Below are 53,576 nucleotides of genomic sequence, written 5' to 3'. Positions count from 1 at the left end.
CCAGGGATTTTGCTCAACACTAACCCCGCCTCGTGCTTCCGAAATAACGACACGGAGTGGATCGCATTGCTGATTCTGGGTACCGGATACGTGCGCCGGGCCTGGAATTAAACCGATGCTATCCGCCGTGTAACACAAACGTTACCTTATCTTAGCGTCATACATCAGGCACAACGTTACAGATTTGATGGTTTTTGGGATCACGTGTGCAAATTCGTCACGCCATGCTTTTTTAAATACAATAAAGTGCATTGATTTGATTTCATGTGTCTGAAATATAAAAAAAATTGACGAGATACGAACGCTAAAACAAACTTCCAGATTTTGATACAAACCGCAATTGCAGTTAAGACAACGCATGTGGTTTGTGCTACTGATTACGTTTCATTATTATTTCCTTAAATTCAATGGACAAGATAATGTTAATGGTTTCAAACAGCATTATTCAAATAAAAAGAAAAGATATCAAAAGATTTATTTCTGAATGATGGAACCTATAAAAATAATCCATGAACGAGCTTTTGCATGATAACGAAATGTAATTCAAACGAATAAAATTAAATCACTAAACTATTTAGAATGCATTTTTCTCAAGTATCTACTGCACCTCATCTTTCAGTCTCACTTCCTCCAAATCAGGGCAGAACAGGCAAAGGCAGTGACGAAGACAATGAGAATAATGACGTCAAATTAGAAATATGACGTCATAATCGATAGATTTTTTTTTTATCATGACGTTATTCCACAACGTGACATCAGTAATGAACGGTCGACTGATGTTGCTTCGTACAACTTTTCTAAAATCAAAAGGTTAATGCTGGTTCCTATCCAGTGTTTCTTTTCGATAATTCATGAAAATATAACTGGGTTCATTAATGACCTGTATGTGCTTTGCCAAGCTATAAAGTATACATATTTACCAGAAACATGACACTTTCCACAGTTAGTATTTGTTTGTCAATATGTATTGACGTTGTTTTATGTTTTGTCGTTGTATGTTAACGCTATGGCATAATTGGTCTTTGTGTGATGACGCTGTGGTATATTTCCTTAGCATGTTGTTGCTGTGGTATATTTGTCTATGTGTGATGACGCAGTGGTATATTTCCTTAGCATGCTGTTGCTATGGTATATTTGTCTCTGTGTGATGACGCTGTGGTATATTTCCTTAGCAAAGCTGTTGCTATGGTATATTTGTCTATGTGTGATGACGCTGTGGTATATTTCCTTAGCATGATGTTGCTGTGGTATATTTGTCTATGTGTGATGACGCTGTGATATATTTTGTCCTAGCATATTCACGTTGTAATATATTTTATACCTGCATATTGAGGCTGTGGTTATATTTTGTCCTCGCGTGTTGACACGGTAGTATATCAGATCCTCCCGGTTTGTTGTCGCTGTGACCTATTTTTCCTTATATGTTGATTCTGTGGTATATTTGATTCTGGTGTATTGAAATGACATATATTTTGCCCTTGTGTGTTCACACTGTAGCAAGTATTGTCCTCGTGCCTGTGACATTTTGGTATATCTCTTATATTTAACTTTGAACACAGTGTACACTGTATCACGGACAAAAGAGACTTTGGTGAATTTGGTAAAAGAGCATGTGTGATAGAGAAGAGAGATCATTGTTCTGGCAAATATATATTACTAACGTGACAAGCAGCATGGACATTAAGCTATGTGAGAGTTGTTAATAAAAGCGTTTTGCTATTTATACTATTTATAACTAAAAACAATATATCCGACCACGAAAGAACCTAAATTAATTTTCGAATTTTCAACCGGATAGGTTCTAAAACTAATTCAATGCTAAACCAATAGATTTAATGTATTGATTGGTGAATATCAAACATTCAGTCTTTGTAAAAAAGAAAGAAATAACCAATTATTTCTAAGGTCACAAAAAAAGAGAAAAGAGGGCAGTGCAGAAAACAAAGTAGGTTGCCAGGCGATGTCTTATGGACAAAAGGTCTAGACAAATAATTTCATGTAACAAGGCAGTGTCTTACAGGAAAACGATTGCAAACGTAAATGTAGGTAACCAGGCGATGTCTTAATAACAAAGCATCTAAAACGTCATATCAGGCAACCAGGCGATGCCTTAATAACAAAGCATCTAAATCGTCAAAGTAGGTTATCAGGCGGTTTTATAGATAAGTGTCGTTGTTCTTTGTTAGAAAAATATCCATAATAATGGATCCGTCGCCACGAAAACCAGAAAAAACATATACGATAAAAAGCAACCATACCTGATACCAAGTGATTCCCATATCTCATACAGACGGCGTTTTTCATATATCTATCACATATATAGTACCATGCGTTTAAATATGGCTTCCTGTGAATTAAAGAAAATATAGGTAAAAACAATAAAAGCAAAAACGTTTTGAATGTAATACTGTCATAATATTTCGAATCTTTGAAAAATAATTTCTCTCAATTTGCATAATTCTTTCCAAATTAAGCTATCACATCAATAGTTTTATATTGATACAAATTATACACGTCTCTTTGTTTGGTTACAATCGTACTTTTCACGTCAGTTATTATCATTTATAAACACAATAAAAATAAAAATAAAACAATTTATATATAATCCACTGCGAAGGATAAGCACACATGATTGCTGATAATTCCAGAGAACATACACAAACAAAATAATTCCAAAAGTGTATAGAAATCCTTCTGAATGATGGAACAGCCGTTGTATCACAAACTACCACATTCCAGTGAATTCACTCTACGAGGCTTGCTGTAGTTTTCCCCTCTAGGTTTGTTGCTCAGTGAACCTTTCCTCCAGCAGATTAGACCCATTTATACAATAGGATTACAGGCTAAAGGTTCCCTATCAAAGCTCTCGGGACAACCATTTCCATGGTAACGAGTTTCAGCCAATGGCTGTTCTTTTCCCTTCCCATAAACCGTTATGCCAAATCGTCTAATCCTCGATGTTATAGGCTTATGGGGATAATTCAATAAGCTGATATATGATCCCTGCCACTCGGAGCAGTACACGTTCTATTCCGACTACACTAGGGTTGATAACGTGTATCAGAGCTAGCCAGATGAAAAATGATGGACGTTAATATTATACGAATTAAAACAGCATTATATCTGCTTGCAGGTGTAAATTACAAACATAACGTAAAAGGTAACACTTACACATCATGATATTTATAAAATGTCATGCTTATCTGTAAATGTGCCCTTGTAAAAATGTTTGAAATAAAGAATATGTATTAAAGAAAACCACCAATATTTTGTTAAATATGGACCAAAAGACATGAATACGAAAATCGAGAACAGTATTGCGTATGACAATGATGATTCACTTTATCTGACATTTGATGGATATTTTCTTGTGTCATGGTTCTGTACGACACATCAGTATTGCAGACATTTGGTTGCATAGTTAATGGTCGCTACTTGTCATTTTTCGTTAGAAATATAGTACATTCAATTGCAATCAATATTTAAAAAAAAAAAAAAAAATTACAAGGAAAAATTCTTGACCCCATTTTTTTTCTTTTTAGAATACAAATACGAAAAATTTGGAGAACGATGATGTTGTAAACAAGAAATACTTAAGAATATATCAACACTTGTTTTTTACGAGGTGTCGTAAGAAAGTCATTAAGTGTATATGCTTCCTTACTTAATAATACTTATATTACAACTGTAAACCCGTACAATGTGAAAATGCCTTGATAAATAGTTCATGATATGGGTCCAGGGTTCGAACCCCGGTTTGACATTTCTGAAATTTTACACTCAGAACACTGATGTTGATTATATTTTCTTCATATTATCTTCTTTATTGTTTTTCATAAAAATTCCGACAAGGTATATTTTTCAGATATCATTTATCATAGATATAATTTTGCCGGGGAAACAGTTTCAAATGCATAGTTACAGTTTTTGGCAATGGTACTGGGGGCCTTATTGTCCTTATAAAGCAGGTAAACAGTAAACAAATGTATTTTCTTTAATCAGTCAATACAACGTCACAAACAAACGTTACAACAGGAACAGATGAGACATCAAAGTAGTATTTTATATAATAATTACATTTAAATATCGATATCAAGCAGAAACATGACAGCCTCTTATTATTTGTAAGTAGGGCTATATATCAGATCCGGTCTGGTGATGTATTTTCAGAGTAATATTATTTACAATATTCAAAGGTACATTCATTCAGCACCAATGTTTATCGTAATCCTTACTTTAAGTGTCTATGTCTGTGCAGTGAGAACAGTATGATCTTACTCCTACTGATGGATTTTTAGTCCCCGAGGTTTGCCATATATTTGATGGCAAATCAAAGTCTGTGTGTCTGTCTCTCTATCTCTCTGCCTGTCTATGTCTGTGTAGATTTTGTGTATGCCAGTATCTGTTATTTTCTTTAATAGCAATAAAGGAATGTAAAAAATTGATGATGATGATGATGATGATGATGATGATGATGGCTTAGAATAAAACAATGTGTTTTTTGTTTGTTTTGTATGTGTTAGAATATGCCATATTTATGTAAAATCTTTGAAAAATAAACAATTATAAAAAAATAAAAAATGATGGCCACAGTGATCTCGTTTGAGTAATGACATTGTTGATAAAATACAATCCTCGACATCCAGGGGTTACGCTCACCTTCGCTCTCTACACACTTGGACTATGTCATGTCAAAAGGCTCGGTGTGCTCCACATTGTTGATGAGACAAGAAGACTAGTTCTATACATCAAAAGAATTTTGCTGTCACGTAACGCTAAAAGTTGACAGGCTTTGAAGTCGTCGGGCAACTCTCCTTTGTAATCTTCAAAGGACAGGTATCAGACTAACGATTGGTCACTCAGGTGTTTTTCTTTTACCTGAAACCAATCAAACAGCTATTTTCGTGCCTTCAATTTTGCTATGACATATTCCAGGGGTGCAGAGAGCGAAAGTGAGCGTAACCCCTGGATATCGAGGATGATAATATACATACTTTACTAATTGATTTAAAATAAACTAATACTCCAAAATTTTGTAATTCATTAATTAGAGGTTCCCCTTCTGTTAGGTTAGACCTATTTACATTTCCTACATTTTGTCGCCTATCATCACCGTTGAGTCCCAGAAGGACTAAACAGCAGTATGATGCAGTGTAATGAGTATCGATTTCTAAATTTTAAAGCTTCAATGACCTGTGTTTGTGTTACGTCCATCTAACAAATATGTGTCAATCAATATATAAGCATGCAAGAGATACTTTATAAAAAACGTATATAAATGTACCTTACAAGATAAATATCGTGGATGACCAGGATGGATAACTCTTAACCATGTCTTTATTCCTTGTTGATAAGGTGCCATTGAGAGTCATATGAATAAAATCAATATAAATAATATCGAATAAGCAATTACGAGTTTCTTGATTTTGTATTCGTCACATATACATATGTACATAATGGAAATCTTCTTATATGTATATATATAAATATATATACTATAAGAATCCGCCTGAAGAAGCCCTAGACTTTTTAATTGTCCTGCCATTTGGCGGAGTTTCTTACTTGGACAACAGATTGCTTACCCTTCTTAATCTAATGACAATTTATTCAGTTTTAATTTCAGTATTTACAGCTATTGTTTGGGGGAATATTCTGTTCCCAGTTTCCTCCTCAATCTTCAGCTGTAATTTGGTTGAAGTCATTGACCATCATACGCCATACATAACAAAATATCATCGTTATAGGCAGAGAATAAAGCCAAATATTGAAGTTTGTCCTTTATTTGATAATTAAAAATATTTCTTATAATAATTTAAGATATATATATATACTGTATATATATATATATATCACCTCAGTCACTTATGAGTTGGGAGAATCTGCGAATATGGTTATTTAGAAAAATCATAATATAAATATGCTATTTAACAGAACAGTATCTTTTGCTTGTTAATAAACATAATTATAATATACAACATTTATATAGCGCCATAGAAATTTACTCTTAGGCACTTTGCAACACATGCATTATATTATTCCTACAGTGACAGTTATTAGAATAGTAGATAGTCATACAAATCAGTATTATACATTAGGTAACAAGACATTTATTTCAAAATACACACATATATATAAAGGGTGGTGTTGGTGTGTACATGACATCTGCGCAGAAAGAATCTTAAATGCAAACGTAAAAGGAGTCTATATCCTTCTTAAATTTAACCAGAGGTTTTGCATTCCTTGTACCAGATGTTAAGATATTCCACAACGTGACTGGCACCCTTCCAAAGCACCAGTCTCACTGTAAGAGATTTTGGGACACACAACAATGATTCTGTCTACGACCGCAGTGATCGTGACAGCTGATACAGGGTGACGAGCTCCTGAAAATACTGAGGTGATTTTCAATTTAGCACATCAAAACGTTGTACTGCGTCCTGTATCGTGCATGTAACCAGTGCAACGAATAGCACTGGTGTGTTCATTGCGCTGATGTGTTTTACTCCCTCCTCCTTACGCAGTGTTTAAATAAGGAAACTGACATCTTGGTTACGATTTTCTGCTTTTTAGTTCGTTACGCTAGATGTATAATGAATCAATTACATATCATTATGCTTATCCTGAGTTAGTTATGTAGATTAGCATTAGTTATAAAAACACCGTGTCCCCTATTAATTAAGTAGAAGGCGAAATTGAATTAAAGCTGTTTTATGCCATTGAGTGTATTAGGATATTGATTACAAGTGAATTAGTGGCACACCTATGCTTTGTCATAACTACATAGACAGTTGATGAATAGTTAAATTAGAAAAAAACAAAACGATGTGTCATGTTTCACTTCATGAAGGTGTGATGCTATATCGTAAAATAGGAAAAGCTTTGTGTCATTTTCTTTTATAAATGTGTGATGCTAATTAAGAGTTAATTGACAAGTTTAAAAAAAGCTAATCTGGTATATCCATACCCCAGGTTTAAGAACCATTGTCATCGTTGGCATCGTTTGTGATAGCAAAATCATCAGGTACTAAGCAATAATGTATCTGTTATACATAGAGGTCAGGTGTCCTACTAGACAATGGTAAACAAAGAACACCCATATTACATTTATATATAATATATATTTTACGGATTGTTCAAGATAACAACGCAAGCCAATAAAAACAAGATGACTGATAGAAACAACTTTGAAATTAACAGATTGTATGTGAATTATCTGTAATGAACTTTTTTCGTATCTTTTTATTGTTACTCTAATGGAAATTCATACGTGCTAATTCCGTTTTATTTATTCCATCTTTTGATAACGGAATATTTTATGTGCTTAGCTGGATTAGTAAATACCAGTCTTGCCTAGCTTGTCTACGCCCATGATGTGTCAATTAGAGATTAGTCGTTTTTACTGATCTATTAGTCCCCTGATCATCACGTGCGCACGAGCATTAATTATCCCACTATCTAACGGCGCATTATTAGTTTTATGCAGAAACAATGGAAACAAGACTATTCAAATAATACTTTGAAGACTATTTTTATTACATTACGTTATCTCCGAAACGGTTTTCGTACATCAAGTGAGCTTTGATCAGCTCCAGGCTCAGCTTGGAGTCGTTTTAGTCCGATTAAAGGATTATTTCTAATCACCCCATCCACATACGCAATGATAGTAAAAAAGCCATTAAGTGAAATTGGAAAGGTCCAATCGGCAATATAAACAACTGGTAATATCTGGCTTCCGTGTTGGTGCGTTGCGGACGCTGAGGATGTTGATGATACTGCAGGTAGATACTATCTACACCTTCCAGCAGGTACATTAATCCGCGCCATTAGTCGGTGTGGGTCTTGCTATCGTGGCGGCTTACAACAGATTATCACATTATACTAAATTAATGCGCCTACCCTATGCGGAAAGCATAACCAATTCAATTTGTATAATGACAGCCCCGAGTCTTTGAAGTCTTAATTAAAGATTTCTTAATCGCTTTAATCTCGCGCTGACGTTTACATAATCAGGGACGGCGGTGATTTAACCGGGTACCAACACTTCCGCCGGGAATAAAATGCCCCCCGATGACTTCCGGTGTTCTGTTTGTTTCCTGCTAGATTCTGCATTATCTTTTAATTGTTTTTGATAAATAATTAAACAATGGAAAGGATTTGGGAATTGTTTCATCGTTACTGTTTAAGCAGTATACTATATCGATTGATTAAAAATATCACTAATCGTGATTACGCATGCGTGTTAGAGAAAAACAGCCGGCGGTCAGTTCGAACAATTATAGACGCCTATCGCTAAGTCGATTCAGCGTTAATAATTAATATAGTCTGGTTCATGTCTTGTATTCACAACGTAAAGTCAATGAATCGCTATACACCTAAAGTCGTGAAGGTCTTCCCGGAGATAAAGACTAACGGGCCCAGGTCTATTTAATAGTGAATGGTTTTCATGTTAGATAAAATACATCACTATCTCAAACGGATGATTGTCTCTTTTTTTTTAGTTCGATAGATAAGACAAGGGTACTATACAGGGTCGGTTGCACTTATAATCACGGATATTTTACTGTCGGCATGATATGGATGAATTTGGTACTAATATTTCGAATGATCAGAATTAAGTTTTCAAAGCATCAACTTATCCGTACGACCATAGCAACATACGCATGATATTTTCGTTTTGATATAATCAATTTCATTTCTAACTTCTATTATTCAGAACACAAATATTCAGAGTTGATTTCTCATGTTATGTTTTAAATTATCAGTGAACATTAAATTTATTACATAACATTTGATTATCAATTTTGAAAACGGAAAAGATTATTTGCGATCAAGGACCTCATTTTGTATCAAATTCTACTTTACAACAAAGATAACAGTCTTTTATTTAAAATCGATGTTAAGTGATGAATAATTAACTGTTCTATTATAAAGTTATATAAAGGAACGCTAGGTTGCCAAAAAAACGTATGTAATTTTATGAAATAAATTTGTCATACATTAGCATTGTAAGAATACGAAGATATGGCGGGTATGCATCACTTTTCATAATTTGTCTTTAAGCTTTCGTCCGGTCATACACTTGGTACTTAAACTTAGAATTTACCGTCATTTTTAAATGGATAACGCCATCGAACTCTACATAACGTCCTTTATCACACATCTCTACCGACGTCATCCAGCTAAATTCTGACCCGGTGGTCTACAATAAATGTCTGAATCTGATCGTCATAGTATTTTACCAGTTGACCAGAAATGTTATCGATTTTTTTTATTAAAAAGATGGAGGATTTGGTTAATGTTTTTTGATAACCCTATGTACTATAACATATTGTGTATATTTAATTATGAAGTTCCTTTCAATAATCGTTTTTCATCGGGATAAGCTGTTTAATTAACTACCAGACAAGTGTCTTCAAATTCACTCCCGCAGAGTTTATTACTAATAGACACTCTACCTGATGCACACCTGGTCTTCTCTTCTTTTCGTCCTTTCAATTTCCACTTGTGGGTTTTTTCTGTTGTTCATATTCTGCCCAAATTTCATCGATTGAGTTCGAATCAATTTTGTTGTTACTACTTTGGTATTCTCTATGTTTTCATTGTGATATATTTTATTCAACAAAAGACAATCATTTTCAATTAACTCGGAAAAAAATAGACATTCACTTTCCCATGAGACAACAACGGCCTATATTTAAGGTAAGGATGTGATGATATTGATGGACTCCTAACATTGTCTCATGAGTCAAATCCGCCTGGATATCTAATTATAATTTTTCATTGCAAGCAAAAGTTAGATATTGTATTGTAATGTTTTTGTATAAATTATGTACATGATATGTGACACTCAAATAAACAATGGATTGATAAATGACCCGGTTCTCACTTGCCACACCGTGTTTTGATGACGCAGATTCAGGTATGTCTATACCAATAGTATTGTGGAAATTGCACCCGAAATGATATTAAGTCTTCACTGGATAGACCTGTCCATATTCTCCTCAAAAATCAAGCACAATAAAAACCATAGTAAGATATAACTTCATTACATTATACATACAGTGTGTCATTTAATGTGTCTAATAATTACAAAAAGAACGTAAAAAAGGTGTAAATTTAATATGGCTATATACCCATAGCATATCCTTAAACGGATTTTATTTTCACGATGTCTTTGATAATGCCAATGAACATAAATATTTTGACAAAACATAAAAATAAACATCCCGTATTTAATTATCTTTGTTTCTACAATACATAGATAAAACAAACAGTTTCCGAACAACGTTCTCTCCATTAGACTATTAGTCACATTCTCTGACATGGTACACAATATTACATTCTAAAAAAGGGATTTTTACTTGACTTAAACATACTTTATTGCCAAAAATACAGCAAATGGATTGGACACATAGTATTTCGTCATTATTAACTGCCTCTCACCAAATTTTGATAAACAATTATAATGACAAATACATAAAAAGAGACACAAACACATATTCAGGTTTTTGTTTTAAGGTTGTTCTTCTAGTTCGTAAAGGTAAAAGCATATCACTTTTATTAATGTCTATTTTTTTGAAAGCACAGACACAGCTCTTTGTATTGATATTGGGTTTATTCATTTAATTAAACAACTGTTGACTCATCATAGAGGAAGTTCCTATATTAGCATTTCACCAAAACTATTTAACAATTGAATGCACTTCTTGACATTCAGCATTGATAATGATGTGATTAACTTTACAACTTTATCATTATCATATCCAGTACTTCTCCGAATTTCAAAATTCATAATCATCGGGGTTTAACGTACTTGCCCTTCTATTTCTACAGACATTTTAATTGTTTAACCCCTATTTTCAACGATAAGTCGTAGAAGGACGAAACAGCTGTATGATGCTGTGTGATTCAATTTTTACTTAATGTATCTGTTATCATATTTTAAAGGTGTAATTATCTGTGTTTGTGTTACGTTCTTCTTACAAGACTGATGTCAAGTTTATGTCTACTAATGAGAGGGAGATATATATATATATATATATATATATATATATATATATATATATAAAAAGGGTTACCTTTCCATGACATATATATCATTAATAACATATAAAATTCACTGCATCATACAGCTGCTTTGGTAAGATAGTGACAAATTTAGATAGGCTTTGAAAGGAGAAAATAAGTACACTTTCCCTAATGTAATCTAGATACATTAGTACTGATGTAGGAAGCTTGATAGTTAGCCATGGACCCCATTGAAAGTGTTGTTTTTTTTTTTTTTTATTTCGAGAAGTTGATAATTGATCACCGCTGATTATTTCAGACCAGAGGTGGTCTACACTATTGCGTTGTTTTATACCCTCTCTGGTTTTTTTATTTACAAGTAATCACATCGGTTCCATCCAAATAGTAAAGTATGATCAAAATGCTCATCTTCTTATTCGATGTCGCGCTCTTCCGACTTTTACACAGACGAGAAGTGAAGCAGAGAAGGTTTGCAGACGACAATTGAAGCACGTGAGCACAGCAGACGATAATTTGACTCTCGGCCGTCAGCTAGCGGGGTGATCATGATGTGGAAGATAGCCACAGATGACGTTCCATAGCTGATAATCACGCGGAATCACCAATATCTTTACAATACCCGCGAATTCGAGTTGTTTTTGACGATAAACTGACCGCTCCATCATGCATACCACTATCTAAATATTTACACTGAGATCAATAGTGGTATCTATCGAATTAATCGGTATAGAGAACTAAATACAAAACCTTTGTCTACATGCTTCTCCTCGTTAAACTCCGTAACCTCCAAACTCACATTATAGCATACAGAAGTCGCAAACTTTACCATGGTTATGTGAATGCTGGTCACAGGAGTGTGAATACGATTCCCAAAAATGCTATTTGAGATCTCACCACAGGAATATATAGCTGTTTGTCGCTTTCACGTTTCCCCCCTAGTTTCAAATTGCATTGAATTCGTCATGATTCAATCTTTCAGACTTTCCCAACAAAATACAAAATTTTCTAAATATAACGTAATCTCGTTAAATACAATGCTATCTGTAAAATCGATTTCAGTTTTCATAAATTGGTATTATAAATGACACGCAAGAGCATGATGACACAGCCGCGAGTGTCCCATAGAATATAAAGCTTTACCATGGTATAGTAATAACTGTTATTATATGAGACGAACACATATATCATTCACGGTACATTAGTAGGTCGGAGTCTCCATCGTTTGTAATCACAAAAAGATGTACAATATGTAAATATCAATGTTTCGAGTATATGATGATTATTTTTGTCCGATGCAGCCTAAAAATGACGGGTGACTAGATTTGACATAGAATCACATTTCATAGTTACCACCACTATTATTGTTTACTATTAAAGTACATATTCGGTGATAAACGGTATTTTTTCTGAAATGACAAAAGCAGGTAAAGTCTTAGTGTGGAAATTAATGATGTATATATACTGATGGAACAGTAACACTGTATATTGATATACTCGATATAATTTATATTTTTATATATATACTCATAATGTAAGATAGGTATTATATAGTCTCAAAACATATATACTTTTAAGGGAGATCGTGGATTGGAATCATTTCATACAACAAGTTTTCTTCCTTACTTTGTTCAAAATTTCTGAGAGGCATACAATTGGAACACAAACACACATAACAATTATTAATTAAAACAGGAAATTGAAATAGAAATATTTTTTCTGAAACTTGCGTAAATCAGTTTTTTTATCATGTTCTAACGAATTAGTTAGCTGTACAACTCAGTCTTGAAAGAGCACACTTTGGGTTTGATTCCAGGCACTGACATCTATACTTGATTTATGATATTTTAACAGAGTCCTTGTTGTTGATAGTTAAAATGGAAGCAAATACTATGTTTATCAAGTTATCGCATACAATTAACGAAAGCAATAAACAGTAATATATAATAAATGATTTGCATTTTGGGTCTATTCTTATTCCGAATTCAAATAATTAAAAATTCTCTTTATTTCCCTTTTAACTCTATGAAGCACGGTAAGGTTATTGAAATGTTCGGTGTTACAATATAGCATTACGTTTCAATTAAAGAATATAAAAAATGTTTTTACGGAAATGAGTAAAACCGTTTCTGTGAAACAATATTGAATCTGTTGCAATTGAAAATATTGTAACTGTTTCAGTTAATCAACGGTGCAACTATTTTTTAATAAACAACGTTGAAACTGGTTCAATTTAACAATACTAATTTGTTTTAATTAAACAATTTGAAAACTGTTTCAATGGGTCAAAATTAAAACTGTTTCTTTTAAACAAGATTTGTTTTTATACAATGTTGAAACAGTTTTAATTAAACAATTCTGAAACTGTTTCAATTTTTGAAGAGGCAAAATTGGAACTGTTTCTATTCAATGATATTTTTTATTTTTTTTACAATACAACTTTGGAGCTGTTTCATTTTAATAATATTGATTTTGTTTTCGATTGAAAAATATTGAAACTGATTCAAATAATCAATTTTGTAACTGTTTTATTTAAGTAATATTAAACTATTTCAATTTAGAAATATTGAAACTATTTCAATCAAGTAATAATGAAAATATTTGAATTATTAAATATTGAAGCAATTAAGCATTATTTAAGCAAACTGTTTTAATTAAAAAATGATTAAACCCTTTTTATTTAAACAATACTGAATCTTTTTCATTTAAACAATATTTCAACAGGTTAAATTAAACAATACTGAAATTATCTATATAAGGCATTGCTAAAACTGATGACATAGTAATTAAATAGTTTCAAATGATCAATTTTGAAGCTGTTTCAATATATCCATTTTGAAACAGTCTCAAATAAACAGTATTGAAGCTGTTCCAATTACAATACACTGCCTTGTATTTTATTTTATTGACACTTGATAATGTTTAAGGGAGGAAAAGTTAAACGATTTTTATTAGAAGATTTTATTTCACATTATTATAATCGCAAGGAACGTCAACATGGGAACCACCGATGATGCATCATTTATTGTGTCACCTTCCTTAAACGCTAAGTGTACCCTCTCGTCCTTTACGAGAACTCATCTTTATATCTCTCCTTTAGATGTTGACAATTTTCCGATTCTCTAATTGGATTGGAATCATTTCGCGTAACTTCGAGTTTTGAATTTGACTTTGAGTGTTGCTGTATATTCTATTTCTTTTTGTTTTGCACGATCATCGTAGCCTGAAAACACAAACATTTTTATTTATTTTTGTAATTCCGAGGACTAATGTACTCCACAATAACGCAATGTTGTATACATAATTGAAAGCATATGCATTCCATATACGGATAGCCTCATACATTGTGTATGTATTAGTGATTCGAAAAAAATAGCATTGTGATCCGATAAAAATAACGTTGTGCTTCGATGAATAATATATTACATTAATTTTGAAATAAATTTAATATTTATGCTGACGTGAAACAAAAAGTTAATTGATCAGTTTGGTACGAAAAGGTTTTGTTTTAATTCAATCTATCAAAAAATAAAAATAAATCTGTTTTGACATGCTTAACATTATGATGAAATAAAATGATTTCAGCCATACTTTATATGTAAATGTACCTTAAAAATGCATGATAGAATATGAAATTGTATACATAATTTGCATGTAAACATTGTTAATGTTATAACAATAAGATATTTGTTTGAGTAATAAAAAGATCTTAAACATTAGTATAGTAAACAATTAGATTCATATAAGTTATCAAAAGGATATTATAAGTAAGCCAGATATAAATAACTCTTTCAAAACTTGTTCTTCAAATCTGTACAATATTTGTTTGTAATGTGTGTGATAAGTGAAGAATACTCACAATATCTCTAATCATCCTTTTTTTTTTTTTTTACATTTTTAGCTTTAATTCATACTTTGACTTTGATCATTCGAAGATGTGAAAACGCTACTAATTTTTTTTTAACATTTTATAAATATGAAAACAATTTTCAACGATTAATGCATTTCTGTTAAAGTTTCTCCGATGTAACATTCAAGCATTTGATTGACATGTTATAGTTAGGAAACTTTTAATAAAAAGGTCGATCTATCAGTAAAATTGGAGTAAACACGCTACCATTAAATCCTTGAGAAAAAAAACATTCCTCATATGACTAGCGGTGTATTTTGATATATCTACATGTGTAAAAATACGAATAGGGTAATGTGTACAAAAATTTGATGGAAAAAAACCATATTAAGCATATTGTTTACATGTGGTTTAAACTAGGATAGTCCAAGGTAAGGTTTCAAATAAAAATCCTTTTGAGAAATAGGTTTGAATATGAATACAAAAAAGCGGAAAGTCAATTATTCGGTCTGGGTCAAATATTACTATTATAAAATAGCTAGACATAAATCAGCAATGACTAGTCATATTTCCACATAAATGCCAACATTTTGATATTAACAAAGATACGGTTTATGATTAACCAAATATCCACGAAATATTAAATTTATCGTTCATAATTGTGAAAGATTTCCCGTCCTAGCTCTTAATGCAACGTTTTTTTGTTTGGTATAGGTATATCATGTGGAAGTTGTAGATATATGCCAGATAATTATATATGTTTTACTGCTTTTAGTCCTTTAAGTCCATTTAAAATGAAACAAGACACCCAAATGTATTTTACACGAGTTTGTGGTTGATGAAAACTACCTGTGTGTGCTGTTCGAGTTGTCCTCTCCCAATATCTTAGCGCTTGGGTGTGCTGTATCTTCCTATGTCTCGTGTCATTACTTTTCAATTCAAATGAATATAATAAATTTTTAAATAACATAGTCGTAGATATTATTTTTATAAATGACTTTTTCATCTAAATTTTTAATACCATAATTTGCTTAAGTGACTGCTTTATGCATGTTAATAGGTTATTTTAGAACATCAAAGACAAACGTATCCCCACTTATCAGATTCTCCAGATTAGATACTCCGTGTTTACACTGATTTTCTTTATTAGATAGCAAGATTTGCTTTTTGGGAAGAAAGAAAATTGGATGTATTTTCATCAATTTTTCGTGATGAACAAAGCCTTATGACAGTTTTACGATTTGTGAAAACAATTCTATAATATTCGTTTGAGATTAAATCAAGAATAATTTACATACATACAAAGTACTACAAGAATGTGATAATGATATCATTAATAAAGAAAAAATGATAGTTTTGAAGTGAAGAATTCGTTGCAACCAAATGCATGTATTTTATATCTCTAAACGATCAAATCCGAAAAGTGGAGTTCTAACGAGTTTATAGGTTTGATAAACAATAGGAAATTAAATTTATTCTGCTTCAAAAGAAGGCAATAGCACGTATGATATCGTATTTGATAAACATTTATGAATTGATGTCTCTGGATACAAATTCAATTTTCTCTTTTTTGAAAAAAAAATCACACCTTAAGCGATAGTATAGAAAAATACCAACATTTCATTTTCATTGCTCTTTAAAATCGTTTTATTAGCAATACAATGTTTCCTTAATTGAAATAAATTTGTTGATATGTTTCATAAAAAGTTATGTTATCGTGATGATCACAAACTTTTCAGGATTTCTAATTGAAATCAAAAGAGTTCTCAAATATTTGGACGTGGAAGACTCCGCTGTATGAATGACATCCACAGTTTTGTACTTTGCGGTTACCAGCAATAAAGTTTGTTTGAATTATGTCCAATACAAAATTTCTTTTAATTGATTTCATATTTTTCTGAATATCGATAACACGAAGATGTCTTTTTGTGCACAATTTGAATTAGTTTGATATCAATCAATTTTCAGCGGAATTACAAATATTCAATTAAGACGCATCTTGAAGATCACTTGATTATTTACATAACAAACATCCGCTATTGTAGCACTAACAAATGATGTGAATCTAACACACACGTGTCTATACCAAATATGAAATAAAAGAACAAGCATGCTAAACCTCCCGATTTCCTATCTTTATTTAACAGGAAGTTGCTTGCCCACACAACTAACAACGCTATCATTACTCTTCCAGTGTGGCCTTCTCTATCCCAACCTGTTTCTGTGCTTCTTTGTGACCTGCCTACCAAAACACTTTTCTATTTTTCCTTTCCATTTTTGTTTTGTCCCAACTCATTCGTACTGTTCTCTCTCATACCCCTTCCCAGCTCTTTTTTGTTTCTACCTTTCCTCATTCCTATGTTTCTTTTCCTCTTTTGACTCTTCTCTGTCCCTAATCACTCCGAGTCTTTTCTATTTCTTCTATTTCGGGCACCTCTATGTTTTATTCCATTCTGAATTTTTCTTTTTCATTTCCGATCCAACGTGTTGTCTAGCTTCTACTCATCCCGATTCTTCTCTGTTCTCACTCACTTCAGACACCTCTCTGTTGCTACCCATCTCTATTCTTCTCTATCTCGACACTCTTCTATGTCGATATACATATATCCAATCTTCCCAGTTCCTGCGTATCTAAATGATTTTCCAACGCTACCAATCGCAACTCTTTTTCCCCCCTCATCACTTTAAATCTTCTCTGACCCTACCCATCCCAAATCTTCTCTGACCCTACCCATCCCAAATATTCTCTATCCCTACCCATCCTAAATCTTCTCTATCCCTACCAATCCCAAATATACTCTGACCCTACCCATCCCAAATATTATGTGACCCTACCCATCCCAAATATTATCTGACCCTACCCATCCCAAATCTTCTCTATCCCTACCCATCCCAAATCTTCTCTATCCCTACCGATCCCAAATATACTGTGACCCTACCCATCCCAAATCTTCTCTATCCCTACACATCCCAAATCTTCTCTGACCCTACCCATCCCAAATTCTCTCTATCCCTTCCCATCCCAAATCTTCTCTGACCCTACTCATCCCAAATCTTATCTATCCCTATCAATCCCAAATATACTCTGACCCTACCCATCCCAAATACTCTTTATCCCTACCCATCTCTAATCTTCTCTGACCCTACCAATCCCAAATATACTCTGCCCTACCCATCCCAAATATTATGTGACCCTACCCATTCCAAATATTATCTGACCCTACCCATCCCAAATCTTCTCTATCCCTACCCATCCCAAATCTTCTCTGACCCTACCCATCCCAAATACTCTCTATCCCTACCCATACCAAATCTTCTCTGACCCTACTCATCCCAAATCTTCTCTATCCCTACCGATCCCAAATATACTCTGACCCTACCCATCCCAAATCTTCTCTATCCCTACCCATCCCAAATCTTCTCTATATTACCAATCCCAAATATACTCTGACCCTATTCATCCCAAATCTTCTCTATCCCTACCCATCCCAAATATTATCTGACCCTACCCATCCCAAATCTTCTCTATCCCTACCCATCCCAAATCTTCTCCATCTCTACCCGTCCAAAATCCTCTCTATTTCTGCCAATCCCAAATCTTCTCTATCCCTACCCATCCAAAACCTTCTTTGACCCTACCCATCCCGAATCTTCTCTGACCTTACCCATCCCGAAACATCTCTATCCCTACCCATTCCAAATATTATCTGACCCTACCCTTCCCAAATCTTCTCTATCCCTACCAATTCCAAATATACTCCGACCTTATCCATCCAAAATCTTCTCTATCCCTACCCATCCCAAATATTATCTGACCCTACCCATCCCAAATCTTCTCTATCCCTACCCATCCCAAATCTTCTCTGACCCTACCCATCCCAAATCTTCTCTTTCCCTATCCATCCCGCATCTTCTCTGACCCTACCCATCCCGAATCTTCTCTGACCCTACCCATCCCGAATCATCACTATCCCTACCAATCCCGAATCTTTTCTATCCCTACTAAAATGATTATTTCGCGGTTTCTATCTATCCCAACGCTTCTCTTTTACTACAGATCCCAATCTTCTCTATTTCTACCGATCTCAACCCTTCACTATTTCTACCGATCCTAATTCTTCTCTATTTCTACCGATCCCAACTCTTCTCTATATCTACCGATCTCGATTCGGCTCTATTCTTACCTATTCCAACTCATTTTTGTCTCTTCCTATCTCGACACTCTATCCTTCTTATCCATTTTCTTTCTCTATCCATCCCGACACTTCTCTGTCTCTAACCATCTAATCTCTTCTCTGTCCCGACACTTCCCATCACTTCTCCTTATCTACAAATTCCTGCGCTTCTCTGTTCCTTTTCATCCTGATTCTTCTCCCTTTCCTCACCAACCTTGGGACGATGGATTGGGAAGTTTTCAGAATACCACTCTGGAATCTGCATAAAGTGTTAAAAAGGGGCAAGATTTAATGTGACAATTTCTATTCAGTGTAAAATGTGAAGATAATCACACAAAAACTCAAATAACGATAACTTTATGACAATATTATAATTTATTAAAACGAAATCGTTCATCGTAACAAGCAACAAAGTAAATTTGTCTTACGAAACCTTTTGAATCCATCTAACAAGGTAGGAGGTTTCCAGTCGTCAACGCAATCATTTATTTAGACCATATGAAGATGTTTCAGATCGCTGATTTTATTTCATAAAAAAATAAAATTCACTCATTCCAACTTAAGTTATTTATTTTTATTATTATTGAAATTGGTCATGGAAGTTTGTGTTTGTTTCATAATGAATGAAACCGTCTCGTATTGAATGAAATATCTGAACATGTGATCTAGGATACAAATAAAGGATCGTTTGATCATTCACATGAACACAGGGACATTTATGAATGCATTTAGCGTGTTGATGTCTTTTAATCATGTTGCTCCTCTATATTTATATCATGTATAATAAATAAAATGAGGAAATAAATCGCAAGTAAAAGGCTTCATTTCTGTATCATTAAGGATTCTTGTACAATTGCAAGTAAAATACTAGAACATTTCATTGTAATTGTTCCTATACACAGTAACCTCCCCTTTATAACTAAAGCGTGACCGGATCACGATATCTTCGTTGACTACATTTGTAGGTTGCTCATATGGTTACAGCGAGAGCATAATGACCACATGGTTGTGTTTCTGATCTTGTGTTCTGTTATTATTGTTGGTTTCTTGTTTCTGAACTTATAGCGAAGTATTACATATTGAATGATGGACACGCATAGAATATGACAACAAGCTTAAGTATGTGATAAGTATATAAATCATATGTAAAAACACGGGCTTCATTTAAATGTATTATTTGTATCAAAATATAAATCTAAAAACTGTACACAAATACCATTTAAATCGAATTACCTCTTACGAAAAATCACATTTGAAATTTAATAAATAAATTTCACGTCGTAAATAATCAATGATAACATTTAAATGAATACAGCGTTGTCTATTAATCAATACTTGAACGAATAAAACAGAATCGTTGGGTCATTGACATTTTATAAATGAATGAGCTTCGAGACATGTGTACTTCATATGCAAGTGGAAATATTTGTTTTTAGAAAAGTTTGTACAAGCTTAATGTCTATGACGTAATAACGTACAGATGATACCGAGGTATCTAATGGTTGATTGAGTTTAAATATCGATACTTAAATTTAAAAATCAGTTATAATCCCCATTGAAAACGGTATCTTTAACGGACAATAAATTTCCTAATGGACACAAATATCTTTTTCTCTGAATGAAACACAGTCGAATTAGGGTTCTTTACTTTGAAGATTATTCCTTTTGTCTCATATGGTTACATTTTTAATCTCCGGATGTCGTTAAAAATAGTAAGGCTTGGATGGGAAGGGAAGTTTTTTTGATAACCATTGGAGTATGAAAAAACCCCAGGAAATATCCTAAAAGTACATTTCAATTTTACAAACGGTTGCTGTATAATGCTTTTATGAAGATCACAATGACAAACTATGCGATTTTTCATAGTGGAATGATGAGATATAGCTAGTCAGCAAAATACCTTTCATCATACTGTAAAGTGAGATAGCTTCACTTGGAACAGTACAATCATGCACGCACTTGTGTAAAGCTAGATATAGAATCAAGCACTTGTGTAAAATCAGCAATCGATCATACACATGTATAAAACCAGCAGTGAAATCATGCACACGTGTATAACCAGCAGTAGAGTCACACACACGTGTAAAACCAGCAGTAGAGTCATACACACGTGTAAAACCAGCAGTAGAGTCATACACACGTGTAAAACCAGCAGTAGAGTCATACACACGTGTAAAACCAGCAGTAGAGTCATACACACGTGTAAAACCAGCAGTAGAGTCATACACACGTGTAAAACCAGCAGTAGAGTCATACACACGTGTAAAACCAGCAGTAGAGTCATACACACGTGTAAAACCAGCAGTAGAGTCATACACACGTGTAAAACCAGCAGTAGAGTCATACACATGTGTAAAACCAGCAGTAAATCAATACACACATGTAAAACCAGCAGTAAATCAATACCCTCATTTTCAATCAGCAACAGAGTAATCCTCAGGTGTAGAACCAGCAAAAGAATGATGTATGTAAATTATGTAAAATCTGCAGTGTATTCGTGTACATGTGTGAAACAATCAACAGATTCAGTCACATGTGTCAAACAAGCAACAGATTCAGTCACATGTGTAAAACCAGCAACAGATTCAGTCACGTGTATAAAACCAGCAACAGATTCAGTTACATGTGTAAAACAAGCAACAGATTCAGTTACATGTGTAAAACAAGCAACAGATTCAGTTACATGTGTAAAACAAACAACAGATTCAGTTACATGTGTAAAACAAGTAACAGATTCAGTTATGTGTGCAAAACCAGCAACAGATTCAGTTACATGTGTAAAACAAGCAACAGATTCAGTCACGTGTGTAAAACCAGCATCAGATTCAGTCACATGTGTAAAACCAGCAACAGATTCAGTCACATGTGTAAAACCAGCAACAGATTCAGTTACATGTGTAAAACAAGCAACAGATTCAGTCACGTGTGTAAAACCAGCAACAGATTCAGTTACATGTATAAAACTAGAAACAGATTCAGTCACATGAGTAAAACAAGCAACATATTCAGTCACATGAGTAAAACCAGCAACAGATTCAGTTACATGTGTAAAACAAGTAACAGATTCAGTCACGGGTGTAAAGCAAGAAACAGATTCAGTCACATGTGTAAAACCAGCAACAGATTCAGTTACATGTGTAAAACAAGAAACAGTTTTAGTCACATGTGTAAAACAAGCAGTAGAACCATACAGACACAACTTTGTGTAAATGTTGCAAAAAACAAACTAATTATACACATTCCTTCGATCCTGAATAGTATTAAATTGCCTATAGTAATTCAACAGGTGCTTTAGGAATATATATGTCAAAACCACCATGTTATCAATTGCTATAAAAGGATATAACAAGGGAACTGCGAACCTGTATACATCGCATTAGATGTACTGGTGACATAGCAATGGACAGTCAAACTATACCACAGATTGTTTAGACTGGCCAATGATATCATTTATATATTTTGTTAACATTTTAACAGCAAGGGGAACCGAAAAGACACGATGACAAAAACATGATAATAGTACTAAAACAATTGTCGAAAACATGTTATTTGGATGGCTTAAAAGTTCCCAAGTTACACAACTGATTTCTACTATATTTTCTGTCAAATCAATGGTGTTTGGCGCAGTGAATATGTCTTTGATCACAGCAAAGACTGAACTTGTAGATATGCATTGAAGATTAGAAAAAGTATTTATAGGATACGAAAGATAAAATCTGTTTACACTTTTTTACCATTTGTAACGGCTCAATACAAAACACAAAATAACACCGAGATAAAGAGGATGTATTTCTTAAAACATTTTGATAATCATTCGAAATAGATAGAAGCTAGCACACAATGTTCTCGTTAAACAGAATTATTCGTAATATTATTCCATAACCTTTATACCTCTTAAACAAAGACCTTGTTTGTAACGATATTAACAGAGAAAGCCCATGGCAAATAGAAACATGTTTAATTTGACTGCAAAGCCTATCTTTAGATAACATCTGGAGCGACACAAGATCCCTATCACTGATATTAACACTAATGTAATTAGCTATTCATGGACACCACTGAACTTTATAGAATACACATTTTATTAATGTCATTATCAATAGTTCCTCGGGAAATTAGTCTCGGGATGATAACGGAGAATACAGAACATTAGAAACACGATGGGTGTGCTAGGTGGCATATCAAAATAGTTTTACTTTGTTGTTATATAGAAATTGGATATATATTTTGCTGGTGGTATTCTAAAGCTTAAACACGTCTCACTACACGATATAAATATAATGGTGTTAAAAATGAAATAGAAAAAATATATTTCACAGCGTCAAGACACAAGAAAGATTGAATTTGAAAATCGATACGAAAACACAACAAAATGATACTGATGAGAAAGCATCTACCCCCCCCCCCCCCCCCCCCACCCACAACCCGCAACAACAACAAAAAGAGAGAGAGAAGAGAAAAGAACACTGAGGAGAAATGTGAATCTGTCTTGACGGATAACTATTTCCAACAGCACAAGTGACACCCGTCAACATTCCCCCCATGAAATCGAGAAAAGGTTGTGGGTTACCAGAATTGGTAAAACAGGCATTAATAAGGTGTTCTTCTTAAGTGTTTTAGCATCTCGTTAATTTATGTTATATTTGTTTTCACGATTGTAAGAAATTACTTCAATGGGTATCAAATGCAACAATCCATGTACAATGATGCTGACAGTGAATTAAACAATGGTTTCAGAGTGACCTTTTCAATTTCCATGGGTTGTTTTATGGTTTTGCATTGTCATTTACTGTAAATGTGGTACTCCTCGCATATTGTTGATTTAAGCATTATTTTGTTCAATTTATCATTGAAACTGCATTTAAATTGATTTTTTTTTTTCTGTAGTGTATTTTGATATTTGTAATTAATATATTTAAATATGTTAAATACAACGTTATTGTCTGTTCGTCAGACATGTGTAATGATCTTCCTAAATCTATATCAGGCGTCATGACCTTTGTACTATACAATAGGTATAGTTACACTATACCTTGCATCTTGACCATTTATATAGTATTTGTGTCCGTTTGGCGTCCTGACGTTTCCTCGTGATTACAGGAGATTTGATCTTTAGACACTAGGACAGGCGTCTTGGCATTTTAGAAAGTTAAAAAACAACATGTTTTATATTCAAAAATAAAGTAAGCAGCAATGCAGGTACGTTATGATTTTTCAGAATATGGGTTGTACCGTAATATTAATCTACTGAGTTTTGATATTTTGACACCAGTAGACATTTTATCAGTGTATTGAATTATTTACCATTTGGACAGACGCGTTGCCATGTGTTAATCATATTTATCATTATCATATTTCATGATTGTTAGGCATCTTGGACTTTGGATACTATAGTTGGCTTCCTGAAACTTCAAATACCTGTTTTGGCATGTTGACCTGTTAATGTTGTGGTAGATGCCCTATCATTTAAACATCTTGATCGGCATTTCTTTGGTTTAGACAATCTGGTCAGCGACTTGAATTAAGATTGGTGGTAGATGTCTTATCCTTTAGACACCATGGTAGACATTTTTGGGTTTAGACAATTTGGTTGGCGAATTGAATTTATATATTGTAAATGTCTTTATTGAACCAAACAGACTATATACATTCTAGACAAAAAAAGTAACTATGGTTGATGTCTGCTCATTAGATACCATGGAGGTGGGTGGATATTAAGACAGTGCGGTTGACGACAGGGTGTTGCCATGATAGAATGCATGACCTTGCTATATTGGGGATTTTCACCTTTGAATACAAGTAAAGGCGCTGTGTTTATCACTCTTTTAGATAACAGGAATACCGACAGAATTCGTGTCTATTTCCTAGAATTTCGATAGTTTGCAATCTAGAGTAATCATGTTTAGATATTTACTAAATGAAATATATTTTTTAATATAAAAAGACAAATGAATTTTTAATGACCGCTATTCGCCTATTCTCATAAATAATTGATTCTAGATAAAATTAGAAAAATAATCATGATATCACAGTAAATTGCACAATGATAAAATCAGAACGCGACTTACAAAAGGCATGGAAAATATAAAGACAAGAAAAAAAAGGAACTTACTTATGATACCAAACATCTGAGGCAAACTCAGGTATACCGGAAGGGTAAGCGTTTCATCCAGTCTCTTCAAGTCCTTGTTCTACTTATCTCAGGTCAAACTCACACAAGTCACGTAACAGTCAGTGTCAGTTAAATAATTGTTCGTTTAATGAGAAAGTTGAGTTTCTGTTCAACACAATTATATTTGCAAATATTATATAAATTTTTAGCTCTGGATATTTTTAGAGTTCCGAAAACTATAAAAATGAAATACATAATAATATGATATCCACAAGTTTTCTTGAAACCCAAATGCACAAAAGAATGAAAATATTTTTTGATAAAGATAAACGAAATAGGCTAGAAATGTTACTGCTTCCGATTAACAGTAAGTCACGTTCGATTACGAAAATAGAGAAAAATCATATTTTCATCTGTTTATGTGTTTAAAAAAAAAACGTATTTCCAGTCGAATTTTTCTTTGGATAAATATTAAATAATTTACAAAATTTTGCAAAACTATTCATGTTGAAACTGTAAGCATTTTTCTTAGATCTTCAGCTAACTTAATAATCCATCGGCAATAAAAAACGACAAAATGTGCTATTTTTGATTTTAATTTTTTATTAGACCACTTTATTGTTATTTTTTTCTGACATACAGAAAGTATATAAATACCATTATGTACACACGCAATATACAACATTTAGACATGCACTAGTTCACAGGTTTCATTCTTGTGTAAACCATTTAACCAACAGCGTCTCACCGAACGCCACATATATTACAGTTCTCAAGTATTTAAATAAAATTTCATAAAGTAATAAGTGTATTATAAGAAAGGGAAAAGGACCAACAGGCTTTTCATACTTAACATAATAAAGTCTTGTGACGATTAAAAAATTCATTGAATACAAAACCCTAGGACTCATTTACAGAAGTTTTATGCCATAATTCAATTCTTTAACACACACTCTCTCTCTATCATATCAAACCACATTTGAGTATTACATAAGTCATGTGATGACTTTGAGATTCATTGCCGACAACTGACCAATCAAATTTGTCTTAATTGACAAACACAGATAAGGTTTTACCACAAATATTATGAACACACACAAAACACAGCATACACACTTTCATAAATTGCACAGCCTCACTGGAATTCACCAATAAAAAAAGAATATGATTAATGTTTAATGCTCAAAATTGACAAAAGACAAAACTCAGTGTTTATGTTGTCATCTTTGTCCTCGTAATGCTTGAATTAGGGCCACTGACCAGATAACACGTCTTGGATAGATGAATGTTTGTATCACAGATAAACTCTTGCACCATCAGGATTCAGAGCCAAACATCAAAGCTCAAGTGTTTGTGCCCAATGAGGCGCATGTATATCCTTGGTTACCAATTTTGTGACGCAGTACACATAAAGCACTACGATGTTTTGAACATTTAAAGTCAAATGCAAGTCTGGTATTTAAGTGAACGTGAAGACTTCATGACGTCGATGAATGACTAGAACAAGGTGCTGGACTTGAGGAAAGACGGTGTTCGGATGTGTTGTTTGTTTCTTCGTCTTCAGAATCGACTACTTCGTTTTCAATGTCTATTTTTGGTGAGTCTGTACTTCGGTGAGAGAAACAGTCACTGTCGGAGTCAGCACTCTTGTTGATTTCTCTATCACAAGTAGATTCAGTCTCGTTTTCACTTTTGTCTGATTTAGGATCCAGATCACCTTTTTGCGCAGCCTCGGAGAGTCTTCTGGCCGCTTCTTCCTCCCGTTTGACCTTCCTCCATTTTGCACGTCTGTTCTTGAACCAAACCTATAAAATACGAAAGTATAATATTTTGAATACTTGAGCTTACCTTATCATGTGTCTATGAATACTATTTCATACCAAATTCAATCAGTTGTTTTTATCTTTACACGAATGATGCATAAGTCGTTTCTACTAAATGTCAATTTGAGTTCTAGTGGACAGAGAAAGATATGCATGATTCGGATATGATAATACATGTATGTTGTTGTTATTTAACGGATAAGTGGTGTCATCTGATAGCGAACCCGTCTTAAATCAGTTAAATACAGGACCTTATATGATATTGCAGCTCTTTGCGATAGGCTATCTTGTAATCACCGAGTTTTATGACTCCATCATTACACACCGTCTGGGCAGAAAACAGATTATTTTCGGGCTGGCGTGCACGCCTCTATGCCCTGAAGGATAAACCGCCATTTTGTTATAATAACGCCGTTGTTAGCGTGCCTGGTCTCAATTAATTCCAAACATTTTATAGATATTTGTGGCTTGTTTGGATTCGTTAATCTAAATCTACTATATTATGCAGATTTTTCATGTAGCTCCACTATCCCAAATCATCTTTAAGTTGTGTCAATGCGCCAGCGACCATCAACAGTAGCACGCGACTTGCGCGAGCGTTTGTATACGTGCTTCTCCTGATTTGTATCTTGCCGCTTATTGACGAAATTGAAGCTAACACTCCGTCCGGATGGTTTTCATATCACTTGTTTGACAAAGAGATGCTTAATCATTTCTAAATGATTCCAACTAAGACTAAATGATAAATGTTCATGTTAAATGTTTCGTGTATATGTCCGTGTAAAAATTGTCCATTTAAAATCGCCCGTCTAGTATTTGCCGTTAACATATTGCTATGCGTCACTGTTTTGATAAAGCTAACTATTCTTTGCGTCTACATGTCCCAGAGTGTGGATATTGCCATGTCCGTTTCCTTAATTTCGATGTTGATTTCACTAGGTGTCATCCCATCAACATCAACAGAACTGAATCCAACATTTACCGTCACTTGCATGTAACGTCACACGCCCCTTCTAATCATATCGCGGCGTCACCAACTCGGGCGGGCCACGAATCGATTTCGTACTCAAATGTGTTGTATGATATCAACGTCATGTCATCTAGAAAACATTATCTCCTGGTGTTCGATATTACCCGTTTTATCGCCTGTCTGTAAAGACCTTATACTGAAACAGCGATGGCGATTGCTATTGGAAGTATTTCCAACATAAAAAGATAAATCGTTGGAAGTCAATTTTATGACTTATTATTCTTTAGTTGAGGAAAATCTGGATTTCCTGCAATAAAACCAATAAGTCCTTAGTGTTTATTTGTAAATCTTTATAGGATTTCAATTGGCCGTTTGATGTTAGTGATTGCGATGCCGCCATCGTCGGGAGTCTGCTACTGGGCCAATCCAGAAGGAGATGCCATCAGCTTATAAGCCACTAGTGTTTTAGAAGAAGTAGTGCTCATCCATTCTACGCCTTACCACACGATTGAAATTCCATGCTTATGACCCTGTACGGTCGTTTATCGCAATTTTGATGTTATTCATAGCGCAAAAATTATTATTTGTCAGCAGTATAGCGAGTACACGACAAAGGCCGGTTTTAGATTTCAAACGACGGTTACATGTCTCATAAATGTTGTTGTAGGGTGGAAGGCTTCAGAAAACCAGTAAATCAGAAAATATATTAACGCTCACAAGACCTTGATAAATCTAATTTCTCCGTAATAAAACGGGAAAGTTCTTTTGAAGATAATACATAGATTATAGCCCCTCAATGGGGTCCTAAATTGCTGATAACATGTTGACAGAAATAACATCGCGATAACACTAGATATCACAGCCAGCTATTCAATTCTTGATTTACTCCTATTATCTGATGTGGTTCTCGTTGCCTCGTTCTTTTGATCTCGATGCATTTGGCCTCTGATGTGGCTACTGTGTGCGCCATTTTGGATTTATATATTGTTGTCATTATGGTGATTTTGGTTAAATTGAAAAGTGTCTAGCTCGGCGATAGGGCAAGATGGATTGAGCCGAAGCACGACTTGGAACATTGAATTTGAATAAATCCGTCTTGCTTGAAATAGCACGAACAATGTTATCAGAGTTTCGAGGATGTCCGAGGGTAGCTGAATGTCCCGGACAGGGAAAGTGAATGTTTTCACGAGTCGGGTACCATCGCCAGGCCCCGTATGTACGGTGGCCTATCAGTCATTATCAAAAGAGTCTGTAAATTTATATGAATCATGGTACCACGCTGACATTTCAGCGCCGCAATAAAATACCAGTGAAAGTGTTAGATTTAATCATATATTAAATAATGTATGCAAATCATATGCAATCTTTCATGTGGGTTTAGTAACCAGGTGGTTACTGTTACTTCGGAAGAGCGCATAACCGGAAGTAGTGTGGTATTTTTTTTCAATATTTACCTCAACTCTTTCCTCCTTCAGGTCTATTTTCATTGCGAGTTCTTCCCTCAGTAGTACATCGGGGTAATGCGTTTTGTTGAACGTAGCTTCCAAGTCTTCTAACTGTTCCTCTGTGAAAATTGTCCTGTGACGTCGTTTCCGTTTTTGGCCAGCACGTGCGAGATCAGCTGGGTTCATCAGACCGGGGAAAGGATTGTATGTAGCAGCTGCGAATACAGACAAAACAATCGTTCAATAAAACTTCAATCATGATTTTAATGCAGATTAAGAAATACATGGTTCAAACACCAAACAGATTGTACAGGTATTCGAAAAAAAAAGCAGACACTATTTTACAATATTGCTCATTTATAGTGCCCCGTATCAACCGTATGTTGTTACAAGGGATGATTCAGGCCAACAGTTTATACCTCCCCATGTAACACGCATGCAAACTGATTACCGAATATTCTCAACTTTAAACGACGAGAGGCGATTTCATGTGTTTCCTTAAATGCAAAATGGAGTAGTCGATGTCAACAGGGTGAGTTATCGGACTTTGAGCCTATCCTTTTTCATAACAAATATAGGTTCCATTGTTTAAAAATGATCTAACCGCCAATTTGAATTTTGTCACATGTTGGTGCATTAAAAATGTACGGGTAAGTAAAGTGCATGCTTAGTAGGTATTAAGGTGATTTGACTGCCTTTACGTCCCATTACAAGGTTTTAAACACTCATACATAAATACTGCATAGAATTGGAGACATAAATAATTTATTATATCTACTTCCCGTCCTGTAAGGTTTTGCTTATAACAAAACTGCATTTTCGAAGCGAGATGATTTATTTTATAATGTGTTATTTTTAAAATCCAAAAATCTATTTAAGATATTTTAATAGAAATTCTCTATGGACTGGTATATTTTACACGTATTAGATAGCATCAGACTGGAGGAGCAGGTGCGTCGTTAGGCATCTGCGGCCACGCACGTCTGACGGTGAACACATCGCTGATTTTAACAGAAAATATGCTTAGCAACTTTAAAATCTCTCATAATGTAGTTTTTGTATTTTTGGGATGCATTTACACCCGTATACATATTTCTGTATGGTATTGTTTAACTCGAATTGTCTCCGTACAACTCACCTGTAACGTGAACTGTTACGCTATAAAGAGTGTGAGTTGTCATGGTCATTAACACGTTTAAGGAGTGTATCTCCCGTATGACTGTTTCGTTAAGAACTGAAATCTATGATGTGATATTTTACGGTCTCCTAGTTCCATGGTGTAAACACAACAGTTCGTAGTTCAAACGGCCTCATATGTAAATAGATACGACGTTACGAAGACTATAGAGATTACATTAGATATACTCGTTTATAGTACTTTCTAACTGAAACGTCATAATTTCGCCAAATGTCCAACAGTGTAAGGCATGGGATTCGACCAGTCATACATAGCGAATACAGAGACAATGGCGTACAAAATGTCTTGTAACTTATGTCCAAGGCTTTATTTCTCTAAATAGGAGATAAAATACGTTCAAACCNCCCCCCCCCCCCCCCCCCCCCCGCAATACGGATGGGAGATGGGGTACGGGGGCTGTTGTCCTCCTGTAGCCTGGAGAGGGGCACTTTATGTGTGACCGTTATGCATATTATGTCCCTTGCATACTCTTTCTCTTGTCAATTCTACTTTAATCGGAAGGTTACGCTATATACATCTCGCGCAGGTGTTAGTACACTTACGAACAGTTCGGCACTATCTATATCAGCCATGATTACTCTTTTATGAGTTTAAATATGGTTATATACTTTACTTTATACAAGTAATTTATGTCAGGCGATACTATGGTTTATTTTCATTTAATATTCATTTTAATGTGCGGAAACTACAAATTAGTAGGTATAGTAGGTAGTCTTTGATGTCTATCGGTATATCAGGGATACAGGTACAAAGTATAGCTAAATATATACATGGTCACTGTACCGTTACACGTAGTTCTCAGTATCTTGGCCAGTGTTGGTTTCAATAATTTACTCGAATAAAATATTCCGGAAAACAGACTTTTAGGCAAAAACAATGGTCATAATATTCGTTAACATCGCCTGGGGCTATTATTTTTTTCCATGTAAGGGGGAGCAACTCTATTTGACCATTTACCAGGTTGTTAAAACAATGAAACTTGGTGATTTGACAAATTGTTCATTGTAAAGTATAAAAAAAAAAGATGCATGTGGTTATATATAACCGCAAGCATAGTACATAGCTGTGCGAAAATCAGCACGGGGGAGTGAATTTTTATACAGTTCACTATGTATACTTTATGTTTAAATAATAAAAGTTGAGAAACACCGTGACGGGGCGTAAACATCTTTGTAGATTGGGCTTGCTTGAAGTTGTGGGTGTGCTACACTGCTGCAATTCAAATTCGCCCACGCTTAAACATGAAAACATCGAATCTAGATACAACAAACACCTCTCTTTATTATCTTTTGAAGTAATGCACGCACCTGAATTGAGCTTTGATCTTCCACGTGCTACAGAAATTCGATGATTATGATACACAAAAAAAAATGCTAGATTAATAATAACAGTTTTTATACATATTTTCTCCTTAAACTTGCATTCTATTATACACATATTTGTTCCGTTAAACGTTTGTAAAATGATATTCCGGCGGTGTGATGGGCATTGTTGCGGTAACAGTGCTCTCCTGATAAACTCACTCTTACAAATCGGGACATAATATGCTCGTGTTCCGCCATTGTTTGGAACAGCGACACAGTGTTAGGTGGAAATTGTATCGCGTTGAAACCCGATCTCTCTTTAGATGTTCTACACCCTGACATCGTGTATGTCGTTGTGTAAAGATGGAGGGATATTGTCGAAGGCAGGTCAAGTTTCAGACGACCGAAAGCGGCCGTCTACCCAACAAGAAAAATAGTGGGCTTTTTACGGATGTTAACGCCATCGAATTTTATTTTAAATAAAATATTTAAAGAGAACTTTCCTTAAGGTGTTTTAATATCGGACAATTATTTCAATATTTTTTTTGTATGGAAATAATTGATATCTGCATGAAATTCTTACAGGGAGAGTATAGTTTAACCAAACCAAATAGCCTTACATTCGTGTCAGAGAAGGAGGTAAATAAAAACAAGCGTGTGTGTGATCGTTGTACCTGTCGGTTTTACATTTCCAATCATGGCAGCATCTTAAATCATTCTCTTACATGGCTTCCTTAATTTTTAACGCTAAGCAGCACTGTGTACACGCGAAAAGGTCGTTCTAATTCGCAAAGAAATCAGAAACGAATCAAATATTTCCAGACGATTTGAGCCATACGAATATCTACTTCGCCGCTTAAAAAGTCAGAAAAATATTTTCTTTATTTAATGTGTCTGCTAATTTAAAGTTATTCAATTTTAAATGGTTTAGTTTTTGTTGGGGGAGATTAATCGTTCCAAGGCTGAGTAAACTATCCGGAATTCACCGTGGTTGTTTTTCTAATTATTACCTAATCAGGCTATAATCTAGAGGATTACAGAGTAAGCGTTGACTGATTCTCGGATTATCCTAATGCGCTGCCGTGTACGTCCGTTTAGCTGTACCAACAATCCATCGTTTGCCTTCGAGTCTCATGTCTGTTATATCATAATCGAACAAAACGTCTTTGAACAATATGTGAATGAAATCTTTGATAAATGGATTTTAAACTTTTGAGCAATTCGCTTACGTTTGGTGAAATGTATTTCTTCCTGTCTTCATACACGAAAAAAATGAAGTATGACTGTGTACATGCATTAATGATATTCCAATTGAATTAATATAGCTTCTTGAATAGTAATAAAATTGGCGACATTGAATATGTACATGTAAGACTCAAATTTCAACCTTTCGCCTGTCGTTATTTTTACAGCTTTATTTTATCATGGAATGAATAACTGGCGTTGAACGTTGAAATAAAATAAATACTTTGACAATCAAAAACTTTTAAGCTTGCAAATTTATTCAAACAGAAAAAAAAATAATGTGATATTTACACTACTATATATAAACCGAACTGGGTTTTTCAATCCTTAGTGACTATATCACCAACAACATTCGTTTCTAAAATTTGTTGCATAACTATACAACGTTTTAATACATTTAATAAAATAATTATCAAATATTGTTTTCATTGTTTGTTTCAGATAATGTTCAGAGAGCTTATCATGTGAAACTATTTATTGACCAATTAAAATGAAATCCGGTTTTTCTTTATAATCCTTCATTGTCATATTTCTTATAATGCATTTATTTTCATAAAAAATCCTATTTATTCCTTTTGGAAATGTAAGTTGTTTACATTAAAATTATGTTTAATCGGGAAAACATCTTCAGCTGTGAGCCTGCTAATCTTCAAAGGGGGCGATCGCCAGATATGTAATTTATATCATCGTTAAAGTATGGTTCTATTGTAAAACATAAACTCTTAATGTATTTTATCCTTCAATAAATGTTTCCGAATTAGTCGAATTAAGACAGCTATTATATAAAGGTGTAGCGCTGTTATTAATCCGCTAGAAGGCGTGGTAATCTGGTTAACGGATTAGACGGGATATGAAGATTATCTCACCCCAAATATAGTCAAGTATAATTTCCAGGAAAGTATAGCAAGTGATACCGCTATAGATGAAAGACACCGCCAAATCAACATTAATGGATATTGCGTAGACGTATGTATATTTAAGATGGGGCATTGACCAAGCACTTTCATATATTCGATTTAAGTAAATATATTACAAGGTTTGCATTATGCATATATTTACACGTTCGCGTGTACTTGTTCAAACATTAAACTACAGACTCTAAGGAATAAGAAATATTAAAACTTATCCGATACTTTTATCAACGAATAGTTTGAAATATGTTTTTCACTGCCAAACCTTTATTTTGGCAGTATATTTATTAAAAAAATAATAAGATGTTGAGTGTGAAGTAAGTCGTTTGTATCTGCTCATGAGGCTTCACAAATACTTATGTATTTCATAGACATATACAGTTGATAAACATACATGTACATTTAAATAACAGCTGAACTGAGTATTTGATAAATTTTCGCTCATTCAAATATAAAAACAACGCTTTCTGATAACAAAAATCTTTTAAATTCATTGATATTTTAGATATATTAAGAAAAGTGTTTAAATTACCTACTTTGCTTTTCATTGTCAGTAACAATTTGGTGAAACTTTGAGGGTGCGTTTTATAGCAGGATTTTGTTTTATAGAACGTAGTAAGTATTCTTTGACATCTATCCCGGTATACTAGACACAACACAGTTTCATCTCATTTAATTATCGGTTTTTTTCAGTATTTTAAACCGAAAAAGTAGTTCATTAGCCATACACATTTGAATCAATAATTGTTTAGCATATTCTATGAAAAGAATGTTCAAATTTGTAAGTGTTAATGGAACCGTACTTGATTAACGCATTTCCAAAATTTTGATAGTTCCTGAAATGTATATTTCAAAATATAATTTCGTAATGTTTTAAAAGTAACTTTTCATTGCAGTTTGTAATTTAAAGCACTTAATGAATTAAAATTACTGAAATTGTTATAATATAGATTGTTTACAATTCTGTGAATTTTAATGCACTCAGTATTACGACGTAGCTGCACAGCATAAAACGTTTCTTTTAAATTTAATGCAAAGTTTATTTTCATTCTTTATTTTTTAAAGATCCCTACCAACCAAACATTATCAGAAAATGCGGAGACTGGTTTTTCTTTTTTGTCTGAAATTCAAAAATCCAAGATGATTTATACAATCTAATTTACTAAAAGTTGTTGTAGTTTAAACCCCTTTCGTAACATATCGGGTAACAGTCGTGTGTATAAAATTCCCCCGCTTTTACTTGGTCTTATTTCAAATCATTCGCCTAAGAAAACATTTACACATTTTCCGTATTTAATAGAAGACGATGGCGGCGGGGCTCGAGAGATGGGAAGATAGTGGATGTTCAGGTGATAAGACATATTGTTAGGAACTACTGACGTCACAATACGTCGTGTGTCTACCTGTGTAGCTCACCTGTCAGTTCAATTCATCGAGTCATCTGTCCACCCGTCGCAAGACTCACTCTAACACAAAAGCAGCTTCCTAAGGTCATTTTGTGATTGTTCGTCTTGTTAATCTAATTTGTAAATTAGATACTTAAGGCAACAAGATGGGTATCGTGTTGACAAAAGCGGGCGTGTGAGCCTTTGATAGAACGCCTCCCCCCTTACATACACACTCACACCTATCTACATCTTTTTCCCAAGCCAGTGTAATCTTGATCTGTAGCGGAAATTTTTGCCTGTGCCACATATTTTTATATTGGGATAAAACTATATTAATTTCTTTGAAAAAAATCATCGAAAGCGAAATATTTAGCCCCCCCCCACCTCCCTCTCCCCCTTATAATTACATTTTTTTTAGTTACGAGTGTAATCACAAAAATCTCGTAACACTGACGATTTTTATATGATAGAATCCAGACATTAGAACGGAGCACAAATCTCTGTCATTTCAAAGGAATCTTAAATTAAAGGTAATAAGAAAAACGGAACGCTACGAAGCTCGACTAGAACTGGCTAAAAAGGCTAAAGAATCCGTAGAAAAAACAAGTGGAATTGGAGGAAATATTGGCTCGCAAAACCCATTAATTTCTCGATATATGATTCTCCGTTATTCCTCTAACCCCGATCATACCGTCTTAAGACAGAAACTTAATACGGCTAAAACGAATTTATATGTATTCCAGTAAAACAATACGTAAAAACCACGGAGAATACTATTAGACCGCCATGATGAACTTTCCATAGACATGCATGCAATTACGTGTAGGAGAAAAATCAACCTTCGGAATCGAAATACTTTTAAATGAAATTCATGTAGGCCTTATGTAGTTTGATATTGTGTTATTAAAATATTATTTGATGGTTTCTTTTAAACATTTTCTAATTTGTTTTATCAATATTTCTAACAATCATACAGTCATAATAGTTTATTTGTAATTTATAGTAATTTATTAATTTTCATTAATCATTCTTTATATAATTGTTTCTTGAAATTTGTCCTTTACATGTTGTAGTACTTAGTAAACTTCTATGAACATTTCTACTTTTTTCCCACCTTCAGCGTTTTCTATTTTTAATTCCGAAACATGTGGTAGCTGATGAAAACTTTAATAGGAATCTTATCAGTTTCAAAACGCATGAAATAAAATCATATTTACGGCTTTTATTTGAATTTTCATAAAATATTGATATCATTACGTTTTAAAACCCGACGTAAAATTTAAACATTTATCACCATAATCATCCACCTGAGAATGTATAGCACATTGATGCTTTGAATTATCAAAATAATATCTTCTAATTTCATCAATTTTTAACGAAACATCTCAATACAGAATATTTGAAAAAGAATATTTATGTTAAAGTTGTATAATTGAAAATAAAAGAATACCTATGTCTTGTAAATATTAAAAGAGAAGATAAAATGATGTGTTTGAGTAGACATACACCGGACGTTATGGTACTGATGAATAAAAAATACTTACCAAATAGGTCCTGGGCCGAGTGAGTTAGACCTGGGTAGGGGAAGTAAGGGGACGGTCTATGAGCAAGGAGGGGCCGAGGGGCCAAAATACTCTCGATGGTGAAGAGGGACTGGTTCCCTGACGCAGCAGCTGCCGCCAGCATACTGTTCTGGTACGACTTAATCTGCTCTGTTGTGTAGTAGTATGGAAGATGATGCATGATTGCAATTTAAAAGTCCAAAAGCTATATAGTCTTCCAAGAAAATCTTTAAAGAACAAACAAGAAATCCACAATGAATTGTCTCCAGTGTTGGAACTTTTTGAACGCTAACGAAGCAAGAATAACACAAACTGTTCACCGGATTTGTTGCACTGGGTGTGTAACTGTTGAGCAAGTGGCGTATCTCTATTTGTCGTATGTCTGTCGGGTACTCCTTTAAGTCCGTGCACACCCGTTATAGTAGGTATCAGAATCAACACCTTCGTCCGTGTTAAGACAAGAATGGCGTGTCGAAGGTAACGATCCGTCTTTTCAACCAATGCCGAGAAACAGCGATACCACCGCTTTTATTGTCATTTAATAATATCATCACGGCCCTATCCATTAGCTAAAAAAATACCCCAACATCCAAATAAAGGATAATCCTTAGGCTTGTCAAAATTCTCCTTTCGCTTTTGTCCGCCATGTTAGATTGATGTGTCGCGATGGCCAATGGGAAAGCAGCACGGTAAACTTCAATGGTAACATGGACACGCCCCTAAGATTATAAGCAAATACGAAGGTGTAGACTTTCGCTTTCATTGCCAGCGGCAGTGACAAATTTCCCAACACTTTCCCAACATACAACAGAGATGCCGTAAACTTTATGAAGCATGACAAGATTCCCCGTCGGGGAAATTTGCATATCTATAATATCATACCAACAAACAAGATGGCGGTCGCTCTATACTAAACAACATCAAATAGAGAGAGAGAGAGAGAGAGAGAGAGAGAGAGAGAAAATGGAGGCGACGAGGTACGGCACAAGAGAGCACACGTTCTTATCAGGTTTGAGAAATCACATTAAGAAATTGTAAAAAGATTTTTTTCTGAAAAGACGGACAGAAGGCAACGTTGACGTAGAGACAATCTAGTCTTAAAGACAACGTCAGTGTTGCTGACAACTTGCTTGAATAATCTCTTACCGGAACGCATACGATGGCCTTTGGTTGGAGCTGATGTCGAGTAATTTAGTGATACAATGCATAATTGTTTCCCACTGTTGAACTTAAAAAGTTTTCGAATAGAACTAATGTTATTACAGATGATATATCAGGTAAAATTGAATTTTTATGGCTTCCGCACAATGCTGCATTTTAATAGGAGTGACATTATGCCTGTTATAGAGACGACCCAACGAAACTCTCTTTGACAAAACGAGGATCGAAAAAAATTAAAAAAAATGTTATCAAACAGATCTGTCTTGTTTCTTCTTATTCATGGCAAATTCGATTATATCTGCCTTTCTCGTTGCCCTGTTTAAACAATACACTGTCTGTAATTACTGAAACTATTTCTTTTATTGAAACGAACAAAATAATTATTTTTCTTTCGTGAGAACAATATAACAGATATTAAAAAAATATGTGCTGTGCTCATCCAAACAAGTACTGTCAAAAGTAGAAGTTGAAATATGTGCGTTGAAAAACAATTAAGTGTAAATGTTTATTGCTTTTATTGTGTGTAATTTTTCGGATGAAACGGCCCAGTTATTTGAACGATCATACATAACTAGGACCTGTAACGACTTAGGGCTAGTCATATCGAGTTTTAGTACTATTCTCACGTTTTCAATCGTTAATTTGTCATAAAATCCTATCTCGTTATGTGAAACAATAGTTTGAAAATACAACAATTAACAGAAACAATCTGTCTGTTGCACATGCTATAGAAACTACAACAATTCATTTTAAACGTTCGGTCTCGAACGTGGTTTAACTCTTTCACTAAATGTAAATAATTTCTATGAATTTATGAATACCACTAATACAAAAACACTGAAGAAACTTTGTATTTTATATCAGAATAATTTAATAACAATATTTGTCCTCCTTGATACAAATGTGCATTTATTTTATGAAACAGTACTGTGTACTACCGACTACAAACAATACAATTAGTACTATATATTATATTGTAAATATGTTTCTCTATACATTGTATCGTGAAAGAGAATAAAGTTGAATTGAATTGAAAATTTCACCACTGTAGACCATAATTGACTCACCCTGATTAATGTGTGATAATGTTTACTGAAGTAACATAGGGGTGAAAGGATTAAAATCAACAACAATTAATATAAACTTTATTTTGTTACAGGACATACGAACTACAGTTATAAACTTCCTGTTGGAAATGGTACACAAACTACAGCTAATAATTTAACCTTATGTTGCATATGCTATGGAAACTACATCAATCAATTGTAAAAGTTGTACGTGGTTTAAAACAATTACAATCAATATCAAGTTTCCTTTTTTTTTTTACAGGACATACAAACTAGTTATAAACTTTCTGTTGTTCGTATACACATAACAATTTCATATTTCTGTTGGAAAGGGTACAAAAACTACAACAAATAATTTATTAACTAAAGCAAATATTATCGCTTTTTGTTGTACATATATGTTGTTATAAAACCATAGTAAGAAATAGGATTCTGTTGTACATAACATACAACATACATGTATCTTAACGGATATGTATACAAAATAAATTAATTGGTGTATAATTTCGTTTTGTTGTAAATGAAACACAAACTACAATATTTGACATTAATTTCTTTTCCTCTCTCTTGTGAATCAGACTTCAATTTTTTGTTATTAATTTTGTTATTTTTCAAGCATTTTTTTTTCAATTACAATACATTAACATGACACAAACATACACTCCATCTCACACGCAATTACAATACACGATGTTCACAGGGTACAACATTGGATATCTCTCTCTCTCTCTCTCTCTCTCTCTCTCTCTCTCTCTCTCTCTCTCTCTCTCTCTCTCTCTTTTACACAAGAACCAGACTACAACAATTGTATTATGGTTATGCATGTAAGAGAACCAACACATAATATTATATGTTTTTGCACCTAAGACACATGGTTGTTTCATCAACTTTACAGTGTAGTTACTATTCGGATAGGCCTGATTTATAGGAAATACAAACAAATGGAATAATGCTGAGAGTCTTAGGCAGGATATTTTTTCTTGTCCATTTGCTCTACATTATTTTCAGTTTTTAGATTTTTTCAGGTTTCACTGAACATCTTCGATGGTCTTGAAGGGATTCTGCTGTAACGCTATGACAGCAGCTATACAAGTTTGGGTAGAGACTAAAGCGCTGTATCCTATTTGTCATATGAGGCGACCTATGTGGAACCCCATGTAGAACCAGAGGTATTGTTTATGTCTCATACATAAGCAATATTGGAGATAACAAAATTGATCTTCTTCTCCACACAAACCCTTAGGACCTGTACCTATTATTTCCTCTCCCACCAAGTCTTTTTTTACGAAGGGTTAATCTCAGTCATTTCGGGTCAGCCCATTATCAGAAAAAACGGGACCGACTGTAATGTTTTGCTGCCATATCGAAGCTACGACATTTCAGTGAGACAGCACTACAAAGCGACCAATGAGTGACCCACGTCATCTGTGAACACCGTCTTCAAATGACCCTGGTTGTTCAGAGGCGTGTAGTGGAAGATATTGTTGCTTTTTTACAACTTCACTCTCTGTTAACGGAGGGTGGTTTACGGGGTTGAGAAATTTTCCCATACCCCTTTTTGTCTTCTCATGAACAAGCAATCATTATATTTCAATAAGACAATGAATGATTTATTTGTGTTTATTTTTACTTGCAAACTACCCGATTTAAGCAAAAGGTGGTCGATTTTGAGTGCAGATAATGCAGGATATTTCAAGTGTAGGAATATGTATGATATTTACACAGTCAGAAGCTGCAGAGTCGGATGTCAGATTCATTCTAACGTAGGAAGTAGATTAAAATTAAATTGTGTGTTAAATGACCCCTCAGACAAGCTATACATAGTGTCCTTAAATAGAAGCACGGTGATGGTGAGGTCATGGTGGAAATGATTAGTGAGTATGTCAGGGTGGATATGGAGAGTGGTTATGTGTTGGTGGATATGGTGAGTGGTTATGTGCGGGGGTAGATATGGTGATTGGTTATGTCTGGGTGGATATGGTGAGTGGGAATGTCTTGGTGGATATAGTGAGTGGTTATGTCTTGGTGGATATGGTGAGTAGTTATGTCCGGGTGGATATGGTGAGTGGTAACCAATTAGATATGGTGAGTGGTTATGTCTGGGTGGATATGGTGAGTGGGTATGTGTGGGGGGAGATATGGTGACTGGTTATGTCTGGGCGGATGTGGTGAGTGGTTATGTCTGGGTGGATATGGTGAGTGGGAATGTCTTGGTGGATATGGTGAGTGGTTATGTGTGGGGGTAGATATGGTGACTGGTTATGTCTGGGTGGATGTGGTGAGTGGTTATGTGTGGGTGGATATGGTGAGTGGGAATGTCTGGGTGGATATGGTGAGTGGTTATATCTGGGTGGATATGGTGAGTAGTTATGTGTGGGGGTAGATATGGTGAGTGGATATGTGTGGGGGTAGATATGGTGAGTGGTTATGTCTGGGTGGATATGGTGAGTGGGAATGTCTGGGTGGATATGGTGAGTGGGAATGTCTTGGTGGATATGGTGAGTGGTTATATCTGGGTGGATATGTTGAGTAGTTATGTGTGGGGGTAGATATGGTGAGTGGTAATGTCTTGGTGGATATGGTGAGTGGTTATGTCTGGGTGGATGTGGTGAGTGGTTATGTATGGGGGTAGATATGGTGAGTGGTTATGTGTGGTTGGATATGGTGAGTGGTTATGTCTGGGTGGATATGGTGAGTGGTTATATCTGGGTAGATGATGTGAGTGGTTATGTGTGGGTGGATATGGTAAGTCGTAACGTCTTGGTTGATATGGTGGATGGATTTGTCTGGGTGGGGATGGATTTGGTGATTGTTCACCATTTTTAATTCATCTTAACAAATCATTTTACAACTTTCCATATTCCCCTAGGCTATATATTGCAAATACATTTATGTATGGCTGTCATGAAAACAGTTCCCTGTTTAGCACATTATCATTTTTTCTTCGGTAAATGGCTAATTATTTTGATAGAATTACAGATTTAATCGGTTTTATGCACTGAATTATTTATATTGTTAACATTACAAAAGAGGCAGTTTGCAATTTTAGAAGAACAAAATGTTACAAAATAAAGATAATTGATGGATGTCATGTCATTTGCAACAGTTAATTACCATATCATCCGGTAATACCAGCTTTCTTGCTTTAAATAAATAAAAAAATCTTAATTTTTTGATAGTGATCAAAATTTGAATATTCATGTATAACTGTATTGAAAACACATAAATATTCATCAGTCATACATGTAATAATAATAATAATAAAACAGCAATATGTTAGGATTTCAAACAGATTCAAGTACATTGTGTGTTACCATACACGTGCTTTTCTATATAAAACGGTATCTATTTCTTTGTCTGGATTGTTGTCATTTGGAAAGACTGATATCAATCTGACATGGGGATCATGACACCGATGTGTTTATGTTTATTTTATATCATATTTATTGTTTACACATAGTATCGAGGTCGGGAACCATGTCGGACACGTGACGTGTTCCAATCGGAGCACTGCTTTCGAATTATTTATGAAATTGAAAGTGTGTATATATATATATCAAGAGAAGCATTTCCTTTCATTTCTACACCAAATACATAATGTAATCGACAGCAATTATTAAATGTACAGGTAGTTTAATGCCATTTATACAGACAGGTGGGGAAGTATACATGGATACAGGTACATGCAGGTATATACCTACATTCTAAAAACAAAAACTTTACTTGGACCGTTATTGCCAGAAGCAGGTACAGCTTTAGACAACATACGTTTTAAACAAATTACATCTTAGACCTAACGGCAATTTACATAATGTTTGTAAACAATTTGTACATAAGGACAACAATGGGATGTCAAATATACTGGAGGGTGTCATAATCATTGAGTATTATATCTATCGTCTTTCTGGTCCTCCTGTCAAATATTTAAAATAAAATTTTAAGTTCTTTCAAGTAAAAATTCATATTTGACCGAATGTTGGCCTATTTATTTTGACGTTAAGATCAATGTTTAAACTCGAACCAAATGATACGGTGTGAAGTGAAGTCAAATCACACCTACTTTTATACGTTTAAAGTGTTAATGTGTTGAAAAGTTATTAAAATTAAAAAAAAATATGCTAATTTTGATATTATTTTAATTTTTGAAGACCTTCGAAATATGACAACATTTTATAGTTGTGAATTAACAAACGTAATGTTTCACGGTTCAATTTACAATGTCGTTCAATTCGTTCCAATATTTTTTTCTTTTCGTATTTTTTGATTCACTGTAACTGTTTCACTGCGTTTGTGAGTTTACGACGATAATGATGCTAAATGAATAAATTTGCATATTCCTTTGTAATAATGAGGGGTGCTGACACCTGCTGGGGTCATTAGGTCAACCAAAGTACATTCTAAATGACAAAGCGGACACGGAGATATTTCCGATATACAGGCATGTTACGTTGTGAGAGAGATTTCACCGATTATCATCAACAATAAAATTGTTTTCAAATATGAATTTTACCTGTGCGGTAACTCGGTATGCACGCTTCAAAGAACAAGCGTGAGATAAAAAATTTCACTAACACGATTGAATGTGTTATTTATGGAACAAATTCAAAATTATCACTTTTTACGGGCTAAAATGATATTTATTTGGGTATTGTGAATTCCTTGTTATATTCTATTTTTTTAAACAGAAAATCTCGTGACATATGTATATCCACAAAAATGACACTTGAGTAAAACTCCGAAGGTAGAAAGGTCATCAATGCATCGTCAATTTACTTCCCAACATATGCCAGCGACCATTTGAATAGCAAGCTTTACTGGAGCAAACGGGGATCAGCCAACGTAATGACTTCAACCTTTAATAAGTGACCGGCCATCTTATATCTTGACCTTAATGAATGGTCTGAACTTTTATAGTATGTAAAATTAACGTTTGTGACTGAATTGACGACTACCCAAAAATACTTATATTTGTGTGTTGTAAATAATACAAAAAAATGCAAACAAACGTCACAGATATTCTTGAGTCTACGATATCTGCAATTCAAATACGATATTTTTTACCACTTTGTTCCACTAATTTAAATTGGCTTTCCAGAGAAAGCATAATATTCATGGATATTTCATTAATTACGTGTTTGCATATCAATTTATTGCATATGTAACATTTTAGACCTTCAGCGTCAACATCAATGACAAGAAATTAACAGCAACCAAATTGCAGTTTATGCTCTAAGAAAAAAAGGACAATAAAACCGACATTTGAAACAGCCAGCCTAGCTGTAGAGAACATCAGTCCATCTCACGGTTACTTGCTGGTAGGTATATACCACTCAAACGTAGGGTTATGTAGCCAGTGTGTTACTTTGATTGTTGTGTCAACATAAGGAAGGACTTTTGAATCTAGCATGACCCTGTGAACTGTATTTGTAGGGTCTCGAGGAGAAAGCACAATCTTCAAGAGGTTTGTCATGTTGATGTTTTTAAATGTCAGCGATGATGTAATTGACGCAATATGTTTTAAAGATTGATGAAGAACCCCTTAAGACCTTTTATAACGTTTATTTACGGTTGGGCTAATACGTAACCTCGAGTGGAATTCCACTCACATACCCCCTCTGTTCGGGTTGTTTCTCAAGTACCGGGTTTATAGGGGGCCCACAAAGATCAGAAGCCATCAAGACCTTCACGAGACGTCACGCTTAACCGTACTCCCCCATCCTGTCCGCATTACAGGTAGTTGATACAGGAGAACACTGCTAACTCGAACAATTTGTTTCTCAGAAAGAAATCCATATTGAAGAATTTTCTTGATAAATCAATTAAGCCTGTTTATGACAAGTTCTATTTTTGGTCTGAACTTGAGGTATCGCTATTAATGACGGCGCAAACCGACGTCTGGTTTTGCGAACTTGTGCATATTTATTGAAGTTAAATGTTTAAGCCATGGTTCGACATCATTAATCTGCTCTTATCAGTATAAGTTGTGATATATCGAGGAAATCAGTATATCATGGCTGTATTATCTTTTATATACATTATATATTTAATCATAATATTTGTTCTGAAACGAATATAAATACGAAAAAGATATTCTCAAAATAGGTCAATTCGATATAATATGGATTCGGTACAGACATTGTAATAGTTCTTCCTGAATATATATGTGGAACTTCACTGAAACGACATTAAGCCATTTCATTGGAGATATCAGCGGATGTTCAGCAGTACAGTATGCCCGATGACGTCAGCGAATTGAACCGAAACTGAATTGATACATCAATGTAACGTCGCTCAATTAACAGACTCAACTATGTACGTACCGTCACTCGAGTAATAATCGAGCCGATTATAACGTCACCCAATGAATAGACATCAATATAACGTCATCCAATTTATAGACAAACATATATATAACGTCATTTTTATAAATAAACATCATTGTAACGTAATCAAATTATGAGACAACCGATATAAATTTGTCCATTAAAAGACATCAATGTTACGTCATCCAATTAATAGACACACCGATACAACGTCATCCAATTAATAGACACACAGATACAACGTCATTCATTGATAGACATCAATGTAACGTCATCCAATTAATAGACACACCGATACAACGTCATCCAATTTATAGACACACCGATACAACGTCATCCAATTTATAGACACACAGATACAACGTCATCCAATTTATAGACACACCGATACAACGTCATCCAATTTATAGACACACCGATACAACGTCATCCAATTTATAGACACACAGATATAATGTCGCTTGATTTATAGGCATAAATATAACGTCTTCAAATCAATAGACTCACCGATATAACTTCGCCCAAAAAGACACCTTTGTAATGTTATCGAATTAATAGACACATCAATGTGATGTACATAATAGACGCCATTGTGATGTCACCCAATTAATAAAGACAGCGATGTGATGTCGCTCAATTATATATACATAATAGACGCCATTGTGATGTCACCCAATTAATAAAGACAGCGATGTAACGTCGCCCAGTTCAAATGCACAGAACGCATAAAGCAAAGGTCGGGGTATATACAAGGCACCCGGTAACTATTCTGTCCTATTATTGGTAGAAAATAATCAGGCGCGTAGCTAGACTATTCAAGGTGTGAATGCAACGAATGTCCCCCATCTCACCGGACACATGGATACACGAAAGTTCGTTGGTGCTACCTCGTGGCTTTTGAGAGCAATGCTCGAATGTGTAATTTATTCAATATCGGATAAGTGATTACTGAAAAAAACGGGGCCCCGATGCATAACAATATATCAATCAATTAAAGTACAAAACTGAGCATGGAGATATAAAATATAGTTTACAGTCTATTTAACGGGCCACTGATTAATTCTTGATATTGTACAATGAAATAATTTATATTTGATAGAATAAAAACAAAACCAAATAATAAAGCGGATACTTTATTTTCATCATAAGGAAATTGCTTTTAATACATGTGATAAAGAATTCAGCATCTGGCTACATCGAAAATCAAATACTGGTAGGTTTGTATTGTTGTGGACAAACAAAACTACTGATGTAAGTTATTGTATATATACGTATACGACAAGACTATCTCACACACGACTTAAGGATTGTATAACAAAACTCGGTGTATGGCAACTTGTAGTCCAGAGAGCATATTTAAACAACACCTTGTACAGTGCGGCAATCATTTCAATTGAAATGGTCAACGTTTGCAAACAAAAATATTGACCAATTGATTTGAATCACAAATCTGAAAATCAAACCCAGCTTACCTATCCTAAAATCCCTAAAGAATAGCCGATTTTGTGCTGTTCCAAGAGTAAACCTTTACACATCGAACAGTCTTAATATTCCATTTAAAACATCTCAGTGTAAACAGTTTCATTGAGCAAAATTGATTTAAGTAAAGTAGCTCTTGTGTTTGTATTGCTCTCCATTAAGCCCAGTCCACTTCGACAAAAGACTACAACAGGCGATCACCACCTTGAGCAAAATTCGTAGACGTAATCACGTTTTCGACAGAGATCACATCACAATGGCGGCTAATCCCTCGCACTACAGTGGCAAGTGTGCAGGATTAAACTACGCCGCCATTGTCATAGGAACCGGAAGTAGCGTCATGATCCTATGTATGTCAACATTGGATTTCAAGAGAGCACGGTGGCCGTGACATATTTGTCTAGCTTTTGTTGACTATCTATCATTAACTCTGGCATTTAGAGACCGGAGTGTTATTTTTGTGACCATTATACTCAGCTAATGACGATAAGTTTCACGCCTCGACCAAATCAAACAGTTTCAAATCCCTCTGTTACACGGTGCATAGACACTTTGTAGTACTGTATACTACTAGCAGGCAATCACAAATATACGTTTTCCTGATAACACGCACAATAAACGCATATGTCCCTACCCGCTCAACCATCCATTTACACTAACTCCCACGTCTGACCTTTTTCTCTTGCTGTCTACTTGTGCTTTACCCCTGCCGTTCCATCTTCTCTAATATTCCCCACTATTAACTTTCCACTATCGATTTCCATATGAACTTGTTGGCAAGTTTCTAAGATTGTGTCTTGATATCAAATTGCAAAAATAGATTAATGTTTTTTTTTTGTTCAAAATATTCCTTCTAAAAACCAGGATCGTCAGAAAACCTTGCTCTTAGTAAATTAAAAATGATAGCCATACCATTCATCAATGTTTTTAATTTACAACATGGAAACTCCATGAAGACAAACACCAGTGCATCATTCGGACAACTGGACTGACACGAAGGAATATTAGATAATGATGTTGAAGATAAATTCCATTTTATACTTAAATGCAAATTTTATGAGGATTTTAGGCATGAATATATTAAACCTTATTTTTACAAACGACCAAGTGTTTTCAAGTTAATAGAACTGTTCAATACCAAAATCGTTAAAGATCTAAATAACGTAGGCAAATTTTTGCATTTAAGTACAAAACGACGAAATAATATTGTTTAACTAGATATAATACTGCATGTTCTGTATGTTATACCCACATACAGGTATATTGTGTTTAAATAATCTATGTAATGCATTGTACACTATTGCACCAACTGTAATTTGTGTTATAGTGTACAATGCATTACATAGATTATTTAAACACAATATACCTGTATGTGGGTATAACATACAGAACATGCAGTATGTTATACCCACATACAGGTATATTGTGTTTCAATAATCTATGTAATGCATTGTACACTATTGAACCAACTGTAATTTGTGTTATACATTGTGATATCTTGTACATATGTATGTCTCCTCTCCGATGTGTTGTAAACATAAGGAAATACAGAATCTGAATCTGAATCTGAGATAACATTACGGTATGCATGTCGGACGTTAGACATACAGGTTTTAGATGTGGGTAGTGTGTAGATTATTACATTGTTTTCATCATTTACTCACCATTTAATGACAAATAAAATATACCCACGACAAAGTCATTCATGCAGCATGACGTTTAAGTACAATTTTAAAAGACAAGGAACAATAATATCTTCACTGCCCATAAATCATATGTTATAGTTACAGTATTTAAATCTATAATACAGATTTAAGACACGGTACCTAAGCGTCCGACTCCAAACTCCATTTGAGACAGAGCAACATACCATTGAACGAAGACGAACCAGCGTAATACAGCTAGGATGTCAACACTCAAATCAAAGTAAACAAACCAAAACAAGTCATCGTCTCAGGCACCATGGTAGGCTCCACATTGTAAAAATGGAAACGATTACTCTTCAAGAACATCTGGTTGTCGCCTTTCTATTTTGTATGGATTCACGGTTTCTTTCCGTTTGTTTTATGCTTCCACGGTTCCTATTTCCGTTGTAGTTTTCACGACGACTTAGAGTTCTGTTTCTTTTCATTGTGTTATTATTTTTCTTTAAATTGTAAGATGCTAGGCCGCATTTAACAAACCCTGCAACACTTTAATCTTTCTAAAAGATAAAAAAAGAGCCAAAAAACTAAGAAAAACACACAAAGATTTATTTGGTTAAATATGGCGCCCACCAGTATCTCTGCTTGGTATCTGTTTAGTTGGAAGACTTGCAGGTTAATGTTTTTTTTTTTTCGTTCAAATAATTGTCATCGTAATTTGACATTTTGTGAGGTACTATCTCGGTGTTGAACCATTGATAAGGGTTATAACCATTGAAATGACGTTTCGTCCGATTATATGGCTGCTTGTTCTGTTTACGAGATGCAACACAATTTTTTGGAACAACAAAAACACAGCTGTATTGGGCTAATGTAGTCAATTTGGGCCTATGTTATCGGGAAACTTTGCTGCTATTTTCAGAATACGACAGATATGCATCATATTATATTATCGAGATTAACGCGTTAAAATTTTAATCTACAGGAAAGGCCTAAAAGGCTTTTTTTTCTAGCGTCTCATTTATAATGATAAACCTAAAGCATATATACCTCGACGCTTTGTCTAGTTATCTTGGTAAAATACGTTTGTAGACAGGCGGCTTAAAACCAGCTATGAATTATTCAATTTTATACAATATGGAAAAAGGATCATTCGATTAATCTTTAAATTACTTATCAAGTACCTTTGAGAGATTATTGTGTCCAGGGTATTTATATTATCGTAATGATGTATTAATCGTTTTTCCCACGGTTAAGGCCGTCTTAAATTTGATTTTAAATAACAGATAACCAGATATTAAATATTACTTACTTTAAATGTTGCCAGGTGTTTTTAACAAAATTTTCACAATTATTCGTTTCAAAGTAGACTTCCACATAAATTATGATTATCTAAACACATCACCAGAATCCTTTAGTTAAGTGGATTTTGTCATCATCCATGAAATGAGGACCTTTATCTTAAATCCCACCATAGAAGAACTTCATCCTTAAACCTTACCTTAGGGGAATTTCAAGCTTAGCCCTCCCCTTAGTAGAATTTCACCCTTAGATCTTACCTTAGCAGAACGTCGCCCTTAGAACCTTGTCTTTGTAAAACGTCATCTGTAATCCTTATTTTATTGTAAAACTTAACTGTTTGTCATTACGTTAATAGAACTTCAGCGTCGGGTCTTAAATCATTTTTGTACAACTTCGCGTTTAGACCACTTAGTAGAAATATGGCCTTAGCCTTACCGCAGTAGAATCGTATCCTTATTTTTTTTTAAATATTTCATTTTATCAATTGTGACCGCATTCAACTGTAGAACTTCATAATGGAATTTTGCAAATATGCACCAATTATACGTTTTTTGTTTGTTTTTGTTTTTGTTTTTTACATCGCAAGCATTTCATTAAAGTTGGACATTCAAAGAAGAAATTAAGTTAAATTTGATATTTCTAAGTGAACCGTGAGACAAATGTCTACTTTAGTAATTAAGATAAATGTCCAACTGAATATATTGTCTATCTACATGTGTAAACGTACTAAATATAGTTTATACTTGACACTCATCGAAATAGCAAATCTTACTCGTAGTTATAAAATTGGCTTAGAATTCTAAAAAATTAGTCGCTGGGAACGTCACTATAAACATATATCTGGTATTACATGTGGGGATTAAATCATTGATTGGTATCACAATGAACGTTACATATTGGATCCAGAGTTTTTATCTGATAAAGTTTTGATCAAAAAGATACATCCTTATTTTAGTTTTTGCGATTTAAAAAAAAAAAGTGTTATCAAACGCGGTGCATCTTTGAATCTTCTTGAGATTTAGATGTGGTACGTCTTCACGGCACTGAATCTCCTTGCAACATTTCTTGCGGAAGCAGACCTCACTGATGACCACACGTAAGTGGCAATCGGTAATTATAACCGTCGGCACTTTTCGTAAACGAGAAATCGTTTACGGCAACATCCCTGGTCCCCTACATACATTGTTTGCTGGTATTGTAATGGTATTATCTGTAATCACTGTATAAATACAGTTGTATCTAATTTTTGAAACCGATGTGTTGAAAGGCTCAAGGAAATAACTTGAACTTGGTGTCGCAGTTCATTCGGCACTCAAGAGCTTGCAACGAATATGATGACTTCCGTGATAGATGTCGACTGGTGACGGACAAACTAACAATACAGGGTTTCCAAAGAGGCAGGATGGTGAAGAATATGGACAAGGTTTATTATCGCCATCAGGATCTCTGGGGGAAATATGCTTCTTCGTTGTCAGATATGATGGTCGATGCTTTGGTTATGCCTTTTGTTTATGGTGTCACTACCGCATTTCGCGATGCGATGACGTGACATTACTTGGATCCGATTCAGTTTTACATGGCGGGTGTCATCGATGAAGCTGACGAAGATTAACCTTCCGAACACTTCGGCCCGTATTCATGAAGCCATTCTCAAGCGAACATTTTTTTTCTTCATATTTTTCTTAAATTAGGCGTCATGGTCAAAATGCAGGTGTAAACATTGAAAACTGTATTCGGTTTTTAGTCTATGCAATATTTTTGAGAAAATGATATTTAATTTGTTAATTTATCACGGAAACAAGACAACGAGTTTGAGCATGAGTACGGTTTCATGAATACGGACCCTGGTCTTATTTTCCTTGTTCCGTGTAAACCACGCCATGTTATATGTATGCAACAGTAAATTCAAATATCAAACGACAAATGCAGAAATGCAGAGGAGCGTAGACCCTAACATAATGTTCTATAGGCGTAGACCCTAACCTAATATTCTATAGGCGTAGACCCTAACATAATATTCTATAGGAGTTGACCCTAACATAATTATATATAAACGTAGACCCTAACCTAATATTCTGTAGGCGTAGACCCTAACATAATATTCTATAGGCGTAGACCTTAACATAATTATCTATAAACGTAGACCCTAACATAATTATCTATAAACGTAGACACCAACATAATTATTTATAAACATAGACCCTAACATAATTATCTATAGACGGAGACCCTAACATAATGTTCTATAGGCGTAGACCCTAACATAATGTTCTATAGGCGTAGACCCTAACATAATTATTTATAAACGTAGACCCTAACATAATTATCTATAAACGTAGACTCTAACATAATTATATATAAACGTAGACCCTAACAAAATTATCTATAAACGTAGACCCTAACATAATTATATATAAACGTAGACCCTTACATAATTATCTATAAACGTAGACCCTAACATAATTATCTATAAACGTAGACCCTTACATAATTATCTATACACGTAGACCCTAACATAATTATATATAAACGTAGACCCTTACATAATTATCTATAAACGTTGACCCTAACATAATTATATATAAACGTAGACCCTAACATAATTATATATAAACGTTGACCCTAACATAATGTTCTATAGGCGATAATTATATATAAACGTATACCCTTACATAATTATCCATACACGTAGACCCTAACAAAATTATCTATAAACGTTGACCCTAACATAATGTTCTATAGGTGTTGACCCTAACCTAATGCTATGTAGGCGTAGACGCTAACATAATTATATATAAACGTAGACTCTAACATAATTATTTATAAACGTAGACCCTACCATAATTATCTATAAACCTAGACCCTAACATAATTATATATAAACGTAGACCCTAACATAATGTTATATAGGCGTAGACTCTAACAAAATAATATATAAACGTAGACCCTAACCTAATATTCTATAGGAGTTGACCCTAACATAATTATATATAAACGTAGACCCTAACCTAATATTCTGTAGGCGTAGACCCTAACATAATATTCTATAGGCGTAGACCTTAACATAATTATCTATAAACGTAGACCCTAACATAATTATCTATAAACGTAGACACCAACATAATTATCTATAAACCTAGACCCTAACATAATTATCTATAAACGTAGACCCTAACATAATGTTCTATAGGCGTAGACCCTTACATAATTATATATAAACGTAGACCCTAACATAATTATCTATAAACGTAGACCCTAACATAAATATTCATAGGCGTTGACCCTAACATAATTATCTATAAACGTAGACCACGCCATGTTATATGTATGCAACAGTAAATTCAAATATCAAACGACAAATGCAGAAATGCAGAGGAGAAACACATTAGGCTCCCCACACATATGTATGTTTTAGGTACCCCGACCGCCCCTAGATTTTACCTCCAACACTAACAATTCTATCTCACTCGAACGCACGCCATCCAGTGTTGGGAGTACTTTTCCGCCGGATGCAAACAAACTGATGAACAAACAAACTAGGCAACTGTATATATACCCTTTCTACTTCATTAGCCCCAAATTAGCCCCCCCCC

At 34.3% G+C, this 53,576-nt stretch overlaps 1 protein-coding gene across 1 annotated transcript; it reads right to left on the bottom strand.

The window, feature by feature from the left end:
• Positions 1-25,775: 25,775 nt before the first annotated feature.
• LOC110466146 (homeobox protein goosecoid-like) lies at positions 25,776-37,586 on the bottom strand. The gene is made up of 3 exons (XM_021522488.1): positions 36,991-37,586; positions 29,410-29,615; positions 25,776-26,967 (listed from the first exon to the last, which is right to left on the bottom strand). The coding sequence occupies exons 1-3, from the start codon at positions 37,187-37,189 to the stop codon at positions 26,641-26,643; spliced, it is 732 nt and encodes a 243-aa protein (XP_021378163.1). The 5' UTR covers positions 37,190-37,586; the 3' UTR covers positions 25,776-26,640.
• Between the last annotated feature and the right edge of the window lie 15,990 nt (positions 37,587-53,576).

This window comes from Mizuhopecten yessoensis, unplaced genomic scaffold, assembly GCF_002113885.1.
Source record: "Mizuhopecten yessoensis strain PY_sf001 unplaced genomic scaffold, ASM211388v2 scaffold11119, whole genome shotgun sequence".
NCBI lineage: Eukaryota > Metazoa > Mollusca > Bivalvia > Pectinida > Pectinidae > Mizuhopecten > Mizuhopecten yessoensis.
The sequence above is the reverse complement of the archived record's forward strand: the minus strand, read 5'-3'. Positions and strand labels throughout refer to the sequence as shown.

Coding starts and splice junctions, on each gene's coding strand:
- LOC110466146 (XM_021522488.1), bottom strand. CDS start 37,189: ATGCATCATCTTCCATACTACTACACAACAGAGCAGATTAAGTCGTAC. Junction 29,616..36,990: donor CTCGGCCCAGGACCTATTTG/GTAAGTATTTTT, acceptor CTGTATTCGCAG/CTGCTACATACAATCCTTTC. Junction 26,968..29,409: donor TGAAGGAGGAAAGAGTTGAG/GTAAATATTGAA, acceptor CGTATTTTATAG/GTTTGGTTCAAGAACAGACG.